We start from the raw sequence: 65,388 nt of genomic DNA on the forward strand, positions 1-65,388 counted from the left end.
GCATTATGCACTAATGAAAACTTTTATTTATATGAAACTTTGGTCTGTTTTTGAAGTTTTTCCATCTTATTGTCCTCGGAGGTCTTGTTTTGAAGACGCTCACAGGAAAGTGTGTGTGTGCCTGCAGCGCTCCAGGTGCGCACACACGGCGCAGGTGTGCGGGCGCGCCGCAAGTTTTTCCAGGAGTTCGTCTCGTGAATCCTGGAGGATTAAAAATATTAAAAATCCAAAAGGTTTCAACATGCGTGCAAACCCTAACCCATCTCAACTGTTCAACATTTTTACATGACCGTGAAAAACACTGAATTCAAAAGGTGATTCACTCAAAACAGGTACGACAGGGGAAATTGTGCATTTGCAGCAGGTGTGGTCAGGTTGAGGGAAACAATGAAAAGTTGTAATTTAGGGGAAACAAAACAACCCCCAAAACTTTTCATGATTCATTTGAATTTTCCACTCTCACCAAAGACAGATGATCAAAGGGAAACAGTGCGAGTAGTGATTGGCTTTGAAATTCAAAAATATGACTCAAGTCGAACATCCCAAAATGAAACGTGTTCAATATTTCTGACCATACACTGTACAGAAATGATGCTAAAAATAGAACGATGTAAACTCAGGTTACAGTGAAGAAAGCTCATGAAGAAAAAAAAAAAAAATTATGAATCAGTTTGTTATAACCAGACATTTCTCAAAAATGAATGAACCTTGAAAGATTCCCCCTAAATGCACTGCTCAGCTCCGGCTTATAACACCTTCCCTACTTTGTCATTTTCACCCCCCTTGCCCTTTTAATAGCCTTACTGTAGCCTTACCATCATTTCTGACCCATTTCCATCACTTTCCCAATTTGTCATATTTTGACTTATTTTGCCAACAATAACCCTCAATAACCTCCTGCAACACATAACATGAACTCCCATCATGCCCTGCAGTGACCAACTCCGTGATGCTACAATACTCTTCGCCACTAGATGGCAGCACAGAGCGTTTCCGTTGAAATGGAGACGTCAGTGTGGTTCATCTCCACCTCCTGCTACCATCTTGTATCAAAGTACTGTGTCAGTGACAGTGATGGAGAAGTTTTTGAAAAGGAAGAATGTGAACCAGGATCTCAGCTCTTCATCCATCAGGTCCAGGTTTCACACTGAGGGAGTAATAATAATAAAAAAAAAAGAAATTGGGAAATACTTTTTTCTGTATTTATTTGATTCCTGTTGATAAAACTTTGATGAGAATGACTTTATATTGCTAATAGAGGCTACAGAGTTTCAGCTTTTAACATTTCCGGGTGGTGGTGGTGGTGGTGGTGGTGGTGGTGGTGGTGATGGTGATGGTGGTGGTGTGCCTCCAGAGTTTTCCAAAGAAAAAAAGTGTGTCTTGGCTCAAAAAGGTTGGAAAAACACTGGTCTTGGCCAGGGTGGAGTTTGGGGTGTGGCTGTTGGAGGTTGTGGACAGGTGTCTTTCATACTGATGACGAGTTCAAACAGGTGCCACTGATACAGGTAACGAGTGGAGGACAGAGGAGCCTCACAAAGAAGGAGCTGCAGGTCGGTGAGAGCCAGAACTCTTGCTTGTTTGTATTATTTCCTTGTAAGATTACTTGATTACTTCTATTGTATACAATCAGGATTGACTTGCTTTAAAAAAAAAAAGCTTTTGGATTCAATTCATTCATGTTAAAGTCTCTATTCTATACAAGGACAAAGCTGTTTATCTGATTGATTTTTGCTGAGAGAGGGAAAAAAAAGTCAAATATAGGGATTGATTTCGTCTGTTTGAATAGTTTTGACGGGATTAAACCCCCAAAGAAAGTTAAAAGATTTTCCTTCTGATTGTGTCGATTGTTGAAAAACATAGAGGATTTATTTCCTCTTTACTGGATTAAAGCCAAACATGTTCTGCAATCTAAATAAATCTATTTAAAATTGTATAAATTGGACTAAAACGGGTTGTTTTTGAATATATTCCAGTTATACAACCTAGTTGGATGTCAGTTGCAATTGCATTTATGTGGCATCAAAAATAAAAATGCGCGACTAATGCGTCTAACCTACATTTGTTTGTTTTGTTTTTTTATCTATTTATTTTTCCAGTGCGTTTCTGCCGCTAAAGTTGAGGAAAGCGGCGTGTGTGTTTGCGCTGCACACGTTCTCATGATTGTGTTGCGTCACGTGATCTAACCTATTGTTGTTGTTTTTTTTATCTATTGATTTTCAGCGCGTTTCTGTGTCCAAAGTTGGGGAAGCAGTATGAGGCGTCTTGTGTGGTAAGCCTCGTCTGTAATGAGGGTGTGTGTGTGTGGGGGGGGGGGTTAATCCACTGACTGTTTTATACATGTTAAAAGTCAAACTACTGTGAGGGACCGAGCCATTCCCTTTGAATTCAAATAATGAGAATTAAAACTGTAGATGCATCCTGAAATGTCGTCTCACCCTCAGTAGTCTCCAATGTTTGTGGTACGAAGTGAACACTGCCTGATAACAAGGTTCAGGACACATCGTGGTTCTCTGCAGATTGATGCGAGGCGTCAGAAATCAAGGAGCCTGACCTGAGCCTGAAGAAAAGTCTGGAGGGAGACACTGACAGAGGAAAGTAGAAGGCATGTGGTGATCCAACTAGAGATGTTTTATGTGTTGATATAGAATAGAAGATTTAATAGAAGCCATTTTAAATTGTACTGTTGAACTAAATTTTACATTATTTAGTGTTCTGTCCTCCATGTGTGGCTCCTGGGCCCACATGGAGGAAAAGGAGGGAGAAAAGAGATTATTGTCCAGTGAAATGATTTGTTGTTGTCAATGGCAAATATTAAAACTAGATGTTTTTCTATATTAGTTGGCAAATTGTCAATTTGTTTGTATTTGTTTATGTAGAATCAACAATATAGATGCTATAAGAAGCCATTTCAGCATCTGCATTGGGGTAACGGAGCAGGCCTGATCACCCTGTTGGTTACCACAATCCTGATTGTCTGAACTGTTTTCTGGTGAGAAGCCAAAAGAAATAAATGATCCAAAACCCAGACAAACACAACGAACATTTGAAGGAACATTTAGAGTCAGTGTGGACGTGACGGGACTCCAGTGTGAGTTCTTAACTTTCATAGTGAGCCATGTGGCTATTTTAATAAATCAAGAAAATACAGACGACCTTACAAGGGACTGATGACTATGTGACTACGTCTGTGTTAAAACTAACAGACATTTTGAGGAATTTCATCTGCAGGTATCCAGGAGACTGCTGAAGCCTGGAGAGGAACCAACTGAACCACTTCATGTGGATGATGATGTATTAATCAAGTCTCTATCTGAGTTTTTGTTTCCCAGACAGGAAGCTCCATACCAGGTGCTGAACGTGACGAGAACCGCTCTGAAGAGGGGAGAGCAGAGTGGGGACATGTGACACGGTGCTGCTCGTCACCCCAGACCAACTCGTCACTGACAGACCAAGCCGGCTCCGACCCACTTGAAGAAGGATGGAGAGACTTCAGACCAGCAGTAGGATGGGGGTCCATCATCCTACTGCTGGCGTTCGGGATCCATGGTATCCTTTCCCTCGCTGCGGATGCAGGAGGTGTGCATTCACAGGTTCAGACAGGTCGGCTGACCTGTTTACCAAGATGGATGAAGATCCAAGACACATGAACTTTGATAACGGAGCGGCGAGTGCCTCGGCACTGAGCAGCGGTCCAGACGACGATGACGACGATCACTTCTCCGGCTTAGGACTGAAGCCAAAGCCAAGATCAGTGAAGCAGGCTTTGTTTCACTGCAGCAATAAACTGTGTTGTTAATAACTGTTTTATAGAGTCCCCCAAGTCTGTTCACAGGAAAAGCTGTGGTGGGGTTCGCTGGCGCCTGAACACAGAAATGATCCACTACAAATTGGCGTTGTCGGCAGGATAATTTCTGCTCTTCAGTGACGGCCGGAGGTTTGGAAAGATGAAGTGAGACACAGGGTGAGATGCTAAGAGTGGAATTTATTCAGACATAAAGCCGGAGCGCTCCCACACCTGACAGACAAAGACACATTCCCCAAAACCTCCTCACACTTCCCCGTTGTATATAAAGTTGTTTCCCTGTAATCTCATCCTCCGAGGCCAGTTGCTGGCGCCACCAGTAAAAACAACGTTGATTAATGGGCTCAAATCTAACAACAACGTAACCGGCCTGGGTGGCAGTGACCTGGCAGATGGTGCAATTATCAGCGAATACGTAGGCCCAAGAATCAAAGAGATCCTAGATGTTCTACAACACCAATTACCGAGTTTCTCTCTTTTGTTTTTAATACATGCCGTCTCTGTTGTTTCTATTATAATTTTTTTTTTTTTGCACGTATAAACAAATAAATCATCTTTCCCCACGTCATTGTGGAGGAGGACCTTTTCCGTAACGCTCTTCCTTGTGTTTGATCGGTGAAGGAACCAAGACGCTGGTGGTCCACGGACAGAACGACTGCGACATCCCGACACAGCTTCCGGTTCACGAGGACACTCAGTTTGAAGCCCTGCTGAAGGTAAACGGCCCAGAACCTGGAAAAAACCCCACGAGCCACGACTTCATAGATGTTCCTGATGTTTCCCTTCGTCCCGTCAGGAGTGTCTTGAATTTTTCAACATTCCCGAGGCGAGGTCGGCGCACTACTTCCTCATGGACAAGCGCTGGAACTTCTGTTGTGGACTGATTTGACTGTGTGTCACCCTTATTTATGATTATTTGTATAATGTTAGTGGAACAATTTAGTGACACAAAAACACCAATCACCAACAAAATCCCAACAGTGCGACTGTTGTTCATTAACCAATTATTCAACTTTCATACTCACGGCCTCACTTAATTTTAACACTTTAAATCAATGCATAATTATCCACAACATTTATTCAATCTGTTCTTTTGATTTCGTCAAACAACAACATGGCAAGGCAGAATAAAACATTTTGCTCTTACCATGCTTGTTGTTCTCTTGAAATCCTGCCGACAACGCCAATTGTGGCTCCTGGGCCCACATGGAGAAAAAGGAGGGAGAAAAGAGATTATTGTCCAGTGAAATGAGTTGTTGTCAATGGCAAATATTAAAATAGATGTTTTTGTATGTTTATGTAGAATCAACAATATAGATGCTATAAGAAGCCATTTCAGCATCTGCATTGGGGTAATGGAGCAGGCCTGATCACCCTGTTGGTTACCACAATCCTGATTGTCTGAACTATTTTCTGGTGAGAAGCCAAAAGAAATAAATGATCCAAAACCCAGACAAACACAACGAACATTTGAAGGAACATTTAGAGTCAGTGTGGACGTGACGGGACTCCAGTGTGAGTTCCTAACTTTCATAGTGAGCCATGTGGCTATTTTAATAAATCAAGAAAATACAGACGACCTTACAAGGGACTGATGACTATGTGACTACGTCTGTGTTAAAACTAACAGACATTTTGAGGAATTTCATGTGCAGGTATCCAGGAGACTGCTGAAGCCTGGAGAGGAACCAACTGAACCACTTCATGTGGATGATGATGTATTAATCAAGTCTCTATCTGAGTTTTTGTTTCCCAGACAGAAAGCTCCATACCAGGTGCTGAACGTGACGAGAACCGCTCTGAAGAGGGGAGAGCAGAGTGGGGACATGTGACACGGTGCTGCTCGTCACCCCAGACCAACTCGTCACTGACAGACCAAGCCGGCTCCGACCCACTTGAAGGACGGAGAGCCTTCAGACCAGTAGTAGGATGGGTGTCCATCATCCTACTACTGGCGCAATCTGCTGGATTCAACTGTGAGTTGATGTAGCTCCATTGCTCCACTCTTGATGTTTGTAAGATTGTAGCGACCCTGTTCGCCACAAATGTCTCAAATCTGATGTTCTCGTTTGCTATGTACTTAAGTACGGCAGTGCTGTCTGTCCAGAACTTGGAATCTGACAGCAAAAGCTGCAGTTCTTTCTTCAGCGTGATGTCCACCTTCACAGCTAAGGTAGCCGCTGTCAGCTCCAGCCGCGGAATAGTCGTGGGCTTAAGAGGGGCAACCCTTGCCTTTCCCAAGACAAATGAGCAGTGTATCTGGTTGCTGCTGTTCTTCTGAACCAGGTAAGTCACAGTACCATAGCCTGTTTCGCTCGCGTCACTAAAGTGATGTAGTCGAGCCTCCACTGTTTCTCCAAACTCAGGGGGCTTGAAGCACCGGTCCACTCCAACGTTGGTGAGCTGCTGAAGCTCTTCCATCCACCTTGATCATTGTTGTGCAAGATGGTCTGGCACAGCGTCGTCCCATCCTGTTCTCAGTCTGCACAGTTCCTGCAGGATGTTTTTGGCAGGCAGTATGGCGGGAGACAACATCCCTAGTAGGTCGTAGACTGAACTCATCATTGACAAGATTCCCCTTCGGGTGAGAGGCCTCTGCTGGTTGTTCACGTGGAACTTAAACTGATCCGACCGGATACACCACTGGACCCCTAAAGCTCTCTCGATGACGAGTGATTCCTGGTCAAAGTCGAGGTTTTTGACTTCTTTCGCCCGGTCCTCTTGTGGAACACTTGCCAACACATCCCGGTTGTTGGTCATTCATTTCGTTAGTCTGAATCCTCTTGTTAGACAGATGGCCTTCAGGTGTTGGTAGAGCTTGACTGCTTGTATAGCACCAGCTTGTTAGTGCAGAAGGAAGCGTTACTTCCTGGATCCAGGAATGCATAACAAGTCAGCACCTTGTTTCCCTTCTTTGCCTTTACTCTCACTGAGGAACAATGGCGAGGATACTCTCAGTACCCCCGGCCCCAGTCTGGGAGCTTGTGTCCCCTGCATTCACAAATCCACTGACCACCTTCGGAGACTCGTCCTTAGGCTCCTCCTTCGAAGCCTCTTCCTTTGGCGAGTCTTTGGGTTTCTGTTTTATGTGTAAGAGTGTAGGGTGTGTTGCTGAACATATCTGACAGCTCTTGTTTTCTTCACAGGCCTTACTCATGTGTCCTGCTGTAAGACAACTGAAGCAAAGTCCTTTGCCCTTGAGGAACTCCAACTTTTCCTTGTGCAACATTTTTTGACGTTTTTTGCATTGTTCCATGGTCTGGTCTCCCTGACAGAAGATACAAGGTTTGTTTCCAGTCATGTCGCCATTTCAATGTGGACCGCACGACTTGCGAGACAGGTAAATATAACCCCGTACCTTTTTACATGTGATCTTCCTCGTTTTACATTGAATGGTCCAAACAGATCAACTCCACTAATGGTAAAAGGTGGTTCGTCCGGTACAACTCTATTTCTTGGTAAGTCCGCCATCATTTGTGTGCCTGATGCACCGTGTTGTCTTCGACAGGTAGTACAGCGAGCCAGCATTTTCCTGATTGTTGAGGGGGCGTCGATAATCCAGTATCGTTGACGTACATGAGACAAGACAAGATTGCGTCCGCTGTGTCCCAGTCGCTCATGTGCATCCTGGAGAATCCGATCAGCCACGCGACGGTCTTTAGGCAGGAGCATCGGGTGCTTGACTTCGGTCGGCATGGATGCTCGACTGAGCCTACCTCCAACACGAAGGATTCCCTCCTGAAGTTGCAGATTCAGTCTGCAGATTCGACAACTTTTCTTGACGGGCTCTTTTCTCTGAAGAGCAGATATTTCCTCTTGGAACTTCCTTTGCTGACAATGGTGGATGATATCCAGCTCAGCTTGTCGCAGATCATCAAGAGTCAGGTAAGTCTGTTTGAGACTCCTCTTGTATCTTGTCATTTCTTTGTTCACTTGTTCTTGGTCCTTGTATAGTTCATTAATTTCTTTTTTCTTTGACAGGTTTACCAGGGTTCCTCTGACTCGATTGAGCCACGCCACCGCCTTCTTTAGCCGTATCCAGGAAGAGAAGTACTCTGTTAGTTGTTGCATTACGTCAGCGCTTTCTTCTACCGTTGTAACATTAACGAGTATTCCTTTCTTTGACCTCAGGATCTGCCACTGTAAGCTCGTCTAACTGAACTCTCTTTCTGGCTTGCTGAGGAAGGCAGGCCCTGAGATCCATACTTTGTTCTGTATGAAGACACTCACCCTTTGTCCCCTGGAAGCGCAATCGGCTGGATTCAACTGTGAGTTGATGGAGCTCCATTGCTCCACTCTTGATGTTTGTAAGATTGTAGCGACCCTGTTCGCCACAAACGTCTCAAATCTGATGTTCTCGTTTGCTATGTACTCAAGTACAGATCGCATTTCTTTTACCTGACCCCTCCTGAAAAAAAAAAGTCTGGGAGGCGCGGCGCATGTCACCACATGCGCATGCTGATAGCGTGTTGTTTTTGTTGTTGTTTTCGTTTTCATTCCCCGCCAGCAGAAGTGGTGAACCTGGCGTCCCGCCGTCAGCCCGTCGTGCGCCTCCAGCAACTCCCACAGGAACTCCTCGTTCCGCCGCGGCTCCGTGGTCGGTCCGCTCGCTGGCCAGCGCCGAAGGTAAGAAGGATTCGATAAGAGTTAAAAGTCGGAGCGTCAAATAAACGACACCAACGAAGCTTTTCACTTCACCTCCGTCAAATGTTTGCCCAGACAAAGAGAACACGACGGAGCACACCCCCACTCACCACATGCTCCAGCCGCCCCAAGCCGTCTTCCCAGCATGCATCTGCGCCGCCGTGCTTCTGATAGTCCACCTGATGGAAGACGGGGAAGTGCGAGAGGACGGCGGGAAAAACTTAAATTGGCATAACCTTAAATTTATTGGATTTGCTTGTGTGCGTATACATGTATATATATATACGTTTGTTTGATGTTTGTCCAGTGAGCGCCGTCGCTCAGCAAATCCTCTGGAACTGCCTCATTGAAGACCCGGCCCTCGTTCTCCGCCACTTCCTGGAGAAGCTCACCGTGAGCACCCGGCAGGACGAACTGATGTACATGCTGAGGAAGCTTCTGCTCAACATCGGCGACCTGCCGGCACAGACCTCCCACATCCTCTTCAACGACCTGCTGACGCAACAGATCACCAAACTCTCTCTCTCTCTCTCCAGTCTGTCAGCTAACTGTCCTCTCTCTCGGTTTCTCACTTTTTGGCGAATGAGTCCCGCCCAGGTGGGACTGATCGTGTATTCCGTGCGGACGCCATGCGAGTGGGGCATGGACGCCATCTCGGCCACACTGACCTTCCTGTGGGAGGTGGTGGGCTACGTGGAGGGGCTGTTCTTCAAGGACCTCAAGCAGACCATGAAGAAGGAGCAGTGTGAGGTCAAGCTGCTGGTCACCACGTCCACGCCGGGTGAGCCATTCCCCTGCTCGTTTCCCGGGGAAACACTTATCGTGACAAAGGCTCATGATTTCACAAAAGTAGAAATTGAGTTCAAAATGATCCAAATGCTGTTTTGAAGCAAAAGCGCAACTTGCCAGAAAATGTTCCACCTTCAATTTACAGTTGAAAACTCATCACAACCGCTCAGAAAAGCTTCTCCATGGTGTAAAATGATAGAATGATTTATGTACAGGGATTAAACGGAGTTTAAATATAGAGAGGTACAGGGTTTTGACATGGGAGCAAGGTGTTGTGGGTAATGGCCGTTACACTGTCAATTGGTGGAGGTGAAGCGATATGTCTGGATACGCCCTCACCGCCTTTGTTGTTTGGGCGTAGGACAAAACAAAATTGATGAAAAATCTTTAAAAATTTGCAACGATAAAGATGTAAAGCGGTCGGATTAAAAAAAGCCCTCTGACCTTGTAACGCTCATGATCTCCCGATTATCCCGAGTGTCTCTTTTGTTTGTAATACATGCCGTCTCTGTAGTTTGTATTATAATTTTTTTTTTTTTTTGCACGTATAAATAAATAAATAAATCATCTTTCCACACGTCATTGTGGAGGAGGACCTTTTCCGTAACGCTCTTCCTTGTGTTTGATCGGTGAAGGAACCAAGACGCTGGTGGTCCACGCACAGAACGACTGCGACATCCCGACACAGCTTCCGGTTCACGAGGACACTCAGTTTGAAGCCCTGCTGAAGGTAAACGGCCCAGTACCTGGGGAAAAAACCCCACGAGCCACGACTTCATAGATGTTCCTGATGTTTCCCTTCGTCCCGTCAGGAGTGTCTTGAATGTTTCAACATTCCCGAGGCGAGGTCGGCGCACTACTTCCTCATGGACAAGCGCTGGAACTTCTGTTGTGGACTGATTTGACTGTATGTCACCCTTATTTATGATTATGTGTATAATAGTTGGCAAATTGTCAATTTGTTTGTATTTGTTTATTGTTTATTTGTCAGTTTTGTTTGTTTATGTAGAATCAACAATATAGATGCTATAAGAAGCCATTTCAGCATCTGCATTGGGGTAATGGAGCAGGCCTGATCACCCTGTTGGTTACCACAATCTTGATTGTCTGAACTATTTTCTGGTGAGAAGCCAAAAGAAATAAATGATCCAAAACCAGGACAAACACAACGAACATTTGAAGGAACATTTAGAGTCAGTGTGGACGTGACGGGACTCCAGTGTGAGTTCTTAACTTTCATAGTGAGCCATGTGGCTATTTTAATAAATCAAGAAAATACAGACGACCTTACAAGGGACTGATGACTATGTGACTACGTCTGTGTTAAAACTAACAGACATTTTGAGGAATTTCATCTGCAGGTATCCAGGAGACTGCTGAAGCCTGGAGAGGAACCAACTGAACCACTTCATGTGGATGATGATGCATTAATCAAGTCTCTATCTGAGTGTTTGTTTCCCAGACAGAAAGCTCCATACCAGGTGCTGAACGTGACGAGAACCGCTCTGAAGAGGGGAGAGCAGAGTGGGGACATGTGACACGGTGCTGCTCGTCACCCCAGACCAACTCGTCACTGACAGACCAAGCCGGCTCCGACCCACTTGAAGAAGGATGGTGAGCCTTCAGACCAGTAGTAGGATGGGGGTCCATCATCCTACTGCTGGCGTTCAGGATCCATGGTATCCTTTCCCTCACTGCGGATGCAGGAGGTGTGCATTCACAGGTTCAGACAGGTCGGCTGACCTGTTTACCAAGACGGATGAAGATCCAAGACACATGAACTTTGATAACGGAGCGGCGAGTGCCTCGGCACTTTGCAGCGGTCCAGACGACGATGACGACGATCACTTCTCCGGCTCAGAAGGACTGAAGCCAAAGCCAAGATCAGTGAAGCAGGCTTTGTTTCACTGCAGCAATAAACTGTGTTGTTAATAACTGTTTTATAGAGTCCCCCAAGTCTGTTCACAGGAAAAGCTGTGGTGGGGTTCGCTGGCGCCTGAACACGTCACAGTGGTGCAGACAACAAGGTCAAGAGTTGAAGTGACTCTGAATCTGGGGAATCTTCAGCGTCCGAGCCCATACGGGTTCTGGTGCTTCACAAGAGAGCAGTTGGAGGGAGATCCCAACCGCACTGCCTGGAAGGTTGTTTGACTGGTGTGGAGTGGGAGCTGCCCTTAATGAAGGTCAAGAGGATTGTTACACACCAACATATCACATGTGTGAGTCAAGATTTAATGTTACGGTTCTGTTACGGGTCACACACATCCAGAGGTACGTGCGAGGAGAGTTTGCGTTCAGGGTTCAGCTAGCCTTAGCTCAAACAAAGTGTTGGCAGTACAGAGGGACAGGTGTGTCTTCCACAGGAACAGATGTCCACACTGTTAGTAGATGCATTAATAAAATCACGTGCAGGAATCAAGTCAGTGTTTTCAGTAACAGTAAACATTAAGCATTGTGCCTCTCCGGTGTTTGAAAGTTCCACTTCGTTGAGAGACTGTTCCAAATATCATCCCCCGATTACTGTTCACGTTATGACCATCTGTTGTGGAACATCTAGGATCTCTTTGATTCTTGGGCCTATGTATTCGCTGATAATTGCGCCATCTGCCAGGTCACTGCCGATTACCGAGTGTCTCTCTTTTGTTTTCAATACATGCCGTCTCTGTTGTTTCTATTATAATCGTTTTTTTTTTTTGCACGTATAAATAAATAAATCATCTTTCCCCAGGTCATTGTGGAGGAGGACCTTTTCCGTAACGCTCTTCCTTGTGTTTGATCGGTGAAGGAACCAAGACGCTGGTGGTCCACGGACAGAACGACTGCGACATCCCGACACAGCTTCCGGTTCACGAGGACACTCAGTTTGAAGCCCTGCTGAAGGTAAACGGCCCAGAACCTGGAAAAAACCCCACGAGCCACGACTTCATAGATGTTCCTGATGTTTCCCTTCGTCCCGTCAGGAGTGTCTTGAAGTTTTCAACATTCCCGAGGCGAGGTCGGCGCACTACTTCCTTCCAAACAAAACTGTTTATTTGTCAGTTTTGTTTGCTTGTTTGTTTATGTAGAATCAACAATATAGATGCTAGAAGAAGCCATTTCAGCATCTGCATTGGGGTAATGGAGCAGGCCTGATCACCCTGTTGGTTACCACAATCTTGATTGTCTGAACTATTTTCTGGTGAGAAGCCAAAAGAAATAAATGATCCAAAACCAGGACAAACACAACGAACATTTGAAGGAACATTTAGAGTCAGTGTGGACGTGACGGGACTCCAGTGTGAGTTCTTAACTTTCATAGTGAGCCATGTGGCTATTTTAATAAATCAAGAAAATACAGACGACCTTACAAGGGACTGATGACTATGTGACTACGTCTGTGTTAAAACTAACAGACATTTTGAGGAATTTCATCTGCAGGTATCCAGGAGACTGCTGAAGCCTGGAGAGGAACCAACTGAACCACTTCATGTGGATGATGATGCATTAATCAAGTCTCTATCTGAGTGTTTGTTTCCCAGACAGGAAGCTCCATACCAGGTGCTGAACGTGACGAGAACCGCTCTGAAAAGGAGGGGAGAGCAGAGTGGGGACATGCGACACGGTGCTGCTCGTCACCCCAGACCAACTCGTCACTGACAGACCAAGCCGGCTCCGACCCACTTGAAGAAGGACGGAGAGACTTCAGACCAGTAGTAGGATGGGGGTCCATCATCCTACTGCTGGCGTTCAGGATCCATGGTATCCTTTCCCTCGCTGTGGATGCAGGAGGATGTGCATTCACAGATTCAGACAGGTCGGCCAAAAAGGTGATCTCTGTTCTCCCAGGTGTTTTCCCGGAAACTGGAGGAGGTCGGCCGGGTCCTCTTCCTCATCTCTCTTACCCAACACATGCCCGCCGTGCACAAGCAGTCCCACGTCTCCCTGCTGCAGGAGGACCTCCTCCGCCTGCCCTCCTTCCCTCGTACTGCCATCGACGCTGAGTTCTCCCTCTTCAATGAGCCACAAGGTGACACGAACACCAAGTGACATTCTTGTCGCTAAAACAGGGGTGTCAAACATGCGGCCCGGGGGCCAGAAGCGGCCCGCCATAGGATCTAATCCGGCCCGCCATGTGCTTCTTTTTTTTTTTTTTTAAAGTATAAATATGAAAACTGACAGAGGCTGATCTAAAAACACCAGATTGGCAAAAATGACATTGAAAACTGCCCTTGGTCAGAACTTGACCCCCGACGTTAATGCAATCTGTGGAGGTCACATAACGCAACGCCTTTCACAATAAAACGAGTCCAATTGATGTGAAATGATACTTTAGACACGTAAACTCAAAAAAAATTTCCAGATGACAAATTGTTTTAATCCTGAATAAAAAATATATCAAGATGGAGGTTACTGAGGGTTTTGTTGTTGTTGCAAATATATCTGATTTCCTTTAATATGTATATTTCAGAATAGACTGGTAAATTCAAAAGAAGGAAAAGACTTTGCATTTGTCCATATCTGCAGTTTAACATGTTATGTTTGACTTGTTCGGCCCTCCAGAGGTCAGATCAGGTTGGATGTGGCCCCTCAACTGAAATGACCCTGCGTTGTAACCTCCCTTCCTCGCCTCGTAGGGAAGGAGCTGTTTGGCTTGGACACGCTTCACAAGGTGCTGTGGATCAAGCTGCTGGAGGAAGTGTTCCTGGGCATGCCCAGCGAGGATCCGTGGGGCGACGAGATGATGCTGTTCCTCAACGTCTTCAACGGGGCGCTGCTGCTGCACCCGGAGGACAGCGCCCTCCTCAGGCAGTACACGGCGACGGCCATCAACACTTCAACCACCTCTTCTCCCTGAGCGGATACCAGTGGATCCTGCCCACCATGCTGCAGGTACCTCGGCCACACCCCTTTTTCTCCGGGGACCCAAATTCTTATCAGAAAATTAAGTGTATTATATAATAAATACAAGATGGTACAACCACAATTATGGAATGATATTATTCAAAATATGATAAATAATGAATACAGATGCATTTACTTTATCACAATAGACTTCATAATAACAGACTGAATATGATTATTTTTGTAGACTTTATTTATTAACCATTTGTCTGTACATATTCTGTTACTTTTTTTAAAAATTGTAAATCTCATAGTTACAATGCTGATGGACCACCAAAGTAAGCTTTTTATTTTACAGTGCAAATGTCTATTTATCTGTATATTTGAGAAGTAACAGCTTGTGAGAGTAAAGTCTCCCGCTGAGTGATGTGGAGTCATGCATCCCTACTTTTAAAGGGGTCATATTATGCAAAATTCCCTTTCTAATGGTTTTCCAACAGTAATAATCGTCCCCATACCAGGAACGACGCCCCAGAAGTGTAGAAAGAAAGTCCCCTCTCTCTGACTTTTTTCAGTTTGTAAAAAGTGTGTTGCTCCAACCAGCCAATCAGAAATCAAACCCTATATAGTGTCATCGGGGGGGTTCAGCCAATCACAATCAAGGTAGGCCTTTGATTCCTGCCACAATCAGGCAGCTCTGTTCTGGCACATGGCACCATGAGAGGAAGTACTTCCTCCTCTTCCCAAGATGGGCATGTGTGGGCGGAGCCAGTCCAGTCAAACAGACACAGCAGATTCTGAATGCAGCTCCTATGATCCAATATTGTCATGGAGGGAAAAGCTGGATTTGGGGCCATAAATGTTGAATAGAATAGTGTTGGACAATGTGAAAGTGTTGATTAGCTGTATTATATGACCCCTTTAATGTAAACACTCATAAAAAAATTGTCAAACATCAAAAAATGATATACCCCTTCAAATCACGACTCCTCCATGAATATTTGGCGTTCCTCCATGGCGACGGGAACCAGATTCCCTCTGGTTGGGAATCACTGACTTGGAGAGAGTTCCGTGGCGGAAATCCCAGTGTTTCTCCTCTGTCTCTGCCGCAGGTCTACGCTGACTATGAGAGCAACCCTTTGCTGAGGCAGGGTATTGAATTTTGCTGCCTGCAGTTCTACATCCTCCATCGGAAACCCTTCATCCTGCAGCTGTTTGGCAGTGTCGCACCGCTGCTCCAATTCACCGTAAGGCCTGAATTCTCACTGACAAACTTTGGCCTGTTTTGGTCGCCCCTCTCGATGTAATCTCGTCTCCCCTTGTGCAGACCAGCAACAGTCTGTCCAAAGGCGTGTCGGCCCAGTGTCTGTTCGACCTGCTCGTGTCCCTGGAAGGTGAAACCTTGGACGCTCTTGAGCTGGTCAAGGCTGAAAAACCTCTCCGCTCGCTTGGTAAACACTCTCCCGTTCTCCTTGTAGTCAAATGCTGCCGTAGGTCGGGGGTCACGTCAGACCAAGTACAGAGAGACAACAGTTGTTTGCCGTTCAGTCGTGATGCCCAGAAACTCCGACCGATGCCACATGCAATTAATGTTCAGTTTCAAAGAAAACGGTGCCTCGTGGTGACGGTATGACTTGCCTCCTCTACAGGCCAAGGACGGCCCCACAGATGTCCCGATGTGATCAAGGTCATAAAAGGGGCACCACAGCGAACCACGCCATGTCGGGAGGAGTCAACACCAGGTCCGATTCACGTCACATTGGTTCTCGGGCTCCAGAGATTTAGTTTTCGAGTCTTGATAGGGGGGTTTGTCTTTCTGCAGGTATAACCCACCTGACAGGTAAGTAGCACTGGGCCAGAATACTCTAGATTTGCAGGGAGGGGTGATGATGAGGATAAAATTAGACACCGATTGAGAATGAAATTATTCCGTTGTCGCGTAAACGTTGTGTGTGGTGCTTTCAGGTGATGGGTGTGGTGGGACCCTCCAGCGTGGCGGACGGACTCCCTCTCCTCCACCTCAGCCCCTACCTCTCCCCCCCCCCCCCCCCCCCCCCCCCGCTGCCTTTCAGCACGGCCGTGGTCCGGTATGAAAGTATGAATAGTGTAGCTCATTTTGGAGACTGGATTCATTCGATGCATCGTGATTTCACTTAGACAGCCCGCACCTCGAGCAGCCGAGATCTTCCTCCTCCTCCAGACGGTCATCAACATCCTCCTGCCGCCTTGGATCATCTCCACCTCCCGCACCAAGAACTTCATGCTGGCTCACTGCTCCACCCCCGGAGACACGGGGAAGGACCTACGTCGGGAGGGCTTAGCGGAGTCCACCAGCCAGGCTGCGTACCTGGGTACGTCGGTATCTGTATCCCTTGGGGTATTTCACGGCTTTGACGTTTCCTCCCGCTAACCTCCACCCCTCACAGCTTTGAAGGTGGTGCTGGTTTGCTTCGAGCGCTCGCTGGGGAACCAGTGGTACCGTATGAGTCTGCAGGTGGCGCTGAGTAAGGTGGGCGTTCTGGCATTCTGGGACTTCGTCGACTTCATCGTCCGAACGCGCATCCCCATCTTCGTCCTGCTGCGACCCTTCATACAGTGCAAGGTCAACCATCGCCGACGACCAGTCCCAACGTTCCCTTCCAACTTCTCCGATCCTGTGCTTATTTGTATTTATGTATTTATTTGTATAGTTGCTCACCCAGCCGGCGGACTCCCAGGAGGAGATCACAGCACGCCACCACATCGCCAACCAGCTGGAGCGGCGCTTCATCCCGCGGCCGCTCTGCAAGAGCTCGCTCTTCGCCGAGTTCAACAACGAGCTCAAGATCCTGAAAGAGGCCATGCTCAGTGGATCTGGTCAGACACGTCACGTTTTCAGTTCAAAACATAATCTTACCTACACAAAGATGCAGTTTTACGTCCATTGGGCTGGAGCAGTATAGAAATAGCCCCTGAATAATCCATTAAATATCCACAACTCTAGAATTTCTGCTGCTTTGGGCACATTTTCAGTTTCAGGTGAGTTTTCCGTTTCCTCTTCAGGTAAGTCTTGATTTTCCTTTTCAGATCAGTTTTGAGTCTCCGTTCCAGGTAAGTTTCCTGTTTCAGTTCCAGTTTGAGTTTCAGGGGAGTTTTCCGTTTCCTCTTCAGGTGAATTTTCTGTTTCAGTTTCGTATCAGGTAGGTCTTTCAGGTAAGTTATTAACTTCCTCTTCAGATAAGTCTTGATTTTCCTTTTCAGATAAGTTTTGAGTCTCCGTTCCAGGTAAGTTTCCTGTTTCAGTTCCAGTTTGAGTTTCAGGGGAGTTTTCCATTTCTTCTTCAGGTGAATTTTGTTTCAGTTTCAGGTGAGTTTTCCGTTTCCTCTTCAGGTGAATTTCCTGTTTCAGTTCCAGTTTGAGTTTCAGGGGAGTTTTCCATTTCTTCTTCAGGTGAATTTTGTTTCAGTTTCAGGCGAGTTTTCCGTTTCCTCTTCAGGTGAATTTCCTGTTTCAGTTCCAGTTTGAGTTTCAGGTGTGTTTTCCATTTCCTCTTCAGGTGAATTTTCTGTTTCAGTTTACTCTTCAGGTAAGTCTTGATTTTCCTTTTCAGATAAGTTTTGAGTCTCCGTTCCAGGTAAGTTTCCTGTTTCAGTTCCAGTTTCAGTTTCAGGTGAGTTTTCCGTTTCCTTTTCAGGTGAATTTTGTTTCAGTTCCAGGTAAGTTTCCTGTTTCAGTTCCAGTTTGAGTTTCAGGTGAGTTTTCCGTTTCCTTTTCAGGTGAATTTTGTTTCAGTTCCAGGTAAGTTTCCTGTTTCAGTTCCAGTTTGAGTTTCAGGTGTGTTTTCCATTTCCTCTTCAGGTGAATTTTCTGTTTCCAGTGTCTCGGATCATGATCACCTGAAGTTTTTCCATCTAAAAAATAAATAAATAAACGATTTTTTTTTTTTTATCTGAGGGATGAAACACAAAATGTTCAGTGTCAACCGACCCGTTGCCACGACAACAGACCGGACACGGCCGGCTCAGAGGACTCCAGGGGTTTCTTGTTCTCGTCAGGATCTGTCGCTGCAGTGTCTTCAGCTGGCTGTGTTCTGTGGGCTTTTGAAACTTTTGGTGTCAGTAAGGACCTTTTTTGTTTTTTAAAGGACAAAGATATATATTTTATAGATTGATACATTTAATATGAACAGATATGACGTCGATGTGTTTTTCTAAATTCATGACAATGTGCTTTTGCTTGGGGTTTTGGTGTTGGTGGCGGCGGTGGGTGTGTCCTCCAGGTGACAGGTGGAGTGGGAGGCGGCCAGCAGCCTGACGGAGGGAATCTGCCTGACCCTGCAGCCCATCATCTCCTTCCTCCCACACCTCCGCTCGCTGATCAACGTCTGCGTCAACCTGGTACGGCGTCGATCTGAGACGCCTCGAGCGGAAACGAAATCGTCTTTTTTGTGTCTTTGTTTCAAATGAGTTTGGCGTTTACACGACAACGTTTTGGAAACGATGTCAATTTCCACGAAAACAGAAAGGCTAAAATAAATAAAAATAATTGTTTTCACCTTTAGAGGGTGCTGTTGGTAATTTCGTTTGCAATGAAGAAACCCACACATGTATACTATGAACAATTCTGGGTTCTATTTACTACAGCCGTGGTGCAATTGTGTTTTCCCCTAAATTCACACGGCGGCGGTGTCGTAGCATGTTTGACTTGCGTTTAACCACCCGTATATGATGACGGTGTCATTTTCCAAAAGCTACGACAACTCTGTTGTCGTGTGTGTGAACAGTTGCGTTTTCCTTTGCTTACACAACAACAGAGTCTTAGCATTTATGAAAATGTGCATTTTCCCCGTTACACTTGATGGACTTGTAGCATTTTCTAAAAGTTGCGATTTTGCCCCATTACACGTGATGACGGCGTCGCTTAGCGTTGTTGAAAAGTTGTGCTTTCTCCCGTTAACGCGAGTACAGAGTCGCAGCGTTTTCAAAAACAGGTGCGTTTTCGTGGTGCCGACCGTCGTCTCCTTATAAACTGACCCCCAGAATGAAATGATTCCGTTGTCGCGTAAACGTTGTGTGTGGTGCTTTCAGGTGATGGGTGTGGTGGGACCCTCCAGCGTGGCGGACGGACTCCCTCTCCTCCACCTCAGCCCCTACCTCCCCCCCCCGCTGCCTTTCAGCACGGCCGTGGTCCGGTATGAAAGTATGAATAGTTTAGCTCATTTTGGAGACTGGATTCATTCGATGCATGGTGATTTCACTTAGACAGCCCGCACCTCGAGCAGCCAGAGATCTTCCTCCTCCTCCAGACGGTCATCAACATCCTCCTGCCGCCTCGGATCATCTCCACCTCCCGCTGGACGTGTCTCCGGCTCACTGCTCCACCCCCGGAGACACGGGGAAGGACCTACGTCGGGAGGGCTTAGCAGAGTCCACCAGCCAGGCCGCGTACCTGGGTACGTCGGTATCTGTATCCCTTGGGGTATTTCACGGCTTTGATGTTTCCTCCCGCTGACCTCCACCCCTCACAGCTGTGAAGGTGGTGCTGGTTTGCTTGGAGCGCTCGCTGGGGAACCAGTGGTACCGTCTGAGCCTGCAGGTGAAAGAGATGGCGCTGAGGAAGGTGGGCGGCCTGGCGTTCTGGGACTTCATCGACTTCATCGTCCGAACGCGCATCCCCATCTTGGTCCTGCTGTGACTCTTCATACAGTGCAAGGTCAACCATCGCCGACGACCAGTCCCAAGGTTCCCTTCCAACTTCTCCGATCCTGTGCTTATTTGTATTTATGTATTTATTTTTATAGTTGCGGACTCCAAGGAGGAGATCACAGCACGCCACCACATCGCCGACCAGCGCTTCATCCCGCGGCCGCTCTGCAAGAGCTCGCTCTTCGCCGAGTTCAACAACGAGCGCAAGATCCTGAAAGAGGCCGTGCTCAGTGGATCTGGTCAGACACCGTCACGTTTTCAGTTCAAAACATAATGGACTTTCAGAAATCGTCACAGGACTTCAAAGATGCAGTTTTACGTCCATTGGGCTGAAGCAGTATAGAAATAGCCCTGAATAATCCATTAAATATCCACAACTCTAGAATTTCTGCTGCTTTGGGCACATTTTCACTTTCCACTGATCCACATGGGTGATAGACCTGAGAAATCAACCACAGCATCACTGGACCAAGACGTTTAGGACCTGAATCAAGACCAAGACCCTGAAAATGTAGTCGCCACAAGTCTGTACACATCCAGATATTCCAATCTGGAATCTGTCCTGCCCAGATAAGAATTCCATGTTGAACTGAAAAACAATCAAATAATTGATGCAAATAAATGAAAATGACGAGACAAACGGGTGCTAAACGGTGATATTATTGTTAGTCGGTAACTATGAAATTGTGATGATGGCCCTTGTTTGATCGCTCCTCCTCCTCCACAGCTTACCAAGGCAAAACTTCCATCAGCACGGTGGGTACCTCCACGTCGGCCTACCGCCTCAGCCTGGCCACCGGCACCGTCGGGGAGCAGGACAGCGAAGAGAGTAACGAGCTCTACTTTATCACAACTCCTTGCATTTCACATTTATTGTGTGGTGGATGAATGGTATGACGACCCCCCCCCCCCAAACACCTTTCAGACGACTCCATGAGTATTCCCAGCGTGGTGAGTGAACACGAAGCCTTCCTGCCCCGGGCCGTGTCACAGCGGACCACCATGCTGCCCAGCCACAGGTGACACATATAGACTTCTGTTTGTATGGTTTGCAGTGTTTTGTGGGGGTAGCCTTTGAAGTCCAAGTTTGCAAAGTCACCCTTGGGGTTGGCTCGTCCAAGCAGGAGACTGTTAGGGCTGACGTAGCGAACACAATCTTCTCTGCTTTGCACTTTAGCGTCTATTGGTCTTTCATTCACGAGGTTGGACGCTGTGAACAAAATCGGCTGGATTCATTCCAGGTATGACCTCCATCACCTGAAAATGTTTGTCTCCCTCTACAGGCCATCACCAGCAAGGAGAAGCGCGAGCAGTGGGGGCTCCGCAGCAGACCCCCCCCCCCCGGATCCGCGAGAGCCCCGGGGACGAGGACATGGCAGCACCGAGAACCCCCTGTCCCCCGTGGACCAGCAATATTGATCTTCAGATCATCATTATCGTTTGTGTGTCTTGTGCTAAAAACGCATTTTGGTTCGGCCCAATAACCTTTCAATTGAAACTGTAAACAAGGGGTGTCCAACATAAGGCTCCAATGTGGCAGATTGAAAACAGCTAGATGATCTGCATGTCCCGCTGCAGATCATCTAGTTGTGCTGCTGGCAAACTGTAATGCTTCCTGCGGGCGGTAGCATTACAGTCGGCCTGTCTCTGGAGTGGGAGTTGCAAATCGTGCAACTTTTTGAAAAAGTGTCAAAGTTGGAAAATTATCAGATGAAAAAGTGTTAAGTTGAAATCGGTGAAGATTTGAAGAAGTTATAGCAAGTTAAATAATTTCTCCATCTGTTAACATTGGGAAAAAGTTGCACAGAAGGTGATGAGATTTCAAAAAGCTAGAACGTAGGTGGGAAGTCCCAAAAGCGTTGCACGATTTCAATGATTACGAATGGTTGTAAAAATGTACAGATTAATACAAATAAAAATTTGATTCTCAAGTGACAACTCTTTAAAATGTATTGCATTTGCTTGTTTTTTAACTTCTTAAGCGTTTTGGACACAATGATTAGCGCAGGAGATGATTAAGTTGAATTTGTTTGAGGATAACACGGTGTGAAGACGAATTCCTGTGAATAGTCTAAAGCCATTGTGAAAGCTAACGGGAGTGACGTCGTCTTATGAGATACACAGAATAGTATGTGTATTAGAGATAAAAATGTATGAGATGTTATGTTTTAGCAGAATATACGGTTTTGTGTCACTTGTGCAGCGAAAAGGTGAAAGAAAGTGAATGGAGGAATATATTGTGTGTATTTGAGATTTTCTTGAATAAATCTGCACTGTAAGCGATAGAAATGATGAAAAGCAAGGAAACGTATGTCCGTGAGCCTTTCAGATCGTCCCTGTATGTCTAACGTTAACAGTGTTTCCTTAGTGGCCAAAAGACTCGCATCCCAGCGGATTATGGGTAATTGGTGAGTCGTGACGAAAACATCTGATGCAGTAGATAGCCGTTACCTTGTCTCTCATTCCATGCCTGTTATCTTTTATTCTCTTTTCAAGAGCTAGCGGTCCGATCTGTAGCCTGAACGCGCTCTGTGCCATATTCCACGCCAACGCACTGCGAGTGTCGTCCTTCAACGTCTCCAGTAGATCCTGACGGCTTCGATCGACCATCCACTGGTGCCAGAATGTGGCGTTTCGGCTCCTTCACCTGTAAACTGTCCAAACCTCGTGTGCAAAGGTGGATGAATGTAAAATGTGTATCAGAATATTTTTGCAAATATATATGAATAAATGGATATTGTTTACCACGGGAGGACTGACACTTTTTGGATGAGATGAAAGTGTGTCACCCACACTAGTGGTAGATAAAATCAAGGTTGGGGTGAACCTAACTCTACAAAGAACACTTTTTGTTGGCCTTACCATCATTTGTGAGCAATTTCCATCTTTCCCAATTTGTGATATTTTGACACATGATAGCCAGACCAACTGTGGACCATACTTGTGTGTGTGAGGAGGATTTGAACCTCCGTCAGTCTGCAGCACCAAACTGTGTGTGACTGACTGAACCCCTGAGCCAGCAGGTATTCTGCTTCTCCTCATGCTGGTGAAGGTTTTGTGTGAGATGTGTTTTTTGGCTGGTTTGTCACGAATGTAAGGAGAAATGGAACCCGAGTAGATTGTTGAGTGTGTCTGGTCGGCTCGCTGAGGAGGACCAGTGCCTTGCTCCTGGGAGTTGTGGGGTCAATTCCCAGTGAGGGGAAACTGCAAGGAGAGGCTGGAGGTCCTGCAAGAGACACAAAGGGTTATGTGAACAGCAACACCTGGGGGGGGTGTTGAACCCTACAAGGCAAGGTCCAAGAAAAAGTAAGTAAGTAAGTAAGTAAGTAAGTAAGTAAGTAAGTAAGTAAGTAAGTAAGTAAGTAAGTAAGTAAGTAAGTAAGTAAGTAAGTAAGTAAGTAAGTAAGTAAGTAAGTAAGTAAGTAAGTAAGTAAGTAAGTAAGTAAGTAAGTAAGTAAGTAAGTAAGTAAGTAAGTAAGTAAGTAAGTAAGTAAGTAAGTAAGTAAGTAAGTAAGTAAGTAAGTAAGTAAGTAAGTAAGTAAGTAAGTAAGTAAGTAAGTAAGTAAGTAAGTAAGTAAGTAAGTAAGTAAGTAAGTAAGTAAGTAAGTAAGTAAGTAAGTAAGTAAGTAAGTAAGTAAGTAAGTAAGTAAGTAAGTAAGTAAGTAAGTAAGTAAGTAAGTAAGTAAGTAAGTAAGTAAGTAAGTAAGTAAGTAAGTAAGTAAGTAAGTAAGTAAGTAAGTAAGTAAGTAAGTAAGTAAGTAAGTAAGTAAGTAAGTAAGTAAGTAAGTAAGTAAGTAAGTAAGTAAGTAAGTAAGTAAGTAAGTAAGTAAGTAAGTAAGTAAGTAAGTAAGTAAGTAAGTAAGTAAGTAAGTAAGTAAGTAAGTAAGTAAGTAAGTAAGTAAGTAAGTAAGTAAGTAAGTAAGTAAGTAAGTAAGTAAGTAAGTAAGTAAGTAAGTAAGTAAGTAAGTAAGTAAGTAAGTAAGTAAGTAAGTAAGTAAGTAAGTAAGTAAGTAAGTAAGTAAGTAAGTAAGTAAGTAAGTAAGTAAGTAAGTAAGTAAGTAAGTAAGTAAGTAAGTAAGTAAGTAAGTAAGTAAGTAAGTAAGTAAGTAAGTAAGTAAGTAAGTAAGTAAGTAAGTAAGTAAGTAAGTAAGTAAGTAAGTAAGTAAGTAAGTAAGTAAGTAAGTAAGTAAGTAAGTAAGTAAGTAAGTAAGTAAGTAAGTAAGTAAGTAAGTAAGTAAGTAAGTAAGTAAGTAAGTAAGTAAGTAAGTAAGTAAGTAAGTAAGTAAGTAAGTAAGTAAGTAAGTAAGTAAGTAAGTAAGTAAGTAAGTAAGTAAGTAAGTAAGTAAGTAAGTAAGTAAGTAAGTAAGTAAGTAAGTAAGTAAGTAAGTAAGTAAGTAAGTAAGTAAGTAAGTAAGTAAGTAAGTAAGTAAGTAAGTAAGTAAGTAAGTAAGTAAGTAAGTAAGTAAGTAAGTAAGTAAGTAAGTAAGTAAGTAAGTAAGTAAGTAAGTAAGTAAGTAAGTAAGTAAGTAAGTAAGTAAGTAAGTAAGTAAGTAAGTAAGTAAGTAAGTAAGTAAGTAAGTAAGTAAGTAAGTAAGTAAGTAAGTAAGTAAGTAAGTAAGTAAGTAAGTAAGTAAGTAAGTAAGTAAGTAAGTAAGTAAGTAAGTAAGTAAGTAAGTAAGTAAGTAAGTAAGTAAGTAAGTAAGTAAGTAAGTAAGTAAGTAAGTAAGTAAGTAAGTAAGTAAGTAAGTAAGTAAGTAAGTAAGTAAGTAAGTAAGTAAGTAAGTAAGTAAGTAAGTAAGTAAGTAAGTAAGTAAGTAAGTAAGTAAGTAAGTAAGTAAGTAAGTAAGTAAGTAAGTAAGTAAGTAAGTAAGTAAGTAAGTAAGTAAGTAAGTAAGTAAGTAAGTAAGTAAGTAAGTAAGTAAGTAAGTAAGTAAGTAAGTAAGTAAGTAAGTAAGTAAGTAAGTAAGTAAGTAAGTAAGTAAGTAAGTAAGTAAGTAAGTAAGTAAGTAAGTAAGTAAGTAAGTAAGTAAGTAAGTAAGTAAGTAAGTAAGTAAGTAAGTAAGTAAGTAAGTAAGTAAGTAAGTAAGTAAGTAAGTAAGTAAGTAAGTAAGTAAGTAAGTAAGTAAGTAAGTAAGTAAGTAAGTAAGTAAGTAAGTAAGTAAGTAAGTAAGTAAGTAAGTAAGTAAGTAAGTAAGTAAGTAAGTAAGTAAGTAAGTAAGTAAGTAAGTAAGTAAGTAAGTAAGTAAGTAAGTAAGTAAGTAAGTAAGTAAGTAAGTAAGTAAGTAAGTAAGTAAGTAAGTAAGTAAGTAAGTAAGTAAGTAAGTAAGTAAGTAAGTAAGTAAGTAAGTAAGTAAGTAAGTAAGTAAGTAAGTAAGTAAGTAAGTAAGTAAGTAAGTAAGTAAGTAAGTAAGTAAGTAAGTAAGTAAGTAAGTAAGTAAGTAAGTAAGTAAGTAAGTAAGTAAGTAAGTAAGTAAGTAAGTAAGTAAGTAAGTAAGTAAGTAAGTAAGTAAGTAAGTAAGTAAGTAAGTAAGTAAGTAAGTAAGTAAGTAAGTAAGTAAGTAAGTAAGTAAGTAAGTAAGTAAGTAAGTAAGTAAGTAAGTAAGTAAGTAAGTAAGTAAGTAAGTAAGTAAGTAAGTAAGTAAGTAAGTAAGTAAGTAAGTAAGTAAGTAAGTAAGTAAGTAAGTAAGTAAGTAAGTAAGTAAGTAAGTAAGTAAGTAAGTAAGTAAGTAAGTAAGTAAGTAAGTAAGTAAGTAAGTAAGTAAGTAAGTAAGTAAGTAAGTAAGTAAGTAAGTAAGTAAGTAAGTAAGTAAGTAAGTAAGTAAGTAAGTAAGTAAGTAAGTAAGTAAGTAAGTAAGTAAGTAAGTAAGTAAGTAAGTAAGTAAGTAAGTAAGTAAGTAAGTAAGTAAGTAAGTAAGTAAGTAAGTAAGTAAGTAAGTAAGTAAGTAAGTAAGTAAGTAAGTAAGTAAGTAAGTAAGTAAGTAAGTAAGTAAGTAAGTAAGTAAGTAAGTAAGTAAGTAAGTAAGTAAGTAAGTAAGTAAGTAAGTAAGTAAGTAAGTAAGTAAGTAAGTAAGTAAGTAAGTAAGTAAGTAAGTAAGTAAGTAAGTAAGTAAGTAAGTAAGTAAGTAAGTAAGTAAGTAAGTAAGTAAGTAAGTAAGTAAGTAAGTAAGTAAGTAAGTAAGTAAGTAAGTAAGTAAGTAAGTAAGTAAGTAAGTAAGTAAGTAAGTAAGTAAGTAAGTAAGTAAGTAAGTAAGTAAGTAAGTAAGTAAGTAAGTAAGTAAGTAAGTAAGTAAGTAAGTAAGTAAGTAAGTAAGTAAGTAAGTAAGTAAGTAAGTAAGTAAGTAAGTAAGTAAGTAAGTAAGTAAGTAAGTAAGTAAGTAAGTAAGTAAGTAAGTAAGTAAGTAAGTAAGTAAGTAAGTAAGTAAGTAAGTAAGTAAGTAAGTAAGTAAGTAAGTAAGTAAGTAAGTAAGTAAGTAAGTAAGTAAGTAAGTAAGTAAGTAAGTAAGTAAGTAAGTAAGTAAGTAAGTAAGTAAGTAAGTAAGTAAGTAAGTAAGTAAGTAAGTAAGTAAGTAAGTAAGTAAGTAAGTAAGTAAGTAAGTAAGTAAGTAAGTAAGTAAGTAAGTAAGTAAGTAAGTAAGTAAGTAAGTAAGTAAGTAAGTAAGTAAGTAAGTAAGTAAGTAAGTAAGTAAGTAAGTAAGTAAGTAAGTAAGTAAGTAAGTAAGTAAGTAAGTAAGTAAGTAAGTAAGTAAGTAAGTAAGTAAGTAAGTAAGTAAGTAAGTAAGTAAGTAAGTAAGTAAGTAAGTAAGTAAGTAAGTAAGTAAGTAAGTAAGTAAGTAAGTAAGTAAGTAAGTAAGTAAGTAAGTAAGTAAGTAAGTAAGTAAGTAAGTAAGTAAGTAAGTAAGTAAGTAAGTAAGTAAGTAAGTAAGTAAGTAAGTAAGTAAGTAAGTAAGTAAGTAAGTAAGTAAGTAAGTAAGTAAGTAAGTAAGTAAGTAAGTAAGTAAGTAAGTAAGTAAGTAAGTAAGTAAGTAAGTAAGTAAGTAAGTAAGTAAGTAAGTAAGTAAGTAAGTAAGTAAGTAAGTAAGTAAGTAAGTAAGTAAGTAAGTAAGTAAGTAAGTAAGTAAGTAAGTAAGTAAGTAAGTAAGTAAGTAAGTAAGTAAGTAAGTAAGTAAGTAAGTAAGTAAGTAAGTAAGTAAGTAAGTAAGTAAGTAAGTAAGTAAGTAAGTAAGTAAGTAAGTAAGTAAGTAAGTAAGTAAGTAAGTAAGTAAGTAAGTAAGTAAGTAAGTAAGTAAGTAAGTAAGTAAGTAAGTAAGTAAGTAAGTAAGTAAGTAAGTAAGTAAGTAAGTAAGTAAGTAAGTAAGTAAGTAAGTAAGTAAGTAAGTAAGTAAGTAAGTAAGTAAGTAAGTAAGTAAGTAAGTAAGTAAGTAAGTAAGTAAGTAAGTAAGTAAGTAAGTAAGTAAGTAAGTAAGTAAGTAAGTAAGTAAGTAAGTAAGTAAGTAAGTAAGTAAGTAAGTAAGTAAGTAAGTAAGTAAGTAAGTAAGTAAGTAAGTAAGTAAGTAAGTAAGTAAGTAAGTAAGTAAGTAAGTAAGTAAGTAAGTAAGTAAGTAAGTAAGTAAGTAAGTAAGTAAGTAAGTAAGTAAGTAAGTAAGTAAGTAAGTAAGTAATTTTCCAACTGTCTTAAAAGTACGTAGTTGTACGTGAAAGTAGCATAAGCGTTGTTGGAAGTTGCAGGACGTTGTATCTCTGCTTGGAGTTGGGTGACGGTTAGGACTTGAACCAACGTCTCTCAGGTGCAAGGCACTGGTCCTCCTCACTGAGCTAACCAGTCACACTGGATATTCTGCTCGGGTTCCATTTATTCTTCCATTCATCGCAAAGAAACAAAGTAGAGACAGAAGCTGGAGAAGCATCACGAGAAGCAGAACACCTGGTGGCTCAGGGGTTCAGTCAGTGGTTCAGTCTTCACACACAGTTTGGTGCTGCAGACTGATGCTGGTTCAAATCCTCCTCACACCACTTCACTAGAGGGGTTCAGATGACAGGCTGAGGTGGGAGGGAGGAGAGATGGAGGCAGGTGGAGGTGGAGGGGGAAGGGCTGGCAAAACACTTGGGTGGGTGTGGCGGTTCCCGTCCAGCCCTTCCCCAGGGAGGACAGAGGGTTATGCTGAACAAAGTTATGAATTTTTTTTATAAAATTAACCCCCAAAAAGTGCAGGTCTTCAGTGGGTGTGGTCATGAACTGCAGTCTTCTGTCTTGACTCCTCCCACTGTTCCACTTCCCTCCAGAGGGCGAGTGGAACAGTGGGAGGAGTCAAGACAGAAGACTGCAGTTCATCACCACATGTTCCACTCTGGAGGGAAGGCTGGACGTTGTTTGCTGCTCCACCGTCACACCACATGGTGGCGCCATCAACCTGGACACAAACAACACTTTCAGAAAACACTCAGGTTTCACCACAGATTTTCTGTGGCGCCACCTGGTGGCTCCTTACAAACATAACAACACAAGAAGCTGCAGAACCAAGAAATAATCAATTCAGTCAATTATATAGTTTACTTTCACATTATTTAATTCCTAAAGTCAAAATAGAGTATTTCCAATAACAATTTACATTATATTTAAAAACAAAAAACAAAGTTTCCTCCAAAAATAAATGTGGAAACGGGTCAATAAATGCAGGGACATGATTGTGCCACAAGAAGGAGACACCGTCCACCGTCTTTTCTTTGTACAGACAAATCTATTTATCATGAATTATTATCAAGTACAAGCAGGAAACACAATCAAACACTTGTTTTTAGGTTTGGTTTTTAGTTGGATTTACAATCCAAACTGTAGAGATTCACCTTCAACACTCTGAACAACTTCCTCAACGTCAACAGAGAGAATGTGGAGCAGAGAAATCATCTGAATTGATTGATTTTAAACTCAAAACAATATAAACATACTCAACACAAACATAACAACACAAGAAGCTGCAGGACAAAGAAATACTAAATGAATTCATGTACATGTGCACTTTAAGATTATTTATTTCTTAATGTCCAAATGGAATATGGACATTATATTTCTTTCTTACCTCTTTAAACGGGATCCAGAAACCAGAGTTTCCTCGTCTGTCGCAGTAGCTGTGAACAAAAGAACCACAAAGAGAAATCATTGCTGAAATGTTGATAAATGCTGTGATGAATCGAAAATAAAGGAAAGAATTGGAACATTCTAGTAATCAGGATACTCCACGTGTGGTTGCTTTAGGGTCCGTACCACAGAAGCAACATTATTACTGTTTTTAATGAGATTCTCAGAGAAGTCTGGACTTTCTCTCTCTTCTTTTACAGGCTGTGTGGAGCTTCACTACAAGAACTTCTCTCTAAAGTCTTTCTATTCTATTGGTTTATTCTACGCTGATGACAGCCGCTCCTATTGCTCAGGAAAGGACCTGGAAAAGCCCCTGGACTCTGAAGGAGGTGAGCGACAGGAGGGTGGTAGTTAAGGCTCCTCCATCATGGACAACACCACCCAGCAACTGCACGGGACTGTAGAGGAGCTGAGGAGCTCCTTCAGTGGCAGACTGAGACCCTCAGTGTCGGACGGGGCAAGTCCTTCATCCCTACCGCAAGTCCTTCGTCCTTCATCCCCACTGCTGTAAGACTGGACAACAACACTGTAAAGCAACATACTATGTGCAATAACCCTGCATCTATACCACTTGATCCAAGTCACCTTATCTACGTCACCTAATTGACCACTTGTATTCAACACTGGTATTATTTTTTACTACAGTATGTTTATTGTACTTTTATTCTACAGTTTGCCCCCTCATCATAGTTTAATTTCCTTCTATTTCATCTTACTGTATACTTTGCTCCCCTTAGAACTTATTATACTTTATTATGGTCTGTGATTTTTATCTTATTTTTATTTGAGTCCAATTTTATTTTTTTTTACTTATTATTTTCTACTGCAAATACTTTTGGCCCTTAGAGTTCTTGATAGTCATTGTATATAAGATTCCTCTATTCTTATCTAACTGTTTGCACATTTCTTGTCTTTCCTACTACTGAGTGTCCTTAAGAGCAGAATGTAACAAGTAAATTTCTCCTTTGTGAAATCAATAAAGGCTTATCTTATCTTATCTTATCTTATCTTATCTGGAATCAGGGATATTAACTGTCAAACCCACGTTAAAATTAATGCTAAACAAATTGAACATCATGCAACAGCATGCAAACATGTTTCTAGGAACCACTTGATGAGAAACTTAGTTGGAAGCTGCACATAAATATCCTCGAGGCTAAATTAGTAAAAAAAAAACATAGGATCATGTGTACAATCAGATAAATGCTAGAATACAATTGACTTTACTCATATAACTCAGCCCTTCCTTTATGTTTGGTTGACTGAATAAACTACTACTACTATTACCTGTTTAAACCTGAAAGAAATAGATTACAGTCAAACTTCCTGGATTAAACTCACAGTCTGATCTATGTTGATGATCTGTCATAGTTTTATCATAAACCTTTAATCATTTTTCAAAGATAATTCAGTAAAATCTCAAACATTTACCGTCATGGACGCTGCTGTTATTGATGAGTCGCCACCTGGTGGCCACAAGTGGAAACTACAAGTAAAGTTAGAATATTCGGGTTAGCATAGCACTTCCTGTTTGTCGCCATCTGGTGGCCACAAGTGGAAACTACAACTAGTAAAGTTAGAATATTCGGGTTAGCATAGCACTTCCTGTTTGTCGCCATCTGGTGGCCACAAGTGGAAACTACAACAAGTAAACGCGTTAAACGCGTGAACTTCAGGTGCTTTTTCTGTGGAAAAGATGAGAGTTTGGAAGGTTTTAGAAAAGCACTGGTGTGTAATAGTAACAATAATAATAATTAATAATAAAGAGGAAGCAAAACGTTTTTCCTACTTGTTCTGAGGTACATATTATTTTTAATGACAAATGTCAACTTGTATTATTTCAGCTCCATTCTTCATCACTTTTCCTGTTGATAAGTTCACTTTGCTTCTATACTGTAACTACATTTGCAGCACTCCACAAACTGCACTTCTCCACTTCTCTGGATTGTATTTCCACAAAGAGTTTAACCTCATAAAAAGTTTTACAAATCATTGCTTTTACCTTCAGCTTATTACTTTATACAATTAAAACAATCTTATGCTATTTTTAAAAGAATTTCAAGAAAAGTAACAATATTAACAGGTTTTTCTTCTCCCAGATTTAAATCTAAAGGTTCTGTAGGAGTGACCAGTGTATGTTTACTCTCTGTAAAGTTGATGATTTATAACCTTTCAATTTCTCCAGATAAACACACACGTATATATATACATATATATAGACTCTCTGAAAACTGAAAGTTGTGGGAAAACAATAAAGTGCTTTGTAGTTTAGTGTTGCTCACCTCAGAACATCCACTGAACCACAACACGACCCACGCCAGATGGTGACGTCACTCAAGAACCTGAACACAGAAACAACATTTCAGAGAAACACACTCAGGTTTCACCACAGATCCAAACACATTCAACAAGCACATGCAAACACGTTTTGGGGAATTACTGTCGATGATGATGAGAAACTTAGTTGGAAGCTGCACATAAATATCCTCGAGGCTAAATTAGCCAAAAAACATAGGATAATGTGTAAAATCAGATAAATACTAGATTATAACTCACTTTACTCATATAACTCAGCCCTTCCTTCATGTTTGGTTGACTGAATAAACTACTACTACCATTACCTGTTTAAACCTGAAAGAAAAAACTCACAGTCTGATCTATGTTGATGATCCGTCATAGTTTTATCATAAACCTTTAATCATTTTTCAAAGATAATTCAGTAAAATCTCAAACATTTACCGTCATGGACGCTGCTGTTATTGATGAGTCGCCACCTGGTGGCCACAAGTGGAAACTACAACAATTAAAGTTAGAACGCGTGGATTAGCATAGCACTTCCGGTTAGCTCCTCAAAAGTACAACCTCACAAATGACGACGTGAATGTTTGAACAAGTTTCAGACTTGATTTGAGCCTCATTATAACTTCCTGACAGTCTGAAGTGTTTAAGGTGTGTTTGTTTTCCTCACTGTGTGCACAGGAGCGGGCGGGGCAGAGGCTTTCTGACACAAATACACACAAACACACGCATCTGATCTAAGAATAAACTTAATACGAATGTTGTGGTGTTTCCAGAGTGAAACCTGGAGTTTGAGGAAGTTTCTGGACGTTGGGAGTTTGTAGTTTGTCGTCAGGTGGAGTTGAAACGTGGTTTACAACCAAACAATCACATTATAAAACATGGTGGACATGTAGCGGCTCCCCGGTGTAACATTCCTGGATTAAACTTACAATCTGCTTCATGGAGACGATCGAGGCAAACATTTATGAGAAACTTTCCATTATTTCATGAAGATAATTCGCTCAAATCGCCACCGCTTGCTGTCCTTACCGCCGCTGTTATTGATGACGTTTGCCTTCTGGTGGTCACACGTGGAAACTACAAGTAAAGTTAGAATATTAGGATTAACATACACTTCCTGTTCGTCGCCATCTGGTGGCCACAAGTGGAAACTAAAAGTAAAGTTAGAATATTAGGATTAACATACACTTCCTGTTCGTCGCCATCTGGTGGCCACAAGTGGAAACTAAAAGTAAAGTTAGAATATTAGGATTAGCATTGCACTTCCTGTTCACTTCTGCAAAGTAAAATGACTCAAATGACGCGTACCATAAAGTGCTTTGTAGTTTAGTGTCGCTCACCTCAGAAGATCCACTGAACACGACCTGTAAACTTTCACCTTCACATCAAATCATTACAAACTCTTTTATTATCATTTAAAAGATCCCGACACAGACAGCTCAGATGTTATGGCACAAATTGACTCTGGAGCTCATATTTTTTTTTAAAAACAAACTGTTTTTATTGTGTGAACTCACTGAGAACACTGACATCCAATAAACCAGTGGCTGGTGGGAAGGGGAGGGGCGTCAGCATGGAGAGAGGGTCAGAGGGCGTTTGAGTGATAGAAAAGGCTGCAGAGAGACGAGGAAGGCACACGACTCATCTGATAGAACAGACGACACTTAAAACACGCATTCCACTTCGTCCAATCTGAATCAGAGCGTCGCTGCAGCGGTTCTCCGTCCTGCAGGAGGTGGCGGGGGGGGGGGGGGGGTGATCAGCGCTGCCGGTCCCAGCGCCAGATGGAGGCGTCGTCACACACGGCGATTAAAATACTGCTGTCACGGCTGAAACTTGTCTGTCTGATGGCGGATGTGCATTTGGGGAGGGTCAGCGTGGTGCACCTGAGGGGGGGAGTGAACGGTGAGCCGGGCGAGGAACACGAAAAGGCCTGAGGAGAATTCAAACGCCGTCACTCACTTGGCTTTATGTGGATCCTCCACCTCCAGGTCCCACACGTACAGCTTCCCCACCTGGTTCCCCAGAGCCAGCATCTGTGGGCGGAGCACAGCGTTAGCGTCAGCCGCCGTCTCACACCACCGGTGGCGATGTGTAAATGAAAACGAGCCGGCGAACCTTCTGCCAGAAGTCCATGGAGAAGCGCATGTACCAGATGTCACACTGGCTGTAGTCGAAGCGACCCAGGATGGTCACGTTGGACTCGTTGGCTTTAATGTGGTCGATGTCGTCCTCCATCTTGCCCGGCTTCCAGCAGACGATGGCGTTCTCGCACGACTGAAAGCAACAACAGCTTCAGCTTCACAACCAAACACCATCAAGGAGCTCCACTTTTTTTTTTTTACATCGTGCGAGACGCCCGCTGACCTTGGACAGGATGAGGTCGCCGAGCCAGCGCACGCAGTCCACGTAGTTTCTGTGAATGTCTCGCGTGGAGAAGTCGGGAAAGTGGATCTTCTGAGACACAAAGGGCCTGAAAGAACAGGTGAGAGGAGGTGAGGGTGGAGGAGGAGGAGGAGGAGGAGGAGGAGGAGGTCTGACCTGTTGGTCTTGGAGGGGTTGTACTCGTACGAGCCTCTGATGGCCCTCTGCATCCTCTCCGAGTTGATCCTCCACAGTTTGAGGGAGTGATCCATCCCACAGGACATGATCTTCTCTCCCAGCAGGTCGAAGTCCTGAAAACAAACCGCCCAATTCACCGAGGAGAAACGTGGAAAACGTCCCACCGAGCTGCAGAGCAGGTGGGAGCCGCTCCTCACGACCAGCGGAACGTGTGGCGACACTCACGGCGCTCAGGACTTCGTCTCGATGACCCTCCACGCCTCCAAAAATGGCCACTAAAGTGTCTGTCTGGATGTTCCACAGTCGGAGAGCGTGATCTGACGACACAGACAAACACTTAAAACCACCGCTGAGCAGAATTACAGCCTCTCCTTCGCTGGAATGCTGCGTTTTCCGAGGGCCCCTGAAGGCAACGCGCCAGACGATCAGTGGGGGTTCTACCTTTGCTCACAGACAGCAGTAGGTTTGGATCCCGTGGGTGAAACTTGAGCTCGTTGATGGCGTTCCCGTGACCCACGTAATGCTAACAAACAACACACACAATAAACAAAACAATCATTTCATTGCGTAACACCGTTAAGCAGATGGAGCCGAGACATTCGGACTGAGGCTCTCACCTTGATGCACTGCATGCTGACGTGGTTGATGACCCGGATGATGCCGCGGGAGCCGGCCACGGCCAGCAGGGGGTGACTGGTGTTGGTGTCGTAGGTCCAGGCGCAGGTGTAGAAGTTCTCCTCGGCCTTCAGGCTGGTTAAAGAAAACTCTTCTGGACGTGAAGCAGCTACTCCTGGACTCCAGACGTCCTGCTGGCACACACACCTCAGCCAGCCTCTCTTTCTTTTCTCATAACTGATTAATCACATAAAGTGGCATTGGAGTGTGTCGGGGTTTTATTTTGACATATTCTCAGGTTAAAAAAAACAAACAGAGTGGATCAATGAGACTTGAAGTAAGGATACGTCAGCGTCCACGTACGACTGCAGGAGTCTGATTTCTCCCTGAGAGTGACACTCGTACAGAGTCACCTGCAAGAGGAGGAGACACACTCAGACCCACACACACATTTCACCACACGCACACACACACACACCAGGATGTGCAGAGACTGACCCGGTTACTTCCCACTGTCGCGAACACCAGCGGGTCTCCTTCCTTACTGTGCCAGTTGAACTGGACCCCAAACAGAGGCTGTCCGTGGTCCTCCTGACACACACACACACACACACACACACACACACACACACACACACACACACACACACACACACACACACACACACACACACACACACACACACACACACACACACACACACACACACACACACACACACACACACACACACACACACACACAGATTAATGACATGACTCACACACAGTTTAATAACAAACAACACATCACACACACACACACACTGACCCGCAGACTGTTGACACACTTGAAGGAGTATCTGCACTTCTTGGACTTCCACTTGCCCTTGCCCCAGCTCTTCCTGCCCGGGGCGTTGGCGGTGTTGGTGGGCGTGTCGGGCCGCTCGGCGTTGTTGCCGCTCTCCACGCTGACTGCGTCATCCTGCGAAGGACAAGACGAAGGATCCACTCAGTGAGGTGGTGCTCAGGTTAAATCAGAGTCACATTTTTACCACATTATTTACTGCAATATAGTCTCTTTTATTAAAATGGAAGACATTACTCAAAAAGAACATTTAATAACCAACTGATCAGGTGAATAACAACACGACTAAACCATTCACTGGAATCAAAATCACTGACGCAATTAAAAAGACCATTTACTCAAAATTAAACTTCATGAATGTGCTTCGTACGTGTTTAAACAAAGTAAACATTGATGATATTGTGTTTGTATGAAAATTGGCAATAGAATATTAACAAATGACCAAATCAATGAAAAACAGATCCTGCAACTCACAATAAATTAATAAATTCAGGGAAATAAATCGGCAAATAAAAAAAAAAAACACAGCAAAGATTAAAACTGAATAAATTCTACAACAAAGAGTTAGGTATATGTATAGACATTTTAATGAAACTGGACTCAAAATGATGAATGTGGGGAAGAAAACATGTAATTTAAACAATTTCAAAGAATTGGTGGACTATTACTCTCGGACCGCAGTGTGGACCTGTTTTGAGTTTCTGTGCAATATTATCATGTCTTTTAGGGAAACGAAGTGCATCAAATCGACTGATTCAGTCTCAATGTTTATAGTTGGAACATCATCAATGAAGCAGGAGCATCAAACAATCAGTTTGATCAAACTGGTTTAAATCTTCTCCGAGTCGCGAAAACCCCCGGATGCAGCATCCAACAACAAATAAAACAATCCCCTTTAATCGAAAACAATTTAAAACCGCTTTGAACTTGATAGACCTCCATCTGTGTGGGAGCACAAAGCTAAGCCCGTTAGCCACCCGGCTCCTTTAGCACGCAGCTCAGTCCCCGTGCACGCCGTCGCCATGGAAACAGCGCAGCGGCGGCGCGCTCGTGGTAAACTCACATTTTCGTCTGCGGATAAGTCCGGGTTGCTGTTCTCGTCGCTGCTGAGTTTCTGCTTTTTGGCCGGAGCTTCTTTTGCAGCTCGGGACGGAGACTCGGACATGTTCTTATTTTCCCTCATTTTGACCCGAACTCCTCCTCTTCCGCTTCCGCCTTTCTCTCCGGGGGGGGGGCGAAACACACACCGCAAGGGCTTCTGGGAACTGGAGTTACGGGATTGACTACGACTACAATTTTACAATTCTTTTAATTTGAAAAGAAAATACAATTTGTTTTCGTTCATCTCCATGTTTTGTTCGATTTACTTGATTTTTGTCTATTAAATAAAAATATAAACTTGAAGATATTTCAGAATTACAGTGTAGAATTCCCAACTAAATATATATAATTAAAGTAAACCTTTCAGATTTTGATACTGGAAAAAGCTTAAATATTTAAAATACGTGCAAACTACTATTACTGCAAAAGCACATATATGATAAAATAATTATGAAAATCATCCGTGTTAAAATGAGAAAACTAAAGTATAATTAAAAATGGATTGAAGATAGTCAAGTAACAAGCGCTAAGACAAATAAATCAACAAATGCTTTGTATATAATGCTGACACAATAATCAAAAATGATTTAGAGAAAAACTTGTTGCATTAAGTTCTTATACACATTAACCTGATTTCAACCAAAGAAAATGGAAGAAAACATGAAATCAGAGCCTTTTACATAGAAATTTAATAAGAAAACTTTACAGAGCAACAGTGATATTATCTATAGCACCATGTCGTCTACAGATGCTTCACTCATCCCCTCAGACAACCCTTCATCATCATCTTCCTCCTCCTCCTCCTCCTCCTCCTCCTCAGCATCACGCTTCACCCCCCTCTGCTTGGAGAGAGCAACGGCGTACCGGATGTTGTACATGTTGAAGTCACAGCTGTGCACACACACACACAGACAGGGTCAGTGAGGCTGGGACTGAAGTCAGAGTGTGATTGGTCAGAAACAGTGAGCGACACCTACAGTTTGGACAGACCGTCGACGTGTCTCTGGATGCTCCTCTGCAGCGCCTGCAGCGTCGGCAGTATGGCCACCGACCTGCACGCACACACAGTTCAAGCCGTGGGTTGAGGATCAGTGTGTGTGCGGTGGACGGTGTGTGAATGCTGAGCGAGGGTCTTTACCTGCTCTTCAGCTTGTGTCCGTGCAGCATGAGCAGGCTCTGGGCCCACGTCAGGTAGAACTGCAGGTGAGCCGACGTCTCCAGGCAGGAGGACACGAAGCCCAGCAGCTTCTCCACGTAGACGTCAGGAAGAGAGCTGCACACCACCCGGACTGCCAAGCACACAGCGTGTGGTCAGATGTGTGTGTGTGTGTGGATTCAGGTGTGTGTCCGAGTGTCCGTGTCTCACTCTGCTGGTGTGGCACCGCCTCCAGCACTTCCTGCTTCAGCAGCTTCTCGTTGAGTCTGAAGGACATGACGATGGCGGCCGTCCACTCCTGCAGCTGCATCTGTCTGCGGACGCTGGCCGGGGTCACGTCCAGATCCAGGTCGTAGGGGTCGAAGAGCAGCGAGCCGTCCAGCGAGTAGATGAGCAGACCCTCGGTGGTGGCCGCCGCCCAGCTGCGCCCTGAGGGGACAGGAGAGGGGGAGGAGCTAGTGACCCTCACCGCCACGGCTCACACCCCCCAACTGAGACTGACCCACCTGTCGGGGAGAAGTGCAGCGAGCTGACCCTGATCTCCGGCTTGAAGTGGCGCGAACTCATGTCACCTGTAAGGACACGCAGAGGGAGAAGGCGGACACCGTGAACGGGCGAACGACAGCGGCAGCGGCTCACAGCTCGTCGAGCCTCGTACCTTTTCGGACCCCGGGGAGGCTGATGTCCACCCCACCCTCGTCCCCCGCTCCTTCATCCACCAGGGCCAGGCTGCCCCACTCCGTCATCTTCCTCCTGTCCAGGAACTCCTGCAGCAACAGCACACGTTGTCACGCGGTTCACCAGTCAGACTGACATCATGACGAGCAGCAGCAGCAGCCGGTACCTCCATGGCGTCAAAGGACAGGTTGCAGGAGATTTCAAACTTCTTCAGGAGCATCTGTTCCTTCACATTGTAGATACAGACAAACTTCGACTGGCCTCCAGCCAGAACCGACTCCCCATCCGCAGAGTAACACAGGGAGGTGAAAGACCTGGGAAGAGGAGGAGGAGGAGGAAGAGGAGGAGGAGGAGAACCCACAGGCTTGAAGCACAAACAGGCTTCACTCTTTACGGGTGAATGGACGAATGAATGAACACATGGTTCGATTGACGGACTGAGGCCCCGCCCACTCACTTCCCCTTGGCGAGCTGCTTGGCGGTGATTTTGTCCGTCTCCTTGCGGCCCGTCTGCAGGTCATGGCGCCCGGACACGGAACCGGTCTGCGCGGCGTTCTGCGGGTTCCAGAAGGAGATCTCACCGTTCAGCGTGGCCACCGCCAGCTCCTGTCCGTCGGGCCGGTACGCCACCGCCAGGCCTGAGGAGGAAGAGCAGCCGACCTTCAGACACCGCAGGAGAAGTAGAAGAAGAAGGGGGCGTGGCTACAGAGGCGGGGCTTACCGTCAGCGCTGAGGGAGAGGGTCTCTTTGACCTGCCAGCTGTCCTTCATGTCCCACAGCCGCACGGTGCGGTCCCACGACACGCTGGCCAGGACCGACTGGACCGGACTGAAGCTCAGACCGCTGACCGGACCCTCGTGACCCCCCAAGACCTGCACAGCAAAGGGGGATGAGTCAGTCTGACTTTCCTGACATCATTGCTTGCTTTATTAGTGTCAACTTCAAATCAGATCTTCATGGACTGCACATTTTCTCCACTTTACAAGTTCAGAAAAACAAAGGCACAAAGAAATCGGCTGGAGGAATAAAGAGTGACTGAAGTGCTGGATGCTGATTGGCCGAGGGCCGTACCTCCAGCAGTCGGCCTGTCTGAATGGACCAGAGGAAGATCTGGAAGGAGTCCTGAGCTCCAGCGCTCACCAGCTCGCCACTGACATCTACAGCCAGACAGGAGAACTGCGCAGAGCGAGGCGATGTGAAGGTCCGGAAGTTTCTGTACCTGCACTCACACACAAACACACACACAGTTTAATGTCATCATAATACACGGCACATCACAGTAACACCTGTCTGTCTGTCTGTCTGTCTGTCTGTCTGTCTGTCTGTCTGTCTCACCTGTGCAGGTCGAAGGCGCGCACCGTGCCGTCCAGGGACGCGCTGAGGATGACGAAGCCACTGGAGGTGAAGGTGATGCCGCTGATTGAGCTGCTGTGTTCGGTGAAGGTGACGAAGCAGAGTCCGCTGTGCGTGTTCCACACCTTTACCTGCACACAGGACGACACGGGGGAGGGGGTTACAGCCGCACCACCACCTCTACACAGAAAACGCAGCGGGAGAGCTCACTTTGCCGTCGTCTCCTCCTGTGGCGATGTACTGTCCATCTGGCGAGTAGGCCAGCGTCGCCATGTTGTTGAAGTGTCCCTGCTGCTTGAAGACGTAGGACTCGCTCTGCCACTCCCACACCAGCAGCTGCCCCATCCCTGGAACAGCCCCCAACGTAAGCATACTGACACTAGGAGGCGTCCTCACGCCCGCTGACTAAAAGAAGTTCCTTACGTGAGCAGCCGAAGCCGATCCAGTCCCCAGAGGAGTTTATGGCGATCGAGGAAATCCTCTGATCTGAAATACTGCAAAGGCAAACGCACACATGTAAACAACTATACATGTCACATTGAAGCAATAGAGTTCAGATGTGTACACAACAGAGTCGTCTTCATAAAGTCCAACTTCACAGTGACAAACTTGAAGGAGAGAGAAGCAGTGATCCCAGTGCTGAGCCCTGAGGAAGGCCTGTTGGCTGGAAGGTGAGGCAGAGGAAAGGAAGAAGACGGTCTCACCTCAGAGAGTGGATCAGATTAAACTCAGGGAGCTCATGCAGGTGGAAAACACCAGACTCGAACCCGGTAACCAAGAGGTGGGTCTGTTTGTGGAAGGTGGCAGCAGTCAACTTGTTAAAGTCTCCCTCTTTGTTGAAGAAGTGTCTGATCGGAGTGGAAGAGAAAGGACCGGTGAGAACATGGAGACGGAGAAAGAGTGGTGAATGCTGGTCTGAGGCGTCTCACTTGCTCCTCTGCCGGTACCGGACGTTCTTCTCCTTCTTGTCCTTCTGAGATTCTACTTTCCCTCTGATCACCTCCCCTTCTCCTCCCTCGCCTCTCTCCTGCTCTTCCTCCTCCTCCTCCTCATCTTCCTCTGCTGCTGAGGCTTTCTGTGCCTTCCTGCTGAGGAAGAGGCCGTCCAGCCCCGTGTCGCTCTCCCACACACACAGCGTCCCGTCCTGACTCACGGTGTACAGCTGAAAAACACACATCGCAGTCGCACACTCGCCTCTCGGCTCTCATTGTGAACTCCACCGCAGCAGGAAGCAAAACCTACGTCCAGACTGTCCTTCTCGAAGAAGCAGCCCACCATCACGTCCTTGTGCCCACCCAGAGAGTAGTAGATGAGGTTCACCCAGCGCTCTGCTCCAAACACCCAGGAGGACATGTCTTTGCTGCCCACCACGAAACATCTGAGGAGACATCGACACTTCATCTAATAGCCGTCCAACGCCGAACCTCTGAGGAACAAGGACGACAGAGGAGTAATGAGGGGGTCTTTACTTTGAGTCGTCGGTCCAGTCGATGCAGGTGGTCTCATCGTACGGGCCGTAGTAACTCTTGTCCAGCACGAAGGCGTTGAAGTGGCGGCGCTTCCCCGGAGCGTGGTACATCAGAGCGACGTTCTCCTTGGTCACTACAAACTTCCTGAGGAGCACATACACACACACACTTCCGAGTCACGGACACACACCTGCAGACCGTCGCCAGGGCAACACACAGACACACCGGCTCACTGCTCACCTGCCATCCGGGGAGAAAGACACGCTGTTCACGGCTTTATGAAAGTGAAAGTGATGGAGGACTGCGCGAGTGACCAGGCTGACCAGCAGGGCAGCTCCATCTGGATCACACACACACACATACATACAAATGAATACAATGAATGTTTACACACAAAGAGAAGACAGTCTGGAGAGTTTCTGACCTTCATCCACCACCACAGCAACGTTCCCGTCAGGTGAAAGTCCAACACAGCTGATGTTCTTTGAGGTGGAGATGGGTAACGTCTCTGAGGTATTACTGCAGCACATTTATAACACGTTTATCAGCAAGTAGTCAGAGTACTGCACTCAGGAGGAACACACACACACACACACACAGCTGATCTGAACTCACTTCTTCAGGTTGAACACTGACAGTCTGTTTCCCACCGGGCTGATCACACTGTTCCCATCCGAGGAGAAACTCAGGTTCCCCTGACGATACACCGCTCCTAAAAGGTTAGAGAACTGGAGGAAAGCAGAGGTTTAACACGTCGATCCTCATTCATCAACAGTGCAGCCCATGCTAACGGATGCTAACAGTTAGCTCGGACTGTATAAAACCTCCCCCTCTGTGAGCGGACTTACTTTATACGCAAACTTCATCTTTACCCGCTAACCGTGAAGCCCGGAGCATTTAACTTGCACTTACTGCCCCCAATCTACCCCTCACGACTCTATCACCGCCACACGAGCTCCTTCTGCACAGTCCACACGTGTTTTGTTGACATGCGTCATTTCCGGATTGAAGGGAAGCAACGAGTATCACGGCGCACCCTGGTGGTGTGAAGGACTCATTACACCTGCAATATTCGACGATGGATCGAAACGTTGCTTCTGAATGTAATAATTTGACATCAGGAAAAGAAAGATTCATCGGATAAGTAGAAATGCTTTTCAGTTATTAACAACACAACACATTCTCATAAAGAAAGATAAAATTATTTTTAATCTCAATATGACTGAAATCAGACAGATGTTCAGTAGAAAAACTACATTCTTCTTTATTAAATTTGTCTTTTATTTAAGTTTTAGCGGGTTAGATTTCATGGACTAAGTTAAAAGACGTTTCCATAACTTTAATCCTTTTTTTAAGAGCTTTATTGCACAAAGAGGGAATATCCAAACAGTGCAGTTAAACACAACAAAAACAAACTCTAAAGGAAAAGGAATAATTCATACAATCGCAAGTCCTATGACAGGTAATTATAACGCTTTTTTTTGACAAAACAAATACGAATGAGAATGCTAAATATATTTTTCATAACTTTATTCAAATACATATTCCTCCACGTGATGACGTATTTCCACCCGGAAGTATTTGTAAACAAACCGATGTCGGGCTGGGACCCGGGTTCGAACCCGGGATGGAGCACGGACTGGATGTCTCGGCTGCCGCCGCGGTTGCACGACGTCCCGCTGTGGGAGCTCGCCATCCCGGGTAAGCCCTAAGCCGGAGTGGACCGCGGAACCCGGGCCAGACCCGCTAATAACGGCGTGTCTCCCCGCAGGGAGTCACGACAGCATGTCGTTCTGCCTGGACGCCTCTTCCCCGCTGCTGCCCTCCCTGCCCCGCATCGTCACCCTCTGTGGCCGCCTCCTGCCCCGCTGCACGCGGACCTGCGTCTCCCGCTGGGCCACCACGCAGGTGCGGGCCGAGTCAGGGGAGGCCCGGGGCCCCAGGACCCCCCCCCCCCCCCCCCCCCCCCCCACACACACACACACACACACACACACACACACACCACACCTTTATTTTTATCTGATTGATAATATCGATTTCTGATGACTGTCATTAAATGTGACGAAGTTGTAGATAACCACATTTTATTGGAAGTGCTTGCAGATTATTTTCCTTGTTTGTTTGTTGACAGCAGCAGTCGGTGCTCAGTCAGCAGTGCGATCTGGGCGTTCGTTTCTTAGACCTGCGTGTGGCCAAGAAGCCTCAAGCGGGTGGAGAATTGTTCTTCGCTCACGGTCTGTACACAAAGCTCCGAGTTCAGGTGAGGGTGAGGGTGAGGGTGAGGGTGTGAGAGAGAGAGAGAGAGAGAGAGACCCTCTGTGTGTGTGTGTGTGCGTGCGTGTGTAGGAGGCTCTGCAAGAACTGTCCCGTTGGCTCGACCTTCATCCCTCCGAAGTCTTCATCGTTTCGTTCTCACACTTTGAGTGTCTGACTGATGAAGACCACACACACCTGCTGAACTTCATCACCTCTCTGTTCTCACACAAGCTGGTCTCCTCCGAGGTACACGCACGCACGCACACACACACGCACACACACGCACACAGAGGGTTTTTCAGGAAGTTTTTCTTTCCCATTCAGAAATATGTTGAATTAAATTGATGACCACACTTCTTCTACTTCCTGTGTGGACAGGAAGTTCCCACCCTGCGCTCCTGTTGGGCCAAAGGTCAGCAGCTTGTCGTGTCGTACGACAGAGAGCAGGAGCGGCGTCCTGACATGTGGCCAGGGATTCCCTACTGGTGCGTTCACAGCTTCTCATCCTTACCGCCACAGAGGAGTTGGGAACTTTCCCAGTGGGAAATGGGATTTTCCCCCAGCAAATGACTGCAAGTGACGTGGCGATCTGTCATGCAGGTACGCCGACAGCCCCGATCCCCTGAAGGTGGTCTCCTACCTGGAGGAGCGGCAGCGTGCAGGACGACCAGGTACTCGGACACTCGCAGTTACAGTTACTCTGACGACACGGAAGGTAGCCTGGTGTCTTTATGCAGCTGGTTTCTACGCGTGCGGTCTGAACCTGACCGAAGACGCCGCCTGCGTGCTGCTGCACCCGCTGGACGACCTCAGGAGGATGACGGCGAAGGCTGCGTCGCCGCTGCTGCGCTGGGCGGCGGCGCAGCACGCGGGCCCCGGCGGCCGTCAACGTCGTCTGCTGCGACTTCGTGGGCCTCCTCGCCGACTTCTGTGCTCGCGTCATTGCACTCAACTACAAACCGCCGCTGGCGGTTGCCACGGCAACGCATAAATAATTTCCTCCTGATTTCACGGCGTCGCCGCCTGTTTGAACCCTTGTTATTTTAAACTTGTACATGTCATCATACAGCTTCTGGGGCAACGGATGCATGGAGCTGATTACAAATACTCAGATTACTAGATGACTGCACTATTTTGGAATTAAAGAGTGAAAATGATAAACTGATGCAAGAGGTTTTCTTCCACACTATTTATTACTGGGGGTGACCCAGGTTTTGGGGCTCCTGAAGGCTGCATGTGTCGGGTTACAGGTGAAGCACATTATTAAAAAAAAAAAAACTTTCAAAAATAAATATCCCTTTTGTTTTTGCTCATAAAAACCACGTGAGTATGTCACCCTTCTTCGCAAAGTGAATAGGATGTGCAGCAGATGACACGTGAAGTTACAGAATACTTTTCACAAGGCTTACGTTTACGACAAAAAGCAGTTGCATCAGATGTTGATTTCAGTGTTTTACGAATCTCGCCATAAGAAATTATTATTTAAGTGCACTGATATGTGATACCAGTACTGTGCACCAGGGGGCAGCAGTGAGTCGATGTTGGAGGCATTGACATTGTTTTAGCATTAACAAAATGGGATGTAAAATAACAATGTTATCAAAACAATTAATAATAAAGGGTTTAGAGTCTCATTAAACTTCAAAATGATGAAAAAGGGTGGGAAATTATGTTAAAATTCTATAAAGTGACAAAATGAAAGAAATGTGATTACAATAGAACAAAAATGAATATAAAATGGCAAACAAAATGGAAAATGACAGTTGTTAAGAAAATAAACCATAATATGAGGTAAAATTATGAAAACAAAGTAAGATGTAGTAAAAATGTGAAGGTAATTGACAAAAAAAAAAAAAAAAAACCAAACACAAACAATGCCAAACGGACAAAATGGGATTATGTTGCAAATTTGGTAAATTGGGAGAAAATTTGCAGTAGTGTATTGAGTATATGGGATCAGTGCAGACTAAAGAGCGAATGTTCAGTTTCAGCAGCAGGAACCAGAATTAAAGCTTCCGAGTCGTTCAGCTAAATGAGTTAGCCTTGATGCTAAAGGGTTTATTTAGTCTTGAGGGAAATATGTAGCTTCGAAGCTAAAGAAAGTAGCCTTGAAGGTAAAAAGGAAGGCATTCAAGCTAAAGGAGTCAGTCTTGAAGCTAAACCAGTTAGCCTTAAAGGTAAAGCAGTTAGCTTCGAAGCTCACGTAAACTTGGGAGTCGATGACAATGTTCCGTCTGGCCTTAATAGACGTGTTTAAAAAGAAAAACAAAAGACTTTTTTCCTGCTAACTTGAGCTGAAACTTTCTTTTTTTGTTGAAATGACTGAGCAGAAACACATAAAAAAGGTTATATATTCTCTTCCTTTCAGACTAATTATTTCTTTACAGATTTAACAACAGGCAGTCTTCAAATGTTGCAGACATTCATGTTTCCACTCCAGACTAGCCTGGCTCTGTTGAGAAGCTAACAGAAGCGCCACCTGCTGTTAAGACTCAGAAGTATCACTATTCGTGAGGCCCGTGGGCCACATTTTGGGCACCAATGATCCAGAACCTGTGTTCCGGTTGCTAGCGGGTCCCAAACAACAAAGAAAGCAGAACAGAGCTGCGCCTTCGGACACCTCGCGAGGTCAGAGTGGACGTCCAATATGGCTGCCGGGACGGGACAGACACGAGGTCACCTGAGCTCAAACTGAAGGTCATCATGAGGGATAACTGTGTGTAGCACCATATGGGAGTGGCTAGCAAACATACAATGATATTAATGAGGAAATTTATATACAAAGCACCAAAAGCAGTATGTGTGTGTGTGTGTGTGTGTCTCTATCTCTTGGCCTGGCCTATGTAGCTGTTCTCGATGCACAGCACCACGTAGGCGCTGGAGCACCTGCTGGAGCTCTGCTGCAACAGGCTGCCGCTCTGCAGCGGCGACGCCATGCCGCTCAGCGTGGGCTCGCCAACACGCCACGTCTCACAGAACCCGTCCTCGTGTCGCTGACCCTCGCTGGTTGAACCGTGCCACATCATCTTCTCCGGCCTGCCATGAAACCCAGGAAAAAAAACGCTACACATTAGTGCTGTGTTTTCTTTTGAGACGATAGCTGGAGCTTCGGGATTTTACCGTTGTGGTTCTGTACAAGTGTTGTAGCCTAGCATTTGTTTCATAACTTGAGCATTTGTGTCATAGCTTCAGCTCGGCATAGCTTGACTGAGTGGACGTTGTATCGGACGCTCACCACGTGCTGTCGTTGAGAACATCCTTTCCATCGAAAGAGTAGAGGGGCACGCTGTGCTTCATCCTGCCGTCGTTGAAGACGGCATCCCAGCTGTCAAACAGAACCTCATCCTGGCAAAGGGCAAACAACCGAGTGGTTAGCATCGTCACAATGAGCAGATGGTGTAGAAATTCTCGCTTCACAGCAACAAGTCCTTCAGTTTCATTCTGGGTCTTGGAGATTGGTTGATTATCAGCTGAATATATGTCGGACGAGTGTTTGATTACAAACCATAAGGTTCGAAATGGGTTGGTGGTTGGTGTACCCGATGTGCTCAGGTGATGGTTGGATGACGTACCTTGAGGTTGAGGATGGGCATGCGATCGCGGTCCACCTTTCTGACGATGCTGTTGAGGTCCTGCAGCCTGGCGGACAGGAAGGCCCTGAAGGTGCCGTGCATGCCAATGGCCTGAGCCTGCGTGAAGCACATGAAGTCTGCGCCACGGATCCCGCGCATGGCACCGCTCTGAGGGCTGTTCAGGGCAATCAGGTGAAGCTGCAGAGAGAGACAGGCTGTCACAAGTGTTCATTGTTACAGGAAAAGTCGCCATTAGGTTCTTCTCCTACCCCTGGTCCTGAAGCGTGACGGTGGACCGGGGTTTGGGGCACCGGGGGTGGTGGTCTCCTCTGAGGCGTCACTGCATAGCGGCCGTCCTGGTATGGTGACCTCCCATCTGGTTGGTTCACACGATCAGCATAACTAGGGTACCTGGGGTCTGTGGGCGCCGGGTATCGTGGATCGGGGTGGTACCCAAGATCAGGCTGGTACCGAGGATCAGGCTGGTTCCGAGGATCTGGGTGGTGCTGAGTATCTGGGTGGTGCGGAGGATCTGGGTGGTGCGGAGTATGTGGGTGGTGCCGAGGATCTGGGTGGTGCCGAGGATCTGGGTGGTGCGGAGTATCTGGGTGATGCCGACTATCCGGGTGGTGCCGAGTATCCGGGTGGTGGTGAGTCTCCGGATGGTATCTGGGATCTGGATGGGTGTTATGATGGTGGTCTGGTTGTGGTTGAGGCTCTGGGGGATTGTGGGAGTTGTGGCTGACGGTGCCAGTGTTGGAGTGATGGTCCGGGGAGAAAGGTACAGCTGGCGGCGGCTCCACAGCCGCAACCTCATTCTCCTGGAAACACAGAGAGGGAGTGGTGACATCATGAATGTTCAGCTTTAGCATTGAGGATGTGGCATTAGCATTAGGGATGTATTTGTGTCGGGTCGTGTGGATTGGACTCACATCGTGTCTGGGCAGGGGGATGTAGCCACCCAACTGAAAAATAAGACAAAATTAGCAAAAGTTTCCTGCTCCTGGAATGTCTGAGAGCTACAACAAGTTTGAGGTGGGCTATAGGGGAAGAGTCACCTGGACTTGTCGGATTCCGTCTCGAACTCGAAGGTACAGGTCGGTCTGGTCCAGGACATAGACCAGCGAGCCTTCGGGCTGCCTCCTGGCTGTGGCAGTCATGGTGTCGTAAGACCTCAACACAGTCACCTTCAAACACAAAGACCCCCAGATGCCCCGGTGAGCATGTATCTGAGACCTGAAGACACCCGCACACCCCACGGGACAAACCACTCACCCCCGACGAGTGACCCGGCAGTCCTGGAGCTCCCGGTGGTCCCGGGGGTCCTGGAATGTTGATGGCTGCAATACAAACACAGTCAGTTCAGTCCAACACAGCAGGGCCCTCTCCACGCCTGCACCGCTTTATAGTGAACTCACTCTGAGTGCCTCTGTGGGGTCCAGAGAGGGACGAGCCAGGGGGTCCGGGTGGGCCCGGTGGTCCGGGCTGGCCATCGTACCCTCTGCCTGGAGATCCGGGCGGCCCCTGAGGGCCCGGTGGTCCCACGATGGATTCTCCCGGGGGTCCCTGAAGACAGAGTCCATGAGACACAATGAGACATGAGACAAAATATTTATAATGGCACTCGGGACTCGGCACTCGGGCCGATGGTGTTCGGCCCGAGTGCCACTAGTGAACCGCCCTCGGTCGATTTCGGCCCTCTGAGACAATACATTAAGCCGTTCGTCTCCAACTGGGGCTTTAAAATGGACAGTGATTTTAAATTGGACCGGCAGATAGGGGCTATAGTGAAGTCCAGCTTCTTTAACCTGAGGCAGCTGGTGAAAGTAAAGCCCTTTCTGACACAGAAGCACCTAGAAGCAGTAATCCACGCTTTTATTATATCTCGGCTGGACTACTGCAACTCACTTTACTTTGGAGTCACCAGTCTTCCCTCACCCGCCTCCAGTTGGTGCAGAATGCTGCTGCTCGCCTCTTAACTGGGGCACGCAAGAGCGAGCACATCACCCCCATACTGACATCCCTCCACTGGCTGCCTGTGCATTTTAGAGTCCGTTTTAAGATTCTTTCCGGTCAGCTGACCGGCTGCTCCTGGAGGTACCGAGGTCCAAACGGAAACTCAGAGGGGAAAGAGCCTTTTCCACTGCCGGTCCTCACCTCTGGAATGCCCCCCCCCCCCCCCTTCCTGTTAGACAAGCCCCCTCACTGTCCATTTTTAAAACTCATCTTAAAACACATTTTTATTCTTTGGCTTTTACCTCAGTGTGAGACTCTGGTCTGGTTTTAGTGCCTTCGTTTTTTTGGGGGGGTTTTAACCTTTTATGTTTTGTTTATTGTTTAAACATCTTATTGTTTTTATTGTTTTAATGTTTTTATTTTGCGACTTATATTTTTATTTACAATGTACAGCACTTTGTTTCAGCTGCGGCTGCTTAAAAGCGCTTTATAAATAAAGTTGATTGATTGATTGATTGATAATGACAATAACAAAAAAATGGTCATGATCTCACTGGAGGTCCGGGGAATCCTGGTCCTCCATAGCGGGGGTCGTAGTATCCTCCTCCACCCGGCTCTCCTTTATCTCCTTTCACACCCTGTTCACCTTTCAGTTCATTCTCAACAAACAAACAAACAAAATCCACATAAATGGGATGTGACCTTAAAGCATGAATGGGTGTTGTTGTCATCGTTTACCTTCAGAGTGTAAAGGTCCAGCGAGCCGTGTCCCGCAGACAGTCCGGCCTCCCCTTTCTCTCCCTTCACTGTAAACAAACATCAGCGGTAAACAGACGTGTGGTGAGAAATGGAGGGCAGCTCCATGGACGTGACCGTGTGGGGACTGACCGGAGTACCACCTGGAGTCGTCCTCGGACCCCTGAAACACATCACAACATTAGTGGCTCCGTTTCCTCACATCCTCCACCCTCACACTCAACGGCTGCTCTCTGTGCACTCACTCGAGCCCTGTCCGGGTGGAGGGCAGGTCCAGGAGGTCCGGGGGGCCCCGGGGGGCCTGGAGCACCCTGAGACACAACAAGTTCCAGTTACTGGAAGTCAAGACAAACAACTGAAGTAATCAGTCTTTTTTTTCCAGTATTAGGATTGGCTGGGTTTTTCCACCAAAAATAAGCTACAGCAAATGTTAATGCTAACTCTTGCTGGCTGACCAAAGGTGACGGAACTCACAGGATTCCCGAATCCAGATCCACCTCCGGAATCCCCCTTCTCTCCTCTGACCCCATTCAGTCCGGGGCGACCCTGTGTGACACACCCAGATTAGTGACATAACTCGATATAATAAGTCGGTACAGACCGACCATTCCAGCTCGATCAGGTGTGAAACTCACTGGTCTGCCAGGGAAGCCAATCTCTCCCTTCTGTCCTGGAGGACCATGAGGACCCTGGAAGACAACACATCAACCTCTGAGGACCCGACCCACATCAGCACCCGTATGGAGATTTAAAAGAACAGTACGTACCTCAGGACCCTCGGGACCTGGAATCCCAGGGTCACCCTGGAACATAAAAACAAGCCGTTAGATTGAGCGCAGGCTCAGATGGAGGCTGACACGTTAGCGTTACAATAAATTACCGGCCGTCCTGCCAGGCCACCCAGGTACTGAGGTCTCCCATCAGGCCCCATGATGATGCCCGGCTCTCCTTTTTGTCCCTGAATGCAAACAAAGTCACAAACAATGTTGAACACTTTAAAAAAAAAAACACAAAACATCCACCAAAGTAAAAATATTATCAGGTGCAAACCTTCAAAATAAAGACATGCATAATTGAATGAATAATCCTACTTTTGAGGTGAACCCTGGTTGACCGGTGTCTCCTTTATCTCCTTTGGGCCCTGCAGGGCCCTAAAACACAGAACAAAAAAAAAGCAACACATTTACAGTGTAAACGCGACAGAAAACATACAAATTCACATCTAGATGTAGATCTGTCGATACATAGAAACAGAGGTTTGCAAAAGTTTAGGGTCAAAGATACATAACTTACCTCACGTTTCCACATTTTCTCACATTGCAACCACAAATGTCGATGTATTTTATGTGGACTTCAGAGACGGTTTTCTTACAGAACATCTGGATTTATACTGAGATCAGATTGAGCGAGACTCTCTACCAAGTGATTTTCACTGCAATTGGTTGCATTGGTTTTTATTTCGGGGTATCACAGTAAAGGGGAATGAACACTCTTTCAAGTCACTGTATGTAGTTATATGTAGAAACTTACGGGGAATCCAGCCCTGCCTGGGACGCCCGGTCCTCCCTGCAGAGGACAGACAGATTATAGACCAGACATGCTGACGTATGAGAGAAGGACTGAGTGGTGTTTGTGGTTCGATAAGTCTGAGGAGCTCCGCGAGCCTCCACTCACCTCCCAGCTTTCGCTCCAATACGGGTCGTTATACTACAGCGAGACAGAGTTAGGTCAGTTAGTACGAGGTGACAGCACAACCTGAGCCTGCTGTGGCTGTTAGTGGATTCAGTTCATTCACTCAGCGAAAAAGCTGCAGGCGTCGGGATCAATTCACAGTTTACGGACGACAACGTGAACATTTGTGAGGAAGCTTCATGCAGCATTGCAGTAACAAACACCACAGGACTCACGTCGCTTGTTGGCTGGTGCACCACCTCGCCCGGGGGCCCGGGGGGCCCCGGGGGGCCGGGTGGCCCTCCGTCTCGACCCGGCAGACCCTGTCAGGTCAAGAGGCAATGTGAGAAAGTGTGACAAGACAGGACGGTCCGGTCGGGGCTTGAGGGCCTTTCAGACGTTGCCTGACACAGCTGGACCAGATGTTTCGTGATGTTTGTGGTTGGTAACTCACCGACAGGCCTTTCTCTCCTCTCTCTCCCTTATCGCCCTGCAGACGACAGCTGGTCAGTCTCACAAACACCTGGACGAAGATCAGGACCAGAGGATGAGAGGCGATGTCTTACCTGCAGCCCAGTGAATCCGTCCAGACCCGGTATCCCAGCAGGTCCTCGAGGTCCCTCTGCTCCTTTGGTCCCAGCCACACCTGGGAAACCTGGTTTACCCTGAAAATACCAAAAATACACCAGTGAACACAAACAAGAGCACATTCTAAACACATGTAGGTGTAGGGCAGGTCATGCACTCACAGGAAGTCCCGGGATACCGGGTGGACCCTGGAGGACAGGAGACAGTATGAGACCCGAGTAGGACCGAGCTGGACTACAGTTCCTAACAAGGCTGAGTGCTTACCTGTGGTCCAGGTACGCCTCTGCTTCCTGTCAGGCCGTCAGTCTCCACAAATCTATCAATCCCACCCTGTGTGAACAGGAAAACACACAAAGGTACTAAAACAAACCTCAAAAAGATATTCAGAGATGTATATACAAAATACACACAATTACAACGGAAAGACCAAAGAAAACCCAATAAAGCACCACAAACACACTCAACTCTACCACAGAAATACAGAAATCAATCATGAAAACACAATAAATAAAGAGAACCAGAAAATCAAACTTTCCACTCAAATTGCACAAAACTGCCACTAAACTATCTGATGTTGCTCAAATATATCCAATAAATCTACCGTGTATGTTATATGTCTATTTGTGCTGCTCTCTGGACCTTGAATGGCTCTTCAGGGACAGAAAGTGATGGAAATTGAAATTATTTGCCAAGGAAGTACCGATTTTTCTAAATCAGAATGAAGAATTCCAAATGTGATTCCAATCTCCATGAGAACTTTATCCATGTCACAATGATTTAACTTTTAAAAGAAGAAACTTGTCCTTCATTTGTGTCAAACCAGGACTGAAACCTTCACTCACAAAGCTGGAGCCGTACGGCGGTCCCGGTGGTCCTGGTGGTCCTGGAGGTCCAACCGGGCCCATGGGGCCGGGGAGCCCCGCCAGCCCGGTCTGCCCGGGAGTCCCCGTCTGTCCTTGGTCACCATGAGCCCCCTGAGGACGGACAAAGGAACATTGAGCTTTTTGGTAGACAAAGAAAAATCGAAAGCAAAAGTGGCGTGCGGAGCCAGACGGACGGGAGTGAGTAAAGAGAACAGAGAAGTTAGAGAAGTGCAAGAAGGTGAAGGTTTCCAGTTTTCACCCCACAGGGTGTCATCTGGAGCTCTGGTTCCCAACATAAGGTTCAAGGAGTCACTCATGTCCAAGAAATCCAGAATAAGATGTTCTAGAATCAGACATTTGACTGATCAGAGATCAGATGGGGTCCAAAATGTTTCCAGGTGAGCCGAGGGGCTTCAGGTTAAAAAAGAAGTTGGTCACCAGAGATTCAAATAACTGTTTCCTGTTGTTAGGAGTTTGTGTGAAACAGGAGAAGGTAAAGAGAGCAGAGACCCCCGGACACCCGAGACCCGGTACCCACTGTAGAAGATGGAGTAAAGAAAGAGAGGACGCCGCTAAAGAAGCCGGAGTCTGGATCCGACGGCTGCAGGAAAGCAACAGACTGTGTTGTGAACACCGGCACAGGTTCATCCACACACACACACACACACACACACACACACACACACACACACACACACACACACACACACACACACACACACACACACACACACACACACACACACACACACACACACACACACACACACACACACACACACACACACACACACACACACACTCTTTTTGATGTCCAGCTCAGAAACACACACACACTCCTCACCTTCTGCCCTGCTGCTCCGGGAAGTCCCAGCTCGCCATTGTCGCCCTGCAGGAAGGTGGAGGTTAAAGGTTGCCTGGTCGGTTGAGTCATGACAGTTTGGTGAATGTCTGGCTGTACCTTGGTTCCTGTGAGTCCAGGCTGACCAGGAGCACCAGGAGGACCCGGGCGGCCCTGGAAAAACAAGAGGGGGGGTGCTTTCACAACCTCTGCTTCTTAACTCTAAAAATCATGGGAATGCACGCCAAGTACTCACTGGTAGACCAGGAGCCCCGTCTTGTCCGGGTGGTCCAGAAGGTCCAACGGCTATTGCACCACCAGGTCCCAGTGCCACTGATGTACCAGGAAGTCCAGGTGGTCCAGGAGGTCCTGGCAGGCCCGGGAGACCACGGAGACTCTAGAGGACCAATTGAAAAGCTATTTTCCCACATAGGAAGCCAACTGTGGAGCACGGTCAGAGCACGTACCTTTAATTTGTCCAGATCCAAGAACCCGGAACCTTCCATGTCAACGAAAGTCTGCGAACATGAGAAACACAGTCAAGGGTCAGCATCAGGACTTCAGCAGAGACAGAAAGAAATGACAAAAGGACGTACAGGCCGATCACCAGTGCCTGGTCCAGGAGGCCCAGGGAGGCCAGGAGGGCCTCTGGGTCCAGGTGAACCATCTCCACGGTCTCCCTGAAAGTATGTTGAAAGCAAACCTGGTCAAAGTGAACTAAACTTGACGGCTGGTTTTAAATCAATATGCAGATACTGCACCTTCTGGCCTTTGGCCCCAGAAGTTCCTGGAGTTCCTGGGAAACCTGGTGGCCCAGCAGGACCCTGGACAGAGGACCAGCACAAACCATGATCAGCAAGATTCCAGAAAAGTTGAGAGAAATGCTCTTGATCGAGTGTAAAACAGTGAACTCACAGCTTTTCCGTCCTCTCCTGGATCACCCTGAAAGAGAACAACGCAATTGTGAGAAACTCAAACATTCCCAAAGTCCTCCAACATCATTTCTACTCACGGGCTCCCCATCAGTTCCTGGAGGTCCTGCAGCGCCATCGGAACCCGAAGGGCCTGGAGGTCCGAGCGGTCCAGCCACCTGCTGCACTACCGAACCGTCCCCGAGTCGCACCACTTCAGCAGCAGGCCCCGGAGGACCGGGTGGCCCTGGTGGCCCCTGGGCTCCTGGTTCACCTTTAGTTCCAGGGTAGCCGAAGCCGGAGTTCCCCTATGGAGGAAAAGGATTTTGGAGGGTAAGAAACCCGATCCTGGTTATGGTCCTGAACCTAATCAATATAAATGTGAAGTTCATTAGTTGGCTGTGGACATTAGGGCCAGCAGGTGACCCACCTTTGCACCTTTGTCTCCCTGAAACAAACACAGAGGACACATGTCAGAGTCAGAGGTCACAGGTTACCGTTCGGCTCCCATGCTGTGATGGAGCTTCACCTTATGTCCCGAACCCCCCTGAGACCAGGAGCCAGAGCTGGAGCCAGAGCCAGAGTCCCCTTTGGGCCCCATGGGGCCTCGATCCCCCTGAGAGCCTTTCTGCCCCTGGTCCCCCCTCTCTCCTTTCGCACCGGCCACACCTGAGGGGCAACAAGTCAACAGCTTCTGAGTGATCCTCGAAATGGATGCAATCTTGCAAGTGTCCACCGGGGGCACTGAAGAGCCAAAGTACAGGAAGCAGAGTTGGTACCTGTTTCTCTCACTCTGTCCCCCTGTGAGGAGGTCAGCGGGGGCTCAGGCACCGGCCGTAAAGAGGCAGGGGTGGTCTGAGGGGCAAACAGACACCAAAGCATCGTCAACAAGGCTTTTTGAACCAGATTCTTTCTTGCATATCTTGCTTCAATCAGTGTTTTTGAAATTTCAGAGTTGGTGCGCTTCTGAGGTCTTTTTTAAATGCTTTTGATTAACTATTCACAGACTGGACACCCTGCAGAGAGTGAACAGTCTACACAGACTGGAAGTCTCAGGAAAACGCCATCACACCGACCTTGACACGGTGTCTGGTCGCCGTCCGTTCGCCGTTGCCGCTGCCAAAGTCCCCTGAGGCCTTGAGGACAGAGGGAGACGGACATTAGAAGGACCCAGAGACAGCCAACGGAGCACGAGGAAGACAAATACTCACTGCATCTGAGTCGTCCTCGTCGTCACAGAGACGCTCCGCGGCCCGCGGGCTTCCCACCACTCGCAACTCCGCCATCTTTCCCTGAAATCACAGGTCAAAGGTCTCACGCAGAGCAGTTGCAGTTCCAGACACAACTGGGACACACTGTGAGATGAAGAGCACTACACTGCATCTTGTTTATTTTCCCAGGAAGTGACATCATTCCCAGTTCTGTGAAAATGAACACATCTGACCACAAGAGGGTCGTCTTTGACCAACTTCACCATATCAACTACAAACTCAAGAGGACAACTGGAACATTCCACACTGTTTTTTTTTCTTCTGTGTGACAAGTTCAAACTCGATCAATTTTCCCAGAGGAGCTTTGATTGTTCTAAATTATTTTTACAGATAATGAAAATAAAATTCCTAAAGTCTTCTTGGCCTCGTCGTTACCTGGAATTTGTCAGAGTCGGCTCCGCCCGCCTGGCCCACAAAGATCCCGGCAGCAGCGTCCAGCTCCATGGGGTCCGGCGAGCGCTCCATCTTCACCACCTGTGGCTCCGAGTCACAGCCATAGTAGAAGGTCACCTGGTCCTCAAAGACGGCCAGCGAGAAGCGACTCCACCTGTTCACCATGCTGGGCACGTCGAAGCTGGCCGCCTCGTACGATGCCTCCGAGTCCGGTTCGGTATAGAAGAAGCGCACTTTCTGGCGGCCGCCACGGACGGCACTGAGCTTGACGCCAACGTACATGAGGTTCTGGGCACCGTCCGTGATGGAGAAGAGGACGGAGGCATCCGGCGTGGATGGCGAGACATGGAAGAGGAGTGAGAAATGGCGGTAGAAGGGGTTGGGGACGTGAGCCAGAGCTGGCTGACCCAACGCCACCGCCGGGCCGAATGCGTAAACCTCTTCGCCCCGTGGTCCGAACTCCCTGGAGATCTGCTCAGGAGGAGGGTCTCCCAACAGCTGCTGCAACGACACGCCGCTCTCCTCTGTAGACAAGGGGACGAAGGTCAGAGGGTCAAAGGTCAGACAGTAGAGAGACGAAGGTCAGAGAGTCAAAGGAAGACAGACAGAGGTCAAAGTCAGAAAAACAAAGACAAGCTCCTCTGAAGGCAACTCAAGGGACAAAAGTAAGACAGTCAGAGAGTCAAAGGTCAAAGGGCAGAGAAAGAAAGGTCAGAGAGCCAAAGACCAGAGAGACGAAGGTCAGAACGATAAACCAATCAGACGTCAGAAAGACAAATCTCCTCTGAAAACAACTTAGGGGACAAAGGTCAAAGGTCAGAGTAAATGCAGTTGCAGGAACAGAAATGATCAGCAAGCCACAAAAAAAAGCTTTACGTTTCTTTAAAAGGGAGAAAAATGTTACCATTTTCAAATCCACCTCCAAAGAAGAACTGACGTTCGCCGTCAACTTCAACGACCGTCAGTTAATCGGATTAACCAAGTAGCTAAAACATCTAACTACTAACACGGAGGACAGCAAACAGAACAACCCGACCTGCGTCGTAGAAGACCTTAAAGTATCAGTAGGTTTTTTAAGTTACTCAAAGTATGAGTACTTGGGTAAATTGAATGTTTCTGAGTTGTGTTTCCTCTCCTCTTGTAATAAGGATGATGAGCATACCCCCCCCCCCCCTCAGCTGCTCTTTACGACAGTTCCCACAAACTCATCACAGACCCTCACGTCCCAAAGGGGGACCAGCAACGTTGTCACAAACCACGTGACCATTGAAAGGGGGACGAGAAGTAACTTTTCCACTTCAAGCTCCATCATCCACTCACTGCGTGCTGTGGTGGCGCCTCCTGCAGGTTACACATGGAATCAAACGCGAGAACAGAGTCGTAGTTTCAGGCCAGCTTGGGGCTCTGAATCACAGAGAGCCTGTGTGGAGCTGCAGAGGGGGGCCAGCATAGCGGCTCCAGATGAACCCGGGTCCCTCAGGACCTGTTGCACTCTGCAGGGTGGTCATGTTCCCACTGAGGGCACCTGCTGCTGGCTCGTCTGACGCCGCACAGCTGCTGCAGCTGCTGGAAGAACCAGCGTGAGCTCAGTACTAACACCAACCGATTCTCAAAGATCCATGTCACGCTAAAATAACTGGAAAGCTGAAGAAAATAAACCCCATTTTGCCCAATAGATGGATACAAAGTGGTTAAAATTCTGTTTCCATGCAGTTTTGTGGCTTTTATGCGTTCTCACAAGTCTCTAATATTTCTAAACTTAACAGTTGTGTGTGTGTTTGTGTGTGAGAGTGTTTGTGTGTGAGAGTGTTTGTGTGTGAGAGAACAACAGGCGGATATGTTCCAGCTCTGAAGCGGATGAGCTCATATATCATGTTACGGAGGGACAGTGTAATGCCCCGGCAGTGTGAGAGCGGGGCAACTCGACCCTATGGGCCTGGGCGTGGGCGGACAGATGGAGGTGTGTGTGTATTTGCGTGTGTATTTGTGTGTGTGTGTATGTGTGTCTGTCCATGGGAAAGTGGAAGCGTTCACACACATGCTGAAACGATGATGAGCGCCTCAGCGGGGCTCGACTCTCCCTGCAGACCAAACAAAACGGAAAACAATTTTCACAGACAAACATTTCAAATTTTCTCTCTGAAAGACCGAAGGACTCAAAAATAGTCCAGAAATACAAATACAAATACACACAGCTGCATTACAGCAGTGACTGAGAGACAACGGCTGCTCTACAACTCTTAACAACTGATCCAGTAACTGTAACTGAGTTACAAACACCAGTTGGCAACTCCTGACTGACGTGCACAACACAGCAGCAAGGTTTTCCCTCTTTGCTCATCCTTCATCAGCCAAACACGAAGAGTGGGAGTGACCTTTGACCCCATCTTATCTCCGCCACAGAAGGCCCTCTTGTTGCCGACGGCGACGCCGCTGCCCTCGCTCCACAGAGGAAGCGCACACACTTGGCACTGTTCTTCCACGGCAGACAGATTTACCACCCACAGCCGTGACCCTGAATGCCACACACACACACACAGACACACACACACACACACGGCTTAATTGTCCTGCTGTCCGACGAGCCAAAACAGGCCTGCGGTGGTGGGACGCCGGCGACAAGAAAAGTCCCTAAAACCAGTAAACTACTGCGAGGTCCCAGTTTGACGTCCCTGCAGACTAAAACTGTCATCACGCACAGTTCGTCCTGAAACAATAAAGAGGCCCTGCCGCAGCTGGACGGGACCCGGGACAGCGTTTCCTGCCGGGACTCAAACCGGAGGTCACGTCTGCCCCGCGTGCTCCTCTCATGTTGATGCCGACGCCGACGGCGTCGGAGGCAAAGCTCCGAAGGGGCTGCGGTTGCTGACCATCACTGACCCGTCACTCACAAACACACTTCCTCAAAACAGGAAGTGACATCACGACAGGAACGCACCATCTGAGTGCACTCGCATGTTTCCTCACAGATCACAGGTCTTCTCAGGAAAGACGGCCGTCCTGAATACCCAGAGGAGCGTTTCAAAGTGCTGGAAGCTGCGCCTGCTCAAGGTCGGAATCCTGGACTAAGTTTAGATTATGAATCAGGAAAATTTAGCCAAAAGCTTTGCTTTAGTGTCAATGGATCTTCTTCTTCTGTTTACAAAAAACTAGTCAATAAAAGGATCATCACTTTTATCATAAATCTATAGAAATTATTTATATTATTATTATTATTATTATATATAATGATTTCTTTGATATAGAATTAGGAAATCAGGAAATTATCTTTTTAATTTGGACAGAAAACATTTGGAATATATGTAATGCAATATAAACTTTATACGAACTAGTTTGGCGGACTGTCCAGTGAAGAGCCGTTTATCAGGAAACATGCTAAATGTGACGCCCAAACAAACACAAAAACACACAAACAAGAGGCCAGAAATGCGTCCGGATTACATCCCCACCCGTCGGGTTACCTTTCCAGGTACTAACTGACACGCACGCCGGACGGCGGGGGTCCGGCGCCTCATCGGGCAGCAGCTCGCACTCCAGCGGGAGGCGCCCGCTCTGCAGGGACGACCAGCAGCGGTCCTGCAGCAGCAGGCAGAACCCCCGGCAGGGCCGGAGGGGGGGCGGGGGCGTGGCCGGGGCGGAGGGGCACCTGGGCGCCAGCAGCAGGCAGAGGAACCACTCCGCACTGTGGTGGCACCCCGCCCTGGTAAGCCACTCCCACTCCTGCAGGACCGCCCCCACCTCCTCCACTGACGTGTGGTTGAGAGAGTTGGGCAGCGAGAAAAATGTTTGCCATTTGCAAACCGGCCAATCAGAAGGCACCGCGGCGCACCGCGGCTCGACAGTCCGGGACGGTTTCGAAGCGTCCGGAATCCCGCTACCTGAGCGCACCCCGGACGCCGCCTCCACCCTCTCCCCTCTGAACCTGCTCGCCGCACGCGTCACGTTAGCATTAGCGGCCTCCACCTTCTCCGCCGGGCCTCCGTTAGTAGTCCCGGAAGTCGGGATCGAGTCCCCCACCCGGGAAAACTTACGGATCCCCGGCGACACGTGTAGGATTTCTCCTCCGTCTTTGGAGACGCCGTCACGCTTGGCTTCTTCCTGCTTTGCGCCGCTACCCGACACGGTCACACCTGACCAGGTGGTTTTGGACAAAGTTGCGTGAGTTGACAAACTCTCCGTAGAGAAGGTTCCCGATGAGGTGGCCCGGGTAGAGGTGGAACTGGTTGCAGTGGAACCAGTTGCAGTGGAACCAGTTGATGACATGGCTGTGGAGGTGGCCCCGGTAGAGGTGGCCCCGGTAGAGGTGACCCCAGTAGAAGTGGCGCCAGTTGATGAACTTCCTGTGGAGGTTTTTGAGGAGGTTGCGACTGTGAAGGTGGTTCCTGTCAGCGTGTCCCCAGTGGAGGTGGCATCGTCCATTGTTCCCGTCACCTCAGTTGGAGATTCCGATACGGGATCCTGGTGTTGAGACCAGAACCAGGCCTGAGAGGTTCCGGCACAGAGGGCCAGCAGGAGCAGGCACGAGGGGACCGCCGTCCTCGCCATGCTGCATCCAGACTTCCACCAGACTCCCGCCTCTGTTCGCTCCTCGGAAACGTCTCGGTCCACGCGATGGGTCAGCGGCGGTCCGGTCCACAGGCTCAGAGGGTCTTTGACGTGACGCTGACACAGACGAGCTGCTGAGTGGACGCCTTCCTACAGAGCTGCAGAACCCTCGTTAAATAAATAAAAAAAAGAAAGGGCCACTTGCTGCAAGAGGGGCAATAGAGGACGGCAGGAGGGGCAGGATGTGGCAAGGGGGGGGAGGCAAACAATGATGTGATTGGTTGCTCGGACACCATGAAGCTCCGCCCCTGTGAGGACGTTGCCACAGTAACGCACCAAGCTGCAGGCTGGAGGAGGACATCCCATAATAAGTAGCTCTGAGGCGACAGAAGAAAAATGCGGAGCAGAATTGAATTTCTCACTTTGTACCAGATTACTTTTGATGAGTTGAAACAAGATTTCAGATTTCAGTTTGAGTCACTGATATGAAGGTCATGAATCCTTAATGACATTATGGACGTTTGTCCACTGGAGGAGGAGGAGCAGCAGGAGGAGGAATAGGATACGATTGGATCTTCAGCTGCTCTCTCTGGGGATCCACTCCGATGCCTCATCGGAACAAATCCTCGGAAAATGAGCTGCTTCCCGGTTCTCACAGACCTCCTCCTCCTCCTCCTCTTCCTCCTCCTCATCCTCCATCCAGCTGTTGCACATTCCTCCCACGCCCACGCTGCAGTGTGACGGGCTGCCAGCAGGGGGAAGCAGAGCTGTGGGACACTTGGTTTCATTGTGAGCAGATTTACTCACTCAGACGGGAAAGACGACGCATCTCACAAGATTTATTCACTTCATGAAAGTACCGAGTGTCTGATGGGATGGTCAACCTCACCGCTGTCTTTAAATTTAATGTGTAAAAAAAACACCAAAACAAGCTTCACCGACCAGCTAACCAGCTAACTGGCCAAGTTACCAAATAACATTACAAATAATGATCTAATCATGTAAACAAACAAACCAACTAACAAAACAACCAACCAAGTAACTTTCCAACTAAGAAAACAAATAACCACTAATCAACTATTTAACTTGCCATCTAACCAACAAACCCATTAATAAAGTACCCAGCTAGTGAACCAACAACCATTGCACCAGTCCAATACTTTAGGATGAAGTATGATTTTGGTTACTCAAACAAATTGTTAAATAGAACATGACTTAATATACATTCAAAGTCTCCTGGTTACATGTTCAAAGTACAACTATTAGCTACTTTGTGAAGAAACGAGTAGAGTATTTTCAATATGGAAGCTAATCCAAACTGTAATCAGTAACGAGTAACTATAAAACATTTAATGTTTTAAATTCATAGAGACCTTTGCCTCCTTCTAGTGGCCATATGTGGGAACTACAAGCACCTCATGAAACGAACACAAGGGAGGCTTTCACACGTAACTAGTAACTTTTTATTAGAAGTACTCAGTAACAGTAAAACAATGAACGACTGATCTTTCTGCAATGTGTGAGTCGTCTGCAGCGGGGGGGGGGGGGGGGGGGGGCATTTCAGACATTTCCAGACAGGCGGCAGTGAAAAATCACAGGCAACACCCTGTTTGTTTCTGAATGAAGATGTTTGTTACTGTGTGTGTGTGTGCGTGTGCGTGTGTGTGAGAGAGATTCTGGGTCATGAGATCATGTGACTGGCGGCACTAAACTAAAGGAGATTAAGATGCCTTCATTGTGAACAAGTGAAAAACTGGTTCAATGCGACGGTCTCTCAGCTTTCACCAGGACTTACTGCTGCGGGGGTCACATGACCCCAACCACTGCACCACACCTGAACCACTGCACCACACATGAACCACTGCACCACACATGAACCACTGCACCACACCTGAACCACTGCACCAAACCTGAACCACTGCACCACACCTGAACCACTGCACCACACCTGAACCACTGCACCACACATGAACCACTGCACCACACCTGAACCACTGCACCAAACCTGAACCACTGCACCAAACCTGAACCACTGCACCACACCTGAACCACTGCACCACACCTGAACCACTGCACCACACATGAACCACTGCACCACACCTGAACCACTGCACGCCACCCGACAGTGGCGGCTGGTTTGCAGGTTCGAATCCCTTTGCAGAGAAGTGATTTTCTCCAAGAGGATCCATCAAGTCCACTTTCTTCCTTCACAGCCACAAAGTGAAGCGACCTGCTGAAACATATCAGGGATGCCGACACGTGAAGAAACTGCGTACCTGTCAGCTGAAAATATTTTCAAGCGTGACGTCGCATTCAGCAGTCCGGCAGGAGGGCCCCCGGCTGGAGGCCCCGAACTCACATCACGCTCCAATACCTGGAACACAACCTTGTTTTTTTTAACCCTCAAGCATCAGACATCTGCTGCAGGAAGACAAGCTTCACCCAGAAAACTGGAAAAGCATCAAACACCTTTTGTAATACGTTTTGTTTTATTTTCTTTAATCGTCTTCATCTTCCCCGGGTGCCGCTCTGAAAGCAGGTAAAGGTCGGCTCCTGTCAGGAGGAGACGGCGGCTTCTAAGAAGACTCCCGAGTTAATGAGAAATCAGACGTGAGGGGGGGGTGGGGGGGGGGAGCGCGTCGGTGTGTTTATTCAGCCTGCAGTGGCGCCACATTTTTGTCTCATTCAGAGACGACTCGGATAAGTCGGGACATGCGAGGGTGAATCAGATCCTCCCCAAAGGTTATCGGAGTCAAACAGGAGCCAAGCGACACAGTAACAGAGCTGCTCTTCAGCTCGCGGCGCTGACAGCGTTTTCACAACAACGGTGCACCGAGTCACTGAAAACGGAACTCTTTGAAAACGCTCCGACTCTGTCTCCATGGAAACAGGGGGGATAATTCAACCTTTCTGAAATGCTGACCAGGGTGAACAGTTCTGCCGCACAAACATCGTTTTCAGCGCTTCTGCCGTTTCCATGGAAACAGCCACCGTTTTCAAAATGTTGCTGTGTAAACGTGAAACTTTTCTGAAACAGAAAAGCAAAAACAAGGCATTTGCACTTCGCGCCTCGGATTTCAGTAACTGTAACATAGTTACTGTTACTTGTGAGTTATTAATGTCTTTGAATGATTGATTTGGACTCAACAGATCAAACTCACACACACACACACACACACGCCTCATTTACTTTTAGATTGCTCGTTAAATAGAGTACAGAAGTATTGGAGTACAGTAAGAATGCTGAGCTTGAGTTCATGTCAGAGGCATTTTACAGAGTTCTGTTTCTACATGAATGTATGGGCATGTCTGAATTCACTGTGTGTGTGTGTGTGTGTGTGTGTGTGTGTGTGTGTGTGTGTGTGTGTGTGTGTGTGTGTGTGTGTGTGTGTGTGTGTGTGTGTGTGTGTGTGTGTGTGTTCCTGTGGGAGGGAGTGACGAGCCCTGAAGAGAGGAAAATCTGAACAAAGAGCAAACCCCCCGGCCTACACACACACACACACACACACACAAACACACACACACACACACACACACTTGAATGAAAAGATCGACACTCAGAGAGGGAAAAATGACTCCATTTGAAGACATTCAATACATATCCATGATGAGAATTGCAATGTTGGCAAAAAAATAAATAAAATAATGAAAATGAGCACAAAAACAAAAAATATGACGCCAGGTTGAAAAGATGCAAACTGAGCACAGAGATGCTCCGAGACGCCATGAAGCAACGAACACTCCAAAAATAACCAAAAAAAAGGAAAATCTGCAATAAATTTATCAAAAAATATACAAATGTTCCACAAAGCGACAGCATACATGATGAAAGACGCATAAATGAATGACACAAACACACAGTGGCCACCTGGGGGCCTCAGCTGTGAGGGTCTGTGCCCAGAGGCTCTGAAACCCCAGGACACCCCAGTGGGACGCCACTCCTGCAGTCTACTGTATGCACCAGTCTGCACAAGACAGTCTACACGCAAACATTCAACGTGCAGCAGCCGCTACAACAGTTTACAAACAGTCTCCACATGTTTACAAACAGCTGTTTACACAAGCAAACTATGTAGAAGAATCATAAAGCTCAGTAAGAACACAAATAACGCGTTTTTGCAGTTTTTATCTGTACACTTTGCGCAGTTTTCCAACATTTCGGGTCATTAAATAAACAATGAGATGAAATCAGCGCTTACCTGTGCGCTGCGACGTGATCCGCGTGCACAGCAGCAGCAGCTGCGCGAGAGCGAAGGCGCACGCGCTGCGAGCAGAGACGCGTGCACGCATGTTGAAACCTTTTGGATTTTTAATATTTTTAATTCTCCGGGATTCACGAGACGAACTCCTGGAAAAACTCGCGGCGCGCCCGCACACCTGCGCTACCTGCGCCGTGTGTGCGCACCTGGAGCGCTGCACACACACACACACACACACACACACACACACACACACACACACACACACACACACACACACACACACACACACACACACACACACACACACACACACACACACACACACACACACACACACACACACACACACACACACTTTCCTGTGAGCGTCTTCAAAACAAGACCTCCGAGGACAATAAGATGGACAACAAGATTGAAAAACAGACCAAAGTTTCATATAAATAAAAGTTTTCATTAGTGCATAATGCAATAATTCACTTTATTAAATACAAATTTAAACTAAAATAAACACTACAAGCAAAAAAATCATATCTATTTTTGATAAACTGGTAAATAAATCCTAATAAATCAGCACACACACGTACAATTTTGTACTTTTAAGCCA

General features: G+C 46.3%; 4 protein-coding genes across 7 annotated transcripts; 1 reads left to right on the plus strand and 3 right to left on the minus strand.

Annotated features, from left to right (window-relative positions):
• Positions 1-32,716: 32,716 nt before the first annotated feature.
• eed (embryonic ectoderm development) lies at positions 32,717-36,382 on the minus strand (the record flags this gene model as incomplete). Its single annotated transcript, XM_080520036.1, has 12 exons — positions 32,717-33,061; positions 33,138-33,211; positions 33,294-33,452; positions 33,543-33,648; positions 33,717-33,850; positions 33,963-34,054; positions 34,179-34,260; positions 34,355-34,480; positions 34,700-34,765; positions 34,851-34,943; positions 35,164-35,316; positions 36,263-36,382. The coding sequence occupies 12 exons, from the start codon at positions 36,380-36,382 to the stop codon at positions 32,935-32,937; spliced, it is 1,332 nt and encodes a 443-aa protein (XP_080376162.1). The 3' UTR covers positions 32,717-32,934.
• A 643-nt stretch (positions 36,383-37,025) lies between these two features.
• On the minus strand, positions 37,026-41,944 carry pwp2h (PWP2 small subunit processome component; the record flags this gene model as incomplete). Its single annotated transcript, XM_080520109.1, has 21 exons — positions 41,805-41,944; positions 41,572-41,684; positions 41,381-41,475; positions 41,197-41,296; positions 40,957-41,100; positions 40,730-40,865; positions 40,417-40,649; positions 40,192-40,335; positions 39,911-39,981; positions 39,698-39,834; positions 39,470-39,618; positions 39,206-39,353; positions 38,856-39,006; positions 38,592-38,772; positions 38,301-38,448; positions 38,115-38,223; positions 37,963-38,028; positions 37,667-37,885; positions 37,439-37,589; positions 37,278-37,352; positions 37,026-37,191 (listed from the first exon to the last, which is right to left on the minus strand). Exons 1-21 carry the CDS (start codon positions 41,820-41,822, stop codon positions 37,026-37,028), a joined length of 2,754 nt encoding a protein of 917 aa, XP_080376235.1. The 5' UTR covers positions 41,823-41,944.
• Positions 41,945-42,539: 595 nt separating this feature from the next.
• On the plus strand, positions 42,540-44,355 carry LOC308147458 (PI-PLC X domain-containing protein 1-like). 3 transcript variants are annotated; one of them, XM_080519597.1, is made up of 7 exons: positions 42,540-42,657; positions 42,728-42,864; positions 43,091-43,219; positions 43,306-43,461; positions 43,594-43,700; positions 43,816-43,886; positions 43,953-44,355. In XM_080519597.1, the coding sequence occupies exons 1-7, from the start codon at positions 42,552-42,554 to the stop codon at positions 44,204-44,206; spliced, it is 960 nt and encodes a 319-aa protein (XP_080375723.1). In that variant the 5' UTR covers positions 42,540-42,551; the 3' UTR covers positions 44,207-44,355. The 3 variants fall into 3 exon arrangements, with proteins under 3 accessions (XP_080375723.1, XP_080375721.1, XP_080375722.1); XM_080519595.1 differs by having other exon boundaries at positions 43,816-44,355; XM_080519596.1 differs by having other exon boundaries at positions 43,094-43,219; positions 43,816-44,355.
• A 1,193-nt stretch (positions 44,356-45,548) lies between these two features.
• LOC308147457 (uncharacterized protein) lies at positions 45,549-60,739 on the minus strand. 2 transcript variants are annotated; one of them, XM_080519593.1, is made up of 40 exons: positions 60,069-60,739; positions 56,020-56,561; positions 55,585-55,665; positions 55,450-55,509; positions 55,153-55,228; positions 54,903-55,042; positions 54,804-54,821; positions 54,475-54,681; positions 54,378-54,404; positions 54,224-54,286; positions 54,059-54,142; positions 53,930-53,980; positions 53,719-53,859; positions 53,583-53,636; positions 53,466-53,510; positions 53,160-53,222; positions 52,601-52,732; positions 52,023-52,088; positions 51,920-51,946; positions 51,737-51,835; positions 51,625-51,660; positions 51,407-51,493; positions 51,030-51,065; positions 50,591-50,650; positions 50,380-50,457; positions 50,267-50,302; positions 50,135-50,188; positions 49,974-50,045; positions 49,745-49,810; positions 49,632-49,662; positions 49,482-49,549; positions 49,298-49,402; positions 48,206-48,353; positions 48,063-48,127; positions 47,846-47,974; positions 47,720-47,752; positions 47,057-47,608; positions 46,788-46,985; positions 46,451-46,560; positions 45,549-46,251 (listed from the first exon to the last, which is right to left on the minus strand). In XM_080519593.1, the coding sequence occupies exons 1-40, from the start codon at positions 60,580-60,582 to the stop codon at positions 46,038-46,040; spliced, it is 4,668 nt and encodes a 1,555-aa protein (XP_080375719.1). In that variant the 5' UTR covers positions 60,583-60,739; the 3' UTR covers positions 45,549-46,037. The 2 variants fall into 2 exon arrangements, with proteins under 2 accessions (XP_080375719.1, XP_080375720.1); XM_080519594.1 differs by lacking the exon at positions 53,160-53,222.
• Between the last annotated feature and the right edge of the window lie 4,649 nt (positions 60,740-65,388).

This window comes from Blennius ocellaris (assembly GCF_963422515.1).
Source record: "Blennius ocellaris genome assembly, chromosome: 24".
Classification (NCBI taxonomy): domain Eukaryota; kingdom Metazoa; phylum Chordata; class Actinopteri; order Blenniiformes; family Blenniidae; genus Blennius; species Blennius ocellaris.

Excerpts from the sequence above, each read along its gene's own strand:
- LOC308147458 (XM_080519595.1), top strand. The coding sequence starts at position 42,552 with ATGTCGGGCTGGGACCCGGGTTCGAACCCGGGATGGAGCACGGACTGG. Across the intron at positions 42,865-43,090 it reads CCCGCTGGGCCACCACGCAG|CAGCAGTCGGTGCTCAGTCA; the intron begins GTGCGGGCCGAG and ends GTTTGTTGACAG. Across the intron at positions 43,462-43,593 it reads ACAAGCTGGTCTCCTCCGAG|GAAGTTCCCACCCTGCGCTC; the intron begins GTACACGCACGC and ends CTGTGTGGACAG.
- LOC308147457 (XM_080519593.1), bottom strand. The coding sequence starts at position 60,582 with ATGGCGAGGACGGCGGTCCCCTCGTGCCTGCTCCTGCTGGCCCTCTGT. Across the intron at positions 53,223-53,465 it reads CCGGAGCAGCAGGGCAGAAG|CCGTCGGATCCAGACTCCGG; the intron begins GTGAGGAGTGTG and ends GCTTTCCTGCAG. Across the intron at positions 51,661-51,736 it reads ACGGATTCACTGGGCTGCAG|GGCGATAAGGGAGAGAGAGG; the intron begins GTAAGACATCGC and ends TGTCGTCTGCAG.